Genomic DNA, 71717 nt, shown 5'->3' on the forward strand with positions numbered 1-71717 from the left:
TGGCCACCCCTTGCGGTAATGAGCTTCAGCCAAGGCAATGCTGCCATGTAATGAATTTTGGGAGCTCTCTGCACCCTGGTGACACCCACCCCCAGTCTCCCCCTGCTGTGGGGTGGCACAGCCCCACAGCCCCTCGCCTGCAGCACCCAGCACTGCTGGGCTGTACTCCTGCTCGTGCCCAGGGAACATGTCCCTGAATTAGCAGCGGCCACTCTTTCTTCTCCTTCTTTTCCCTCTCCTTCTTCTTTTCCTTCTCCCTCTCTTTCTTCTCCTTCTTCATTTTCTTCTCCTTCTTCTTTTCCTTCTCCTTCTCTTTCTTCTTTTCCTTCTCCTTCTTTTCCTTTTTCTTCTTTTCTTCTTTTCCTTCTTCTTCTTTTCCTTTTTCTTCTTTTCTTCTTTTCCTTCTTCTTCTTCTTCTCCTCCTCCTTCTCCTTCTTCTTTTCTTCCTCTTCTTTTCTTCCTCCTTCTTCTTCCTCCTCTTTTTCTTCTTTCCCTTCTTCTTTTCTCCTTCTCCTTCAGCTTCTTTTTTTTCAACTACTTTTCTTCTCCTCCTTCTTTTTCTTTTCCTTCTTCCTCTTTTTCTCCTCCTTCTTTTTTCTCTCCTCCTTTTACCTCTCCTCCTTTTCCCTCTCCTTCTCCTTTTCCCTCTCCTTCTCCTTCTTCCTCTCCTTCTCCTTCTTTTTCTTCCCTTTCTTCTCTTCCCCTTCCCCTCCTCCTTCTTCCCCTTCTATCTCTCCCCCCCGCCCCGCCGCCCCTCAGGCCCCCGGCACGGTCGCTGCCTCCGCTCCGCTCGGGAACTCGGCGGGGCGGGAGCGACAAGCGGCGCCCCCGCCCATCTCCCCGCCCCCTCCCCCCCCGCACGGCGCATGGTCGCGGCGGGAGCGCGCGGCGTCCTCCCCTCCGTCCGCCGCGCGCCGTGGTCTCGCCCGCCCCCGCTGCCATGTTGGATCGCGCGGCCGCGGGAGCCGGGCCGGAGTCGGAAGTTTAGCGCCCGTCGTGAGGGGCGGGAGCGGCTCCGGCGCGGCCGCCTCCCTGTTCGCGCCGCCGGCAGCTGCCTCGGGCCTCTCCGCCTCCCTCCGGCCCCGAGCGGCTCCGCGATGCGGCTGCTGTGAGGGGGACGAGGGGGGTCGCGGTCGCCAGCGGTCGCAGGGCGGCGCCGGGCCGGCCCCGGCCATGAGCGGGAACCCGCAGCAGCAGCCCCCGCAGGCGCGGCGGGTCACCAACGTGGGCTCCTTGCTGCTCACCCCGCAGGAGAACGAGAGCCTCTTCGGCTTCCTCGGCAAGAAATGCGTGGTGAGTCCCGGCCGGCGCGGGGAGGGGGCGGCAGCCGCGCCCGGGGGCCCCGAGCCCGTCCCGCCGCGGAACTTCCCGGGTCTGCGGGCCTCGGCCCCCCTCGCCTCGGCCCGGGGCCCCCTCGGTGGCCGCGGCGGGCTCGGCGCCCCGCTGGCCCTCGGCGCCGAGCTCCCGAGGCCGGCGCAGCTCTGGGGGGGCGACGGGCTGAGGGGAAGAAGTTGAGTTGCTCGGCGAGGCTGGGACGAGCCCCGGGTGCACCTGCGGTACAACAAAGCCCAGCAGACTCCTGTCGGCGCTAGGCCCGCCTTGGGTTTAGTCTGCGCTTTTCCTAGCCCAGACAACGGGTTCGTGCGCTCCGATGCGACTCGAGCCTTGCATCTTTGCCTGGTTTTTAGTACGTGTAGAAAAGCCAACGTAACAGTTAAAAGAAAAAGCCTTGTAACAAATCCCTTACCGGGAACATCAGCAAATTCTTCGTTTTCAGAATACCTCCTTGCGTGTTAATATAAAACTGTATTTAAACTGTACTTAGGAGTAAAGAACTACCTGAAGGCTTCCAAAGTTAACATCTTCTTTAGGAAAGAAGCAGCTTTTAGTAAAAATTGTATTTTTGAACTGGTGGAAGAAAATGCCTCTTTGTTTTTAAAAAAAAAAAAAGCGTTTGGAAGACATTGAAGATGTTACCTGACCCTCTTCTGGTGCTTTGTGTCCAGTGCTTACATACTGATGTTAGGTACTGTGCATCTTGCTGCAGTGCTATGAAGAGTATTTAATGAACTTAAAATTGTGATTTGTAGCAGGATATCCATGCAGTCACAATGGTTCCACATAATTCTTTGGACTTTGAAATGGTATTCTTGATCAGACTGTTGCAAGGAAAGCCTAAGATGTGGTAACTGAACAGGAAGTAGGGGATGTTCGCATTGGGGTGGGTTAAATAAGATGCTGTCACAGTAACTTAAGTTAAATAGGTCAGCAGATGTAACCATAGAGCATGTTTTTTGAAAAGGAATAATTTGTAAAAAACACCTTCAGTTAATTGGACTTCTTTCAGGCACACATTTCATATATTTAGCTTCTTTGCAAAGACAATAAATATCAAACTTCTCTACATTTTAGAAACAGTGCATAAATTTGCATGTGTAAGTTTACTTCTAGTTTGTTTTTCTACAGCTTGGATTTTCCTATCAAGTGAGTACGCTTTCTCTATTTGTTACGTTCAGCAGTAACACTCACCTACTCAAGTTCTCAACTTTTCTGCATAAATAGCGTATAGAAAGCAGAATTTGGAGGTAAATGTATTCACAGTATCTGGGTGTCAGGTGATTTCTGACAGGATGATAGCTTCATAGACATGACTTGCTTTGTATTTTTCTTGAAACTACACATTTTTGTCGTTTTCACTGAATCTTAGAGGGCTTTCCAATTAACACTCTTCCAGTTGGCTCTTCTCTGTTTCCTTCAGCCTTGTCTTCTCTCTGGGTTAAGCATAGGCTCGTCTTTGTATAATTAAGGGTCTCTGCTCAATCTTGAGAACTTGCGTGTTGAAGCTTTATTGATATTTAACCAGGATTTTTTAGCTTACTGTGACATGAGTCAAAAATGGTGGCAATTCAGAAAGTAATCCATGAGCAGATTGAAATCTCTGTCCCTTGTAGAGCAACGTCTGTCAGAGCAGTGGAACGGGCACCTGGAGATGGTAGCAGCTTCAGCTGTCTAACTTGAATCCATAGTGTCTTTCTGTTAGAGCCTGACAATACTCTCGACCTTCTAGCCTGACTCAGTGCTGGCATGCTGTGCTGCTATGCTGATAAATGCTTTTTTTTGCTGTAATGTACATGATATTTGATCTCTTAATGTCCATGTTTGAATTATTCATTAGCGAAATGTCAGGCTGTAAATGCTATTTTTTAAGGAAGGAAAATCTTGCGAGCTTTGTAGGATGCTACAAGCTTGCTTTCCCATCTGCTGAATTGTCTGGGCTACCTGGCTGCTACAGATGGTGTGGGACAGTCAGTGGTGCTACAGTCAGTGTGGGACACGGATATGCCACTGGATATAATAATGTGCGTCTGTCATACCAACATAACTTTAGGTTATGTTTAACTTGACTTTGTGTTTAGATCACTAGTGAATTGAGTGCTGGAGGAACAGTTGAGACATTAAACTATAGTAATCTGTGTAGTCATAATTTATACTGTTCTTATGGAGGGCATAGTGTTGGTATCAGTCCTGAAGCGCTTGGTTACGATAGCATGTGATGCTTTGGACCTGATTTATTTCAACAATCTTTCCTTTGCCTCTGTTTTTGACTGATAACAAGGCAGGTACTTTGAAATAAAATTGAGGATTGAACTACTCAATTTTTATTCTATGGAAAAGCAGAGGAATTTGAGTAGATTAAGTTTGATTGAGTACTCACAACCTATGAACACCAATAATGACATAACTTCAAAGGCATCTTAAGTAACAATGACTCGCAAACACAAAATTACCTGGGAGTGGGGGAAGTGGTGAAGAGCCACTGCTGTGTGTTGCTGAGACTGATAACCATTTTCTGGACTACTCCTGATACTTTGGGAATCTCATTGGCTAGTAGGTAAATGTACATACAGAAGGTTACTGATTTTTTTTGGTGGTTTTTTTTTTTTACTCCTCCCCCACCCCCCCCACTTGCTGAGCTGTAAGCACTTATCTGAATCTATAAGCAATTAAAATACCTTTGCCTGTGACAGATCAGGTTTTCAAAACCAAGCCACTGACTAATAGTCAAACCTGCAGCTATAGTCAGTTTGGTTGAAATGTGAATCCAAATGTAGAACTGCTTGCAGTAGGTATCCACCATAAGGGTAGCCTTGTAGGACTCTCAGTGTTGCTTAGGCCTGTAACTAATTTTCATTCAAGTACATGACATTTGTCATATAGGTCAGGTGCAAAATCTACTGTATGTAGAAATTTTTCAGTAACTGTTATATAGACTTACTTCTGCATTACAATAAAAAAACATGTGCTAAGGTGAGCTAGAAAGTTACTGTTGTTGCACGTTAATGAAATATTTCTGTGGTTATGCCAAATTTGGAAGTTCTTGCTTAAGTCTGCTTAGTTATATATTGACCGCTTTAGTTTTGCCTTCAGGAATGAGTTTTTTAGAGAAAAACACTAAGTGTCCCACTAATAATTTTTAACAAAGAAAGTACTTTCACAATTTTCATGATTGGTCAGTGATGTCACTGATGAAAAACTAGTTTATTCTGTAGAAATAATTTTATATGTGTCAGAGGCCTTGGTAGAGAAAACATGAGAAGTGTGTGCTTGATAACATTAGAAGTAGGTAAAGGAGTCTGGATATTTTATACTGCTTAGAAGTTGGACTCAACGCTTGGATAAGATATAGTGAGTAAGGCTCGGAATAGGCTGTCATTTGTAAGATCTTGCCTTGGTTATTGTGGTAAACAGGAACTGGTAAAGAATGCAAAAAGAGAAGTGACACAGCAGTAAGCTGAGAAAACTCTTCTTGCTGCTTTCAAAGTGCATTTGACCAGAATAAGATTGTGTGTCGGAGCCAAATAACAGTCGTAGTTAAGATAAAACAAAATAAAAGCTCCAATGGCACTCATAGATCTTGATTGATAAGAATTAAAGGTTTTAACAGGAAATTACTTATGTATACGAAACTAACATGAACTAAGACCTGAAGGTGGACTGTAGGTCTGAGTAATGGCAACTTCACGTGGCTGACAATTGTTGGGACTTTTCAGTTTGAGTTTATATTACAATCTGTACATCCAAAAAGGGTTCAGATTGCAGCTTGAGAAGGTGTTATCCCTTGAAGAGATAGGAAGAACTGAGTCTTCAATTCAGTGATGGTTATCTCATCTTTGTATGCGTTTTTAAACGAGGCACAGAGCGATAACAGAGTATAAAGGATAGAGTCTTGTGGAATAGAAAAATATTGAGTTTTGAAAAGACATCTGTGTTTCTTTGGAGGTCTGTACTGTTCTATCAAAACACATATATTCAGATGCATTGCTAGTATCCACTGGAGTTGCTTCCTTAACTTGTCAGCAGTAATCTTCCCTTCTAGAGGGAATTGTTTTGGTTTTTGACAGTTCCTCTGAACCACACTTGTGCCTACAAAACTCATTTTCCAGGAATGGATCAGATTAGATTCTTCAGAGCATGTGGCTTAGTCGTTGTCCTCAAAGTGGCTCCTCAAAGTGGGTTACTTATGATAAAGTGTTTGTCATGCTTATTTTCCTCACAGCTTGCTATTAAGCTAAGGTAGTGAACCATACTTATTGTAAACAGATTATTTGCCCATGGATGAGAAATGGTTTGAGGCCGCATGTGAACACTCTACAAGGCATTTTATCTTGTAGCTGTATGTATTTGAGATGAAGCATCAATTCGCAGAGTTTGGAATTCGGTTCAGGAGCAAGAGGTAGAAATTCAAGTGTTAAAATCCCATTGTTGTCAGTACGTATCATTGTTACCTCAATCTCCTGTTCAACTAAACTTTAAGAAAGAAGCAATCATCAGCTGAACTTCTGTTTGCTTCAGTGATTAGTGGTTTTGGCTCTTCTGACCATGCTTGTAGTTCACGTGTTAGACGTAAGTTTACGTCTTGACATGCAAAGTGAATCCTACAACAAATTTCGGTCACTCTATAACTCTGCTATGAAGTTTTGTGTTGCTAAATAGAAGGTAATCTACTAATACAATCCTGGAACAAGTATCTCAGTCCATTAAGGCTTCAGGACTCTGCATTCCCTTCTGAGGTACTTTGTAGAACTTTGCTCTGTTTTGGAGGTACACAAGTGCCAAAAATATCTTAGCATCTCTGTGGTCAGGTATACCACTTATTTTCCTGGTAAGGTGCTCTGGACACCTATTGTGTACGGATGCAGCAGGATGATGAACACAATTTGTAGTCACAAGCTGTTGTATTGTAACTTACCAGCTCTTCACAGCTAAGAATCAGGTGGAGGGATTTAGAAAAGCTTAAAAATTTTAATGTCGGGTTCGGGTAACAGTCGTCTTTTGACAAGATGTCCACCAACGTGTCCACATACTGCTTGCTTAGGCGAACACCTAAGGAAGAGGTCATTTCTTGTTAGAAGATAAAGGCTAAGTTTACTGTTTCATGCAAATATGTAAAATAGAACGACACTACTTTGTTCTTCCTTTAATGAAGAGTTGATGTAATTTCTCTACATTGGCTTACCATAAATATCACTTTGAATTTGTTGTCGCTAGAATGTGTCCTCTGTGAATATTTCTTATTCTTTGTCTTTTCTGTAGATGTTTGTATAGCCCTTACTGTTCTGTTGTTAGTGTCTCTAGTAGTGCCGGAATTAAGAACTTGTGAACTGCTATCATTGGTAAGGGGTGACTGCGGGAGCCAGCAATGGCAGCAGCTGCCACTGGTATCTCCTAGCTCGGTGCTGGAGTGGGTGGAGTAAAGCGTTGAAGTAGTTTGTATATGATGAGTGAGTGTCATATTCTTTGCAGCATTTCATTAACCGATGTGAAAAAAGGCTTGATTCTTTTGTCAGCCCTTTATAGCAGAGCTGTCTGTGGTGGTGATGGGATTTGGTGAGCTTTCAAGTGCTCAGTTCATTGGAGGAAGTTTACTGTTCACTTGAAGCTGTGTGGTAAGATTTATGGTGTCCTCTATTCCAGTGAGTGTTTCATAGGCTCGTCTCTTGAGGAATCTTTGTAGTACAGAAATAAAACTTAGTATAGTACATTGGACATATGGCTTCATGACCTAATACCTAGATTATAAAACACAGAAAATAACAAAAATGTGTCATGGGCACTAGGCAAGAGTTGCTTATTTGTAGGGTAGGGTACGGTTTCCTCAAGAAAGGTTGGCATTATGTGTTACTGGGCGCAGAGGGATTCTTTTTATTGGCCAGTTTGTTTTCCTTGTAGTTGTAAATCATAGAAAGTGGATTTAGTAGAACTAGAATTGTATCTTCATGGGTGGTTTTAAACAGCCCATTCCTCTAGGATGTGGCTCAGATGCTGTACAAGATAGTTTTGTTTCTCAAGGTGTTTGGCTGCGTACGCTGCCACGCTAACTTCTGTGGCTTCCAGATGTGTTGTTTATGCCTGGATAACCAATAAATTTGCCACAGTGGATGTGCAGTTACCTTCAAAGACAGTTGCAGTTAACTTCAAAGATCCTGAAGCATGCCATGATCTTCACATAACAGGAGCAGTGTACTAGAAGGGCCAAATGGAAAAGATGTAATGCTAACAATCATAGGGACGCTGTCTTAGAAAGCTGTTCACTTGCTTAATTCTTCAAATTCAATACTGTGTTGTCAGCTGCCTGTGAGTTAAAGGTAGACAATTTTCCTGATGTCTCCTAATGTTTATGCAGTGAATGACGCTTTAGGCATCTTGAGTTAGAATGCCTGTGTTAAGAATATATGGTTCTGGAAGAACTTCATTAAATGAATGACTCAGTTCCTGTAGACTTAATGTTCTGTGGTGGTGATGATTGCTGGCAAGGAGACTGTTGCTGGAGGACTCCACAACATACTGACAGATTTGCAAATTGCAGCTCACCTTCAGCATTTGTGTTCATACATGCATCCCCACCTTCATGAGACTGTTTTGTACTGTTCATTTGGCTAGCCTTAAAATCCTCATTCTAAGGCAGCTTTTTTTCTTTTAAGTTTTCTGAGAAACAGTGTTAATGCATTTTCCAGTTCTCTTGTGTGTCTAGCTTAAAAGTGAAAGATTGCTTTAAGGTTTGCTAATCGAGGTTGTATTTCCATTTCTGAAAGATGGTTGCACACACCGTTTCCTTCTTCAGAAATTCCCCTGTATTCATCTCATTTCTCTCCAAAGCGAGCATGTTATTTTGTCTTTATCCCCACTTGTTAACTAACTGTGCAGCATCAGAGTGATATAGTTACATGGGAACATTTCTGTGATCACCAAGTATATTTTGTATGAGGGGTTACTGTGCTGGCAATTTGAGAAACGTTGACCTAGTGAAAGAAAATGTAGCTTTCTCATCTTTGAAAAGCTAAGAAAACTGTATTTCATTGTTTGAACTCTTAATTATGGAAAAATACCTCTTGCCTCTAAGATTGCAAACACTTTTGGAAAATGCATTTACTTCAAGTGTTATTGATGATGGTTTTCTCAAAAGTTAGCCAGCTCTTAGTGAGGTTGTTTACAAGGAAGGTTAAGTTAAAAGAAAGAATCCTAACTAACATTCTCTGAGTATTAAGTAACAAGGCCTAGTACTTGTCTTGCTGTCTAGGCTGCAAAACAACAAGAATATTTGAATATGGGAATTTGGCACTAAATTGTAAATGCTTTCTCCCCCTTCAAGGTGCAAGCCAAGAGATTTATTTGTATGTGATATGTGGGTGAGAGGAGAGAATTAATATCTTTCTACATTAGGGATAAAGAAAAGCAAGAGATGTTTTACAACATGCTTAATACATTTTATAACAGAAGCAGTAGTTTATTGACTTAAAAAGAAACTTGGTTTTTATTTAGAAAATAAAGCTTTAGGATTCTTATGCAGCTGATTACTGTCAAGTTGCTAACGGTATTTTTGAAACTAATTTAACCACTACATCCTTTGTAAGCCCCATCCTGCTGACATGCTTTGAAGTCCTGCGCAGTCGAGTCTTTGTGTCTCAGCTTTGTTCGGGGTCTTCTTGCACTCTTTTGTAACACATACTTTTTTTTTTTTAAGCAAGTTCTGTCCTTCTGTCCCAGCAGATGGGTTTCCTCCCGTACTTCCTCTTGTACCTCAAGTACTTCCATGATCTGTCTGTCTTTCTTCCTTCAGTCTCCACATCCATAATCTGCGCAATGATCTCCAGGTAGAAGTGTCTCGCTTCCTCAGCATTCTTCCTCTCTAATCCTCCGTTCCACAAGAATTTTGTTCTTGTTGATGAAGTTCATGTCTCATCAGGCATGTAGTCCTACCCATACCCAGTGCTGAGATAGACATGACATGTATTCTTCTAAATCACCAAAGCATTGCATGAGGAGAGACATGAAGAAAGCAGACGGTCTCTGTGCCAGTCAGCATAGAGTGCACTTCAGCCTGAGATCTGGCCATTATTGATACTGCTGTAAGAAAGACAACTTTTGGTGGATAAGAGAGGAGGAAGCAAAAGCCGGAATATGACATTGCCTGGGTTTTTGCACTACTCCACACTCCACTGCTGCTTCTCCAGGGAGGACCAGACTCTCCAGTTTGTAAGCTGCTATATTAAGGAACTGTGTACTGAAAGATACGGCTGCAGCAACTCTACAGGCTAAGACTGAAACCGCAGAATTGCTTAGTCCTGCTTTGGGTGAACTGTAAGTTATTTCCTGCTTCTCTAACCATGTGACAGCTCTCTGAGCACAGCTAAGATGTGGTCATTCTTTGTAAGCAGACATTTTTTTCCTTTACTCCCCCTCAGTCAGCCAAAGCAAATAGAAACATCACTTGGCTTATGACACTAAATATACACAAAGGCGTCCAAATAGGCTCCTCTGTAAAACTGTGCTTGATTTTTTTTGTGCTTAACTGAAAAGAGGAAGAAAACTATGAGCATCCTGTAGAGGTATGTATTCTGTGCAATACCACAGACAAAAGCTTCCCCGTGCATTTGCAAAGAAGGAAGCAGTAGTTTCTGATAAATAAAATGAAGGGCTGGGTTTTTTTTTCTTTATTTGCCTTTAGTCTGTAGTTAAGAGTATCTTGGGTGTTAAATTAATTTTATAACTGAGCACACAGATTTATTAGTATTTATATTTTTAGCAACCTGGCAGTTAACCATTTCAAACAAATATAAGTTTGGGTCTTAATTTTGTGCAATTTTATATCAACCAGTATTTTGTAACCATAAAATACGAGTTATTGTTTTGACTTTTCCTAAACAGTGTTGGCCTCTAAGTGCTATACTGCACTTATAGCACTGTTCTCAGTTTCTGTAACTGGAACTTTTAAGTTTAAACAAGGTTTTAAAGTGTCATTGCAACAGAAAATACTGGTTGCAGTTGAACTCTAGAACTCAGTAGTGACTAAACAAATCTCTTATTTATTTAAAAAATAATTTATTAGTTTTGTCTGAGAGATTTATCCATATTGCATTCAGGTGCCAGTATTCATATACTTGAAAGACTATTACTACAGCTGTATCTCTGCTTAGAGCATACCCTTCTTTGCCTTAGTTCAAGTGTGTAGAAGATGCAACGTGGGTAGTTGCATTACAGTTTTATTTGATAAGGTGAACAGAGGTGCATTGGTATTAAATGTTTCCCTAGAAGATATAGATTTTAATTATTCTATGTCATGGTTTTCACTTCATCTTTTTGTCATTTGGGAAGTCTGTCTTTCAGTGCTTTAGTTCTTCATTGAGAGTTTTCCTTAACAGTGTATTTGAACATAGAATAGTTAGGGTTGGAAGGGACCTCAAAGATCATCTAGTTCCAACTCTCCTGCCATGGGCAGGGACATCCCACTAGATCAGGTTACCCAAGGCCCCATCCAGCCTGGCCTTAAAAACCTCCAGGGATGGGGCAGCCACAGCTTCCCTGGGCAACCTGTGCCAGTGTCTCACCGCTCTCATGGTGAAGAAATTCTTCCCAATGTCTAGTCTAAATCTGCCCTTCTCCAGTTTTCACCTGTTCCCCCTTGTCCTATCACCACAACACTTTATCAATAGTCCCTATGCACCTTTCTTGTAGGCTCCTTTCAGGTACTGGAAGGTCTCTATAAGATCTCCTTGGAGCCTTCTCTTCTCTAGGCTGAACAACCCCAACTTTCTCAGCCTGTCCTCATAGGGAAGGTGCTCCAGCCCTCTGATCATCTTTGTAGCCCTCCTCTGGACCGTTCCAAAAGCTCCATATCCTTCTTATGTTGAGGGTTCCAGAATGGGACGCAGTACTCCAGATGAGGTCTCACAAGATGGGAATAGAGGGGCAGAATCACTTCCCTTGACCTGCTGGCCACACTTCTTTTGATGCAGCCCAGGATACGGTTGGCCTTCAGAAGGACTGCAAGTGCACACTGCTGGCTCACATCGAGCTTCTATTCAACCAGCACCCCCAAGTCCTCTCTGGTCTTTGTGAGCAATGAATCCCGTGTGTTTTTCTGCCCTCTGTTCACATTCTTTAGATGAGGGTTGCTTGCTGAACAAGAATGCCTGATGTGGTTCTGAGCTTCACACTGTGAAACCAAGGAGTGCATCCCTCACACTGGCCATACCAGTGTGGACTCTACCTTTCAGTCCCCTATAACCAGAACTAGTAGGCTCAAAATGTAAGATACCCACCCAGGGTAGCTCAGTGGCAGAAGGCTGTATCTTGTCTTTTCACCTCTTGTCTGCCTTCTAGTTAGCACAGCAACATATTGATGCTAACAAATTCAAGTCGGACAGTAGCATGAACTCGAGCACTGTCCTGTGGCTGTCGACGTTGTTGAGTTTGTTTCCACACTTCCTGGCACAGGTTTGGGTAGTGCTAGCTAGTAGTCACCCAAATTAATAAGCATAGTTTTGAGAGCAGAATAGTGTAAACACAGTTCTTCATAGATGGTGTGGGTAGGACCATCCTTATCCAATTTGTATTGTGCTGGGAGGAGAGAGATTTCCTCTGTGCAGATGCACGTTCTGCTGCACCCCTTCCCGTTGGATCCAGCAAGTGCCTCATCCAGTTGCTGGTATTCAGGCAACCAGTGAAAGCTAACAGGAGACAAAAGCAGTTGAAGTGCTGGGGATAGGGAGATGGAAGTGATCTGTCTGTTCTAGCATTGTCGGTAGCATGTACATCACAGAATAAAGTTGAGCTCTGCTGCTATCCTTGTAGCTGTCCTCTTTGACATCAATCCAGAACTGAACTTGGGTTTTTTTTTGCCAGCAATAGCGTTCAGTCTTGTGTCTCTGCTCCTAAAAATTGTGTTTGGAAACCTGAAAAAATACAGGTGGCTAGAAGTTTCCAGCAGACCAAAAAGTGTGCCTGTGCATGTAACAGCCCACTGCAACGGACAAATTATCAGGTGCATCTGACATACTGTGAACACATGGTCATAAGATTCCTGATCCTCCTGTCCCGTTTCAGGAGGAAGAAAAAAATAATTTGCCTCCTGGTTGGTAGATCTGGCTGACTGGTATCTATGCTTCTACAGACTGCATTAGGTATAGCAGGAGTGACCTTAAGGCCTGCTGCGTTTCACTTACAGTACTTCTTGATTAAGGAGCACTAGCCCTACCAAGAAAGTTAATTCCTATCTAGAGCTTATTTTTTCTGATGCATGGCTTGCAAGTAATATAAGAAAAGCTCTGCATCTTTAGGGATCTGCTGAGGTCTCTTGGAATCTTCTCTGCAGCTGCGTTTTGGAGCATTTTATTCATTTTCTGTCAGTTCAGATGCAACAATTTGTTACATGCTTGAGCTCAAGAGACAGTTCTAGGGTGTGAAATAGCATAATTAAGGATAGTTTAATCATCACGTATGCTGTCTGTTCTGGTATTGTGCCTTAATCATTGTGCCTTAATCTGTCTGGGATATGAAGGAACCTTTTCAGTTCTATATTCTGTATCTACTAGATCTGTTAGTGTTTAGATGCCTCCATCTATAGTCACTTACCTGAAGTTTTTATTTTATCTTATTTATTTTCCACTTCTAGTGTCCTGTGATCTCCTCTTCCCCCTCAAACCATATTTTTTTTCCCAATGTCTGCTCTTTTAAGTCGGCACTGGCAGGAACTGGATCCCTGGTGATGCTTGGTGCTGTACAAGCAGTTCTCTCACAGCAGGTAGTCTTTGCATGAGAGCAGAAGGGAGAAAACTATTCATCGCAGATTTAGAAACTGAGTGCTTTTAATCTTAATTTCGGGATGATGACTTGCGTGTCAATTCTGACTGTGATAATTGCTTTAGCAATGATATGATGCAGTACTGGTATCCGTATCACTGGTAATAACATCTCCAAGGCCACCACATACAGACAATAATGCTGTGATGCAAGCCAGAATTAGCAGAGGATGTTATGTAGTTAGCTTATTCCAGATAGACTAACCAGCCATTAGTAAGGATGTGTCCCATGCATTGTCAAGGCTGGTTTTCCACTTCACATGTTTTGGGCACTTGGTTGTACTGCCACATGGTGTCCTGGTTTGTCAGAGTAACCTGTTCCTGAAGTGAAGTGACTGACATGCCACTTAGACTTTGGGATTCTTCAGAGGTCTGTGGTATTTGTCACAGAACTGAAACTTTTACATGGAGGTTGGCAGATTAAGAGATCTTACTTCCGTGTTGGCTAACATAGAGCTCACAACTTCTGTGTTGTACTGCACTGCACATTGCATGGTGGATGACACAGGCCTTCTGAAGGATGCACTTTGAACAACAAAGGTTCTGTAAGGCACTTTCATTGGTGAAGCTGGCTAACCTTTCAGTTTATACTGTAAATATGCTTCATCTTCTGTAAATAGCCCACATGCCCATGAGTGGATCTTGGACTACCAAGAAATGAAGACTTTATTTTCCTTTTGTCCCCCAGCTTGCTCAAGGTCTAGCTCTGTTACTGGCATACCCCCGTCACCATCTTCCAGCAGGCAGGTCATCATTGTATCATAGAATGGTTTGGGTTAGAAGGGACCTTTACAGGTCGTCTAGTTCAACCCCCATGCAGAATCAGGGACATCTTTAACTAGATAAGGTTGCTCAGAGGCCTATCCAACCGGACCATGAGTGTTTCCAGTGATAGGGATTCCACTATCTCCCTGGGCAACCTGTTGCAGTGTTTCATGAACCTCGTTGTAAAAAAAATTTCTTCCTCACATCCAGTCTAAATCTGCCCTCCCTTAGTTTAAACCCATTTTTCCTTGTCCTGTCACAGCAAGCCTTGCTGAAGAGTCTGTCTCCATCTTTCCTATAGGCCTCCCCTTAAGTAGTGGAAGGCTGCTAAAAGGTCTTCCCACATGTTTCACTGTGTACGTGTCACAGCGTTGAAGTTTCTGGCAAACAATTTAATTCGTAGATCTTCTGAGGATCCAGTTATACAGACTTTAATCTGATATCCATAAATTTTACCATGCTGAACCTCTAGCAACCTATTAATGCATTTCTTTTATTTAGGTCCCACTCCTGTGATTATTTCTTCCAGGAAACTGAGAGAGAGACCCTATTTCTATACCCGGGTAGAAAGTCTTCTGTGTAGAGTGTAATTTTTCTTGAACTCTGTCTTAATGGGGTAATCAGCTTGTTATCTCTAAACTGTGTACTCCTGGGACTGATATTAACTTTCATATACTCAACATCAAGTGCTTTGTTTCTGTTCTAACAGACTGGTCCTGTTCAGTTGCTCAGAGCAATTGATGTAGTTAGTTGATCACAAAGGAAGGGAATACCTATATAAAAACAGGAAACCAAGTGTCTGCTTTAAGAAGAGATCCTTTCAGTTGCGGGGTTTTAAATTGCATCAGTACTTTTACAGAGGAGTAGCTCATTTCCAAAGGTGTTACACATCTGAAAAAAAATAATATCTCATTAATAACCTTTTTCTTCTGTGTAATAGTTACAACCATTATTAATGAATTTTTTTTCCTGTTAGTATGGTGTAACAATATACCTGCTCTCTTTATACTGTCATAAAAGCACTGTAACTTATCATTGCGTAAGTGGAGGTTTTCAGAAAAGTGACAAACACTTGACCTGAAAGTAAGATTGTTGCCAGTTCTCCCAAGCAGCAAGAACCAGTGACATCGAGCTGTTGGTCTCACTGTCAGCTTCAGAAGAGACTTGGACTTGCAGAAAAGTAGTTCAAAAGCTGAAGCATGTAACACTTTAAATCTGATGCTTGATGAGGGTAATGATACTAGCTTGCCAGTGCAATACAGATGATTGTTTTCAGTATTTCATTTGCACTGGGATCGAAAGCAAAGCTATGTTAAGATCTGTTTAATCAAAACTATTATTTTGGCTCAACTTGCTGTATGTCATTAATTCAGACAATGTTGCCAAAAAGAGTAACTGTCAGCTTCAGAACCAAGGTTTCTTCTAAATGTTCTTTGAAATGAATATTTTCTGTCTCAGAAGTTTTTAAAATATCTTAAACTACCATGTTCGTATTAATATTATATTGGTGTGACTGGATTCTAACCTCTTGTATTAATCTAGCAAGTATCAGTTTTTCTTTATTGTAAGCTTCATTTCTCCCACAAGATGTAGTGCTACTTCACTACTGTTGTAAGTGAAGTGAAATAATTTTTATTATCTGTAAATTCAGGCTGGTATATACTTCTGCTTTTTCATGTAGCGTATTTGGTTTTGCTGCTGAACAACGTTCACAAGTGATGAACAGGAACTCTGCAGTACTGGATAGCTAATTGTCTTAATTTTCTTGTGGGAATGCTTTTGTTCTGACCCATCCAAACATGAATATTTAAGAATGAAAGATAGAGAACAATATTACTGCTTCTTTTCCTTGATTGTGCCTATGATTGCTCATTAAAGCTGCTGTGTGAACTTGTATTACCAGCTCTGCACTGAAGGAAAAGGCAAGTATTGTGTGATGGAAACTGGTGACTGGACATGAAACCGAATTGTTGAGCGCAGAAGAAAAATGCTTCCTGCTGCCCTCTTTCTACAGCATTTTTGTTGTATAAACACTTTATCATTAATTGTAAATTAGTAGATCCTTTACATTTTTGCTGTTCTGGTTGTGCTCAGCCGAGTAGGCAGCCTTATGGTAAGTAACATTCTGGCACCTTATAGAGTTACAGAGGAAGAATTTTGGCTTCAGGGAAGGAGCTTTCCCATGCAGCAGCAGTCTTTACATTTAGTTTCAGATAGCATGTAGTAAGTTCAGAAAGGAAATCATCACCTTCCTTGTTAATATCCAAGTTTCAAAATTGTTCTTCATCTGAAATTCTTTTTTCGAAGTACTACCTTGGCAGAGGTCAGTTGTATCCATTTTTTTTTTTTCACCTTGCGAACTTAATAATTCAGATTTAGCAATCAGCGTTGCTTAGTGTTGCAAACTTAGCAATTCCTTTCCTTAAAGTCTTTTTTCCATCAATAAACTATGCTCAAATGCTACCTTTGTACTATTCATTTAGATACTCTTTAAGAGGATAGTGAGACTCAATTTGTACAGGAGAGCTTTTCTTACTCAGTAGAAATTGAGGGATTTTAATACCTGGCCTGAGAATTTAAGCACAAAACTTGAGCTGCAGAGCCCATGCTACAAGGTGTCACTGAGGGAAGGCTCTTAATGCATTTTCTAAGGGGCGTAGTTAATTTAGTTTGGCTTTCAGTATTACAGGTAGGTGAGAAATTACTTTTGTTTCATGAAACTAATTTTCCTTTTGCCGTTAAGTTTCAAGTCATATACCTTGTGCTCTTCGTTCTTCCGTCTTAAGAATCAAGTGTTAAATATACTAAAAAGTAACTGTGATAATGACTTACAAAATCATTAGTACATTTGTTACAAAGAATTTACAGCCGTGGTTCATCTAAAATGGAAATAGGTGACGTAACTTAGGCCTGAGATTTGCATAGAACTGGCTGCATAAGACCAGCGTTCTATGACTCTGCTTCCAGACTACCGAAGTTTGTTTATGTATGGATAAATTTAAGTGGCTTTTAGCCTCCACAATGCATTGGTAAATGCAATGCCTTGGACCTACAGAGAAGGAGCCTGTACAGGCAGCCTCAGTTATAACTTAGCTGTAATAAATGTTACTACTCAAGAGGCATCCCTCATGGTAATAGAACATTTCCATTTCTTTATCAAAGCCAGTCAGCAGTGACCAGGCTGTTGGATATTAATTAATGTTCATGCATCTGGGAGAAGACTAGCAGTAGTGATGTGGAAATTAAGCTGTCTTAACCTTTGCTGTTAGCACAGAAGGTAATTTAGAGAAGCACATACACCTGTAAGATAATGGATTTCTGTCTGTGGCTGCATGATACTCTTTTGGTTTTTCTTCATCAATAGTTCTTAAGGCACTTTACATATGTAGAGGTACGTGTCTCCAATTTACAAATGAGTAAACAGAGGTGTGGGATAGAAATAAGTGCCAACATCATGCAACAGGCTGTTTCCAGAACTAAATGAAGAATAGCAGTCTCCAAAACATTTAGATGATACTTTTCACTATTAGGTTCTACATCCTCTACTCCAGAAGAGCTTTTAGCGTTCTCTCCCTGGAATGAGCATTGAACATGCCCAGGAACGGTGCAGCTACTACATCTTCCTGCTGGTTTTTTTTTTCCCCATAGTATACTTTTTAAAACTTTTAACTGGGAATAATTTTATTCATAGCAGACTCAGTTGTTGGTGTAAAAATGTACAGTTATGAGTGTCCTTATCTGATTTGAATTATCATACTTGTTCTGTTCAAATACAAACTGCTGAAGTAGGAATTAAAACTTGTTGAGTTGTGGCACAGTGGAAGGGAGGGGTACATCTCTTAAGTACTTTTATGTAAGTGGATTGAGTCTACTTTACAGGACAGCTCACAAGTTGTATACACAATTGCGAGGCCAGTTGCTGGCTACTATTCAAAGCGGTTTTGCTTTTAATAGCCTTTTCTTAAATTTGTTAATATTTTGAAGGGGGTTCTTTGTTTTGTGTTGGCATGAAATTAATGTTTTCTTATAAAAGAGTTTTTTCTTTTAAAACAATTTAAGATGTTTTATTTCAGTGTTCTCTAAGTATCCGAAGTGAAAATTCCATATTGGTTTCTGTCCTCAAGTGTAGAGGTGATAAGGAAATTTCACTTAAACCTCACCTCTGCAAAGCAAATTCAATTTTTATTTTGGTTTTTTAAATCTGGATCTGTGAGTACCAGTAGATGCTAAATAGCGTTATCAGGGGTTCATTAATGAGCATTCCAGAGCTGGGAATTCATGAGGCTTACGCTTCACATACTTTCTTTAATCAATTTAGTTGTTGTTCTGAAGATTTTTACTTTGTGAATGTGATGTTACATATACCAGTAACTGGGTCTACAGTGGGTCTAATTCCTTAAGAAAAATAGGAACAAACCAAAACTGTTTTGGGGTTTTTTGTGGATTCTAAAGTCTGACTTCTAACACATTTTCTCAAAACAGTCTCATATGTTCAAAGTGAGTGTGAGGATCTGCATTAAATGTGGAACCAATAAGTGGCATGGGGAAAAACAGTATTGTGTAGAAAATGGAATGTTTGGAGGAGGCTGCAGGAAGAGGACCTTACAGTGTGAAGGCACCGGGTTTCTGGTAAGGGAAGAGAATAGAAGCCAAAGGAACTGCTTTTTCTTAAGCCTGGATAGGCAGTGGAACAGGACAAAACAGATTTGAGCTCCAATTTTATCCTATGGGTTACATGAAACTCATGATTCTTGCCTTGAATCAGTACAGCTTGAGATACCAGTCTTGAAATGTCTGTGCATGACCATGAAAGACAGTTTTGAGAACCAGTTAATCTACGTATCTGTACGGTATTCTATTTGTATAACGATCGTCCTGGTCTTGGGAGTCTCAGTTAATTTGAAATGGCTCAAAATTGAAAGGTAGACTTCAACATTTAATCTGAAAATTCTGAGCTTTGAAAAGGAGCCAACTTGTATGCCTTGATTCAGAGTGTTTTGAGAGACTGGATGTGGGAGTGAACTGAAAGACAGAATGTCTTTCTTCTTTAGCAAGAGGTTTTGCTCCATGGCAGTGACAGATTTTTGGATGGCCTGTGCACAGCACCGTTTCTGTTGTTCTGAAAGTAACTAAGTGCGTAACTTTAACAATAGAACACAAATAACTGTGTTTTGTTATGTGTCTTCTGCTTTCTGGACAGCTGAGGTTCCAGCAGCATTAGGCAGTGGGATGCAGCCAAGTAAGCTATTAATGATGCTGTGCAGGTAAACAGGAAGTGACAGTGTCCAGCTTGTTCATCAGTGAACAGCCCAGGTTGGGTACATTATCCGGTAAATGATCAGGCACGGGTGGTCGAGGTGCTAAGGGGCATGGTTTAGTGTTTGATAGGAATGGTTGGACTCGATGATCCGGTGGGTCTCTTCCAACCTGGTTATTCTATGATTCTATGATCAGCTGAACTGAGACAGCTTGGAGCGTGCTTGTGGTTAGGGTTTGTGATATCTCTGAAAGGCTGAAGTCTTGCATGTGTTGTCTGAACTGAGGTTCTAGGATTTAAAAATGTCTTTCTTTATTCCATGTCTGATATAAGCATGTCTTTTTTAATAAATTGTGCCATTCTATTTGTTTTTATATACTATGCTGTTTACCTAAATCTTGGTTGTTGGCCTTCTGTGAATCCTCCCTTGAGTAGTGTTTGAAAAGGAGCTGAGCAGCTCTAGCTGAGCTGGGGGTGGCTCTGGCAGGTGCTGGGAATGTAAATGAACTCTTATCTGAAAACGCTCAAGAAAATATGAGCTCTGTGTAGCCATCTGAGCAAGGATTAGGAATCGCTTTGCTAGACAACTGCAGACTTCAGTCTGGACAAGCACTTTTGTAGTTTAGGTTTGTTAAACAGCAGTTTCTTGTTTCATCCCTTTTTATTGTAACGTCACTTGTGGTTGCTGGTACCTTCTTCACAACAGTAAAATATCTTCAGTGAGGATATTGCAGCTGACTTGTGTGCTTATCAGAACAAGCCAGGCAATCTACTCTTGAGTATTAGCATTTTTTTAAAACACTGGTTTGGGCTTGATTCCTTAAATATTTTGGACTATGTGTGGTTGTTTGGAACTGTCTTCTATCTTGGATTAAGGTTGTCATGTTTCAGAAATTATATGAAATACTGAAATGGCTTTTTGCTATTTTAGAAAGACTTCCTCTTTTCAAAAAAAAAAGGCAACATCTCTTATGCAGTAGCTTTATTTCTAACGTAGCCTAATTTCATATATAGATGGAAAAAATATTAGTTTCTCAGAATCTATGCTTAGTGCATTTTTAAATTAGTGGGCATTCATGGGAAACTAAGACGTGAAAAGCAAGCTTTAAGCTTAAAATTGAACAGTGTTGGTGATTGTAGCAAATAATGTCACAAGCAGTAGAACTGGTGAGGCCTTGGTATCCTCAGTTGAGTAATTTTTCGGCTTGTGCTAGATAAAGCTTTTCTCATATGCTTGGGTGTTAAAGAAAGGCTCTTTTTTATTATGTCAGTTTATGTCAGCTTATCTTGCTTTAGTTTTTCTGCATGTGGAGCAATTGGTCTGTCTTCTGAAAATAATGTCCTGTAAATTGCATTAAAATTAGAAGATTGTTTCCAGCTGCTTAACTTGTTGAAATCTGCCAGCAGACTTCTGAAGTTCTATATTTCTTCTTTCTACAGGAAACTAAAATCCTTTCTGTAGCACCTGAAGATAAACTGTATATTGAAAAAAGTTTATTTCAGAGAAAATTATTAACTATTTGTTAAATGTATCTTTAACAGCTGTAATAGCTTTAAAAATTGAAATAATCACAGTTTGCAAATGAGAGTTTCCAAACTCCCAGTGGACAAACACTGTCACATGTTGGAATCATCTGTGCAAATTCTGGAGGTGACCTGGTGTGAAGATGTAAATTATAAGCTAGGACAAAAGTTGCAAAATCTAACTCTCTTAAATCTAATTTCAGCCACAATATTGTGGAGTCCTTGGAAGGTATTTCTATCTACAGAAAAGTTTGTGTGCTACCAAAACAGCACCATCGCACTTTTTTTTTTTTTTTTACAAGATACGGTAACTGTGAATAGCTTGACCCGCAGTTCTTAAGAGGAAAAAGGCTAAAGAGTCAAATGGATCTATTTGCCCTTATTCTTCAGTCATTGTTACTGAGTCTGTAATTCTTGTGGCCCTTCAGATGAAGGGTTCAGCAGGAAGCAAAAGCAGTCTCACTTCAGTGTCTACTTCTGCTGTTTCTTCCTGTCTCCATCCCTCACTGTCTAAAACTGTGAAAATAATTACTGGTTGACACCTGTGAATACACCTACCAAGACCTTTAAAACTTGGTGAAAGCGTTTTTGTGTTAGTCTTTCTTGCTGTTATTCCTGAATTGCACATAAACCATCAAACTAGACACCCACACTTGTGATAGATTGTGATAGATTGCTTACTAACCAGGGCTAATAAATATTGTAGGATTCTGAACCTAGTTAAACTCAAGTTTTCTGAGTTTCTCTGAAAGTGCTAGGAAAAATTTTTGTCTACCCTAGCAAATGCCTCTGCTAGTTATAATGTTGAAATTGTTAGAGAAGCATACTTGCATGTTGTTTATGTGGCCTAATTAGCTAGGGATCATTTGAATAGTGGCAGGCTTATTCAGCTCACTTAAAAGCGCCATTGGAGGAGATTGTAGTGCATGCCTTCTGTAGGATTGCGTGGTGATGAGAACATTCACCCTGGAAGTGGGTTATCAGCCTTTCGGAGCAGGAAGGGAACACGCTGTTCCCACATGGCAGGAGATATCCTCAATGCCAAGAAAATAACTACATTTTCTTTTGAAATGGGACCACTTTGCAGAAGGGAAATTAAATTGCCAGAAAGAGCGGGCAGAGGTTGATTTTGTAGGCCACTGAATGCCTTCCCTTGACAAGGGAGGGAGGTTCCATTGCCTAGTCCCTGCAGAAGGTCTTATTTATATTTCTGTATTAAGACTGATGAGATAAAATGCATAGCGGCATTGAGCATGGCAAAAACATTTCTGGAAGCTTTGTGTATTTGACACTGAAGATAGGGTAATTGCAGAATAACATGAAGGTATTATCACTAACTCAGATTTTGTTTGCTTTGAGAAACATGAATTTATTAATGTATTGCCATTTAAATGGCAGTTGCTTAAACATAAGCTTTTTTGAGGTAATCTAAGATTTCAAGCAATGTTTCTGCTTAATTGTCCAGTGCTACATTTGGAGTGGTTTTTTTTTTCTGCAGAATACTTGTAATCTAGGGAAAGAAATGTCTACCACTTAGTTTTCTCTAATTGCTGAATTTTCTGTAGATTAGTCTGATTTCTTATACTTAGCTGCCCTGCATTCTCACTTCTGCTTATCTTTCTCATTCATATATCTTAATGAGTTTCTGTGTCTTCTTCCATGATTCAGATAATGCCAGGCTGTCAGAGACTGACTCCAAGCTGAAGCCTCTTCTCCTTTTTGTGGTCATTGAAGTTACATCTCACTAAGTATTTTCCACAGTGACGTGATTCTTGACTTTAGCATGTCTGTTCCTGAAACCTGCTGTCTGAGGAAGACTATTACCACTGTTTTAATGTAAATGGATAGCAGCAGTGCTTTATTCTTGAATAGTCAACCTAGAAGCAAACTGTGGGCTGTCTTCCTGATCTTGCATCAAAGGAGAAATGAGTGATGCAAGGAGCACCCAGCATCACCTGGTTATGCTTCAGCATGATGGTTTAGCCATAATAAAGATTTCCACCATTGTAGGATTTAAGAAATGCCTGACACAGGTACCTTCTCACCAACTATAGTATTGATCAGGACAACCTTTCCAGATAGCTATTTTAAGGAAAAGATAATAGAAATATTGATTTCTAGTCTTACAGGGTTTGGATTGCACATAACTATTCGTAGTTTGTTGGGTTTTTTTTCCCACTGAAGTCTTAAAGTAGTTAGTTATGTTCACTGTGACTTTAAGGCTAGAAGTGTTCAGACTGACTTTGTGAAGAAGCTACAGGCATTTGTATCAGCATGCTTTTTTTTTCTGAGAGGTTACTCTGTTTGGAAACAACTGCTATTACTTGTGTTTTTACAAAACAGGGCAGAGTCTTCTCCCCATACCCTAGTTTTATTTGTAAGAAACTTCCAGGGACTGGGAAGGGTAACTAAGAAAAGCAAGCCCATCAAATGTGATTAAACTAGGTATGTATGCAGTGTTTCCACCTTTCTTGGAAAACTCATGATTCTTAAAATTGGAAAAAGATTGCAAATCAATCTTCAGTAGTACTGTCATCGTGTAACATATAACTTTCTGTCTAGAAAACTGCCTGGAGGAGAGGGACCTGGGTGTGTTGGTTGACAACCAACTGAATATGAGCCAGCAGTGTGCCCAGATGGCCAAGAAGGCCAATGGCATCTTGGCTTGTATCAGAAACGGTGTGACCAGCAGGTCCAGGGACGTTATTCTCCCTCTGTACTCGGCACTGGTGAGACCTCTCCTCGAATCCTGTGTTCAGTTCTGGGCCCCTCACCACAAGAAGGATGTTGAGGCTCTGGAGCGAGTCCAGAGAAGAGCAACAAAGCTGGTGAGGGGGCTGGAGAACAGGCCTTATGAGGAGCAGCTAAGAGAGCTGGGGTTGTTTAGTCTGGAGAAGAGGAGGCTGAGGGGTGACCTCATTGCTCTCTACAACTACCTGAAAGGAGGTTGTAGAGAGGAGGGTGCTGGCCTCTTCTTCCAAGTGACAGGGGACAGGACAAGAGGGAATGGCCTCAAGCTCCGCCAGGGGAGGTTTAGGCTAGACGTTAGGAAAAAATTCTTTACAGAAAGGGTCATTGGGCACTGGCAGAGGCTGCCCAGGGAGGTGGTTGAGTCATAGTTTCATTTTTACAAGCACTAAAATGAGAGTAATTAGTCACTGGAACAGGTTCCTCAGAGGTGATTTGCAGCCTTTAAACTAAACTGGACAGGACCTTGAGCAAGTTGAACTTGAAGTTGGCTTTTAATGATCCTTGCTGTGAGCAGGAGGTTGGATTTAGAAGACTTGCTGAGGTCACATCCAACCAAAGTTATGTTATGAGTCTTTGATCTTGGCACCACAAGCAGTTGTCAGCTGTACATAAACACTATACAAACCATCCCGATGTGTTTTGAAATGCTTTCTGTTCTGGTGTATATTGAGGTGGCTGAACATCCTTTTACAGCCTTAATTTTGCTTCTGCTTTTTTGTGACTTTTGGCCCACTGTTTTAATATCGGTAGTTTCTTAGCTTTTCGCAATCTACGTCAACTGTAAGTGATCTAGTGTGATGGCTCTTTCTTGTAATGAGATGTGCCACTGCCTGTTTTTCCCTGCTTTACTGTTTTTGAGAAACAACTTGAGTTACAGCAAGTCATTAACTTGACAGGCTTCTGCAGTGAATGTCCACACTAGAAGATGATCAGTGTACACAGTTATCTGCTGCCCAGTTGGAAACTATCAGTGGCTGCTGTGATCTCATTCTACAAATGTGCAGTGACTAGTTGTGGCTACCTTTTGCAGGCAGAAAGTGTTTTCATGAGCCTTTTGTTGGTACCATGTACCCTGCAGTATCTGTGTCCAAGTATGAAGCCAGCTCTGCCAGCGAGACAGTCAGCATACAGCTGGCAACATCAGATTTATTGCTTCATAGCTCAGCAGTTTGAGGGGTGTGACAAGTCTCTGGAATCAATGGCATGTCCTCCAGCCGGATGTTGACTGTGGAGAAAATAAAGGGAACCCAGGAGGGTTGATTATAATCTCCATGGCCCATCAGTGTTTTGGTGGGCTACCTTTCTTTTCCCTATGCATCTTTTCCAAATATAGAGATATATAGAAAAAGAACAAGGTCCTTGCTAAAACTGTTAAATGAAGGAGTACTGCCAACTTGAGAGTCCTCCTCTTGAAAATACAGTAATAAACTTAGGTATTAAGTAATAAAATAACTTGATTAAATCTCAGAAAAAAGCACTAATTATATTGACTATTTAGTGGTGGTTCTGTCCAATTCTGTCTGTGAAATCAGTGATGTGGCCTCCTGTGAAGACCTATTTACATGTAGTTTTAAAGAACTCGTACTGTTACATGCAACATTCTCTTCAAGAATGCTGTGCGAAACCGAGCTGTATATTAATAGGCTTCAAAATGGTCGAAGTGAATGCTTATTCAGAAAATGCAGAATACTCAATTTATGGTATTTTTGTGAATGTTCTCAGATTCTGCAATTCTGCAAGTAAAGTCCATTAAAAAAATAGCAGTAGATGAAGTCTATGTTCATGTATTTGAGCAAATTTTAAATTTTGCTGATAACTTAATTTCCAAAGACTGTGGATGATTGAATATTTTTGCTGCCTGTTTTCCAGAAGCCAAATGGCACCACTGCCCTGCATGATGAAAATTAACAGTGGCTGAAGTAAAAGGAGGTGGATTTTATTGTCCTTCTCCACCCAAAAATACACTGTGTATTCTTTCCTGTATTGTCCCTTTAATAAAAAAATGATAGTGGTGTAACAGTGCATCTGTAATTAATACGTTTTAACATGTGAAATCCTGGTTGCAGTCTCTTAATAGTAGGAATTTGCACAATGCTAATGAAGAAGTTAAAATGTAATTGAACTCTGAGCTTGGTAGGCCTCAGAATAACACCTACTTTATATTCAATGAAATTATTCTGCAAGTTTTAAATTAAGCTCTACTCATAGACTACCTAAGTGTACATTAAGTGTATGGTGATTATGCAGAATGAAGACACCGTCTTATTGTGTAATATTCTTCTGTCTACTCTTGGGGTAGGTGCTGGTTCAAGGTTTTATGTGCAGTCATCTTTGAGTCATGACAGTTACTGGTTTACCCAGATAATCCAGTTGGTGCTTTTGCTGCAGTGTACAATATGAAGCAACACATAGGGAGCTCTTTCTTGACAAAGGTCACTGTCTTCTGTGCCTTGAATTGAAGTTATGTATTTCCTGCTAACATCCCCATTTCTGTGGGTAGTCCTGCTATGAGGAAGATAGCGAAAATGGACTTCTTTTGGACGATTGAGAAGGCTTCTTGCACAAACAGTGGAATTGTTGCTATGATTGAATGCGATGCCTTCATTGTAGCTGTGGAAAGACGAACCCTCTGCCGTGCTCCTATATCTTGTCTTGTGTTTAAAAGGTTATCAATTTAACAATTAAATGATGTTGATGAAATGAGAGAAAAGGCTGGTAGCAGAATTTTGAATAAAACCTGGCCAGCTGTACCCAGAATTAAGCCTTTGCCTGTCGCAACACAAGGGGAAACCCAGCATTTCTTACACTTACGAATTATGTCAGCTAACTGTTTCATTGTGGTAGTATGGCTAATTCAAGGGTTCCTTTTTACTCATCTGGCAAGTCCAGTTATGCTCAAATGACTCTTATTACTCTGTAGGTTGTATGGAGAGAAGTTTTGCTCTACATTTAGTGGAAGAGCATTTGAGGAGGTAACTGCAAATCTTTCTTTTCATCAGTTAGTCAAGCTTTAACTTTTTCTGTAAGTTACCAGAAAGATTAGTAGTCAGCCTGACATCTTCTGAAGAGGTGTGTGCAAAGAGGAACAGAATTATACCTTGACTTGTGAAAGTTAGATCACAGTTCTTGGGCAAAGGTTATGAAGCTTCCTCCGGGAGTAGCTGTCAGTCTGGCTGTATTACTTTGATTCTGTTTTAACAAAATTGGTTGTGTTTTTTAGGAAAAAGAATCCCATGAAGCTTAGATTATCCTTTTGGTTATTTTAAAGGAGTTGTAAGGTGTGGCATGGGCAATATTGACACTTAGTAGATAATCTTATACTGAAACAAGACTTGCTTGCATTCCTAGTTGTTGGAGTGAACTGTTTTGGCAGTTAGTGTTGATGAAGGCAAAGTAGTGCTTATAGGGTGGATCAGGAAAACATAATATGGAGCCCCTTATGCAAACTTGGTATGATCCCTCCAGAAGGGTCCTCGACCAATAGCAGATCTGTGAAAGCATCAGCTTGATTTTCTGTAGTGAAAAAGGAAATAAACCTATTTCACTTCCAGGGAAAGAAATAGAGAACAAAACAGAAAACAACATTATTGTGACTCTGTGTTCAAAATGCTAAATATGGATTCATACAGCATGAGTCTCCTTCCCTTTCAGAGAACGATATAGCAGGACTAGGAAAGATCCATGTGAGTGATGAGGGTAATTGTAGTGTAGAATGTTATTTTCTTTTTCTTGGTACAAGAATGACTTAAAATAGTATCACTTAATAAACAGTAAAAAAATTACAGGGCCAGGACGCGTGACTATAAATGCATGTGCAGCATAGAGAGGCAACTATCAATCCGTTAACAATGTCTCATAGAGTAAGAACTAGGAGGGACAGTTAACTGAAACTAGCAGGTGGCAAACTTTTATCTAAAAGTGGTGAACTATTCGTACAGTGTGTAAGTGAACTGTGAAATAAAATCCTGCCTAATGTTGTGATGCTCAGGAGTTTACATGGGTCTGAAAAGTGATTAGAAAAACTTAGAAAGGAAAAATCCAATGTGTGCTGGAAAACGTGTGCTGGCTCAGGGGAGCTTTGAGCTCCAATTTACTGGTTGCTCGGGTATACTCCTGTAGTGTCGCAGTTTACTGTTGTGTTTTTGCCTAGGCACCTGGTGCTGCTGCAGACTAGAATCTGGGATAGATAGCCTCTGGTCTGTCTTGTTACAAAGCCTTTAAAAAGCTTTACGTCCTTATGACTTGGCTGGTAAATATTCTTCAAAGGCTCCAATTTTCATTCTCTTGTTGGACTTCTAACACATATACTAGAAAATATGCTGAGGCGTGTTTGCAGACTAAAGCACTCTTGTGTAAAATAATCTTAATTTCTGATTAAAATCTCTCAGTTTGAATACAGGACAATATCATGTTGCCCACTGGGATTGAGCCTAACTCAGATGAATTCTTAAACCGTGCCCAAGAATTTTAGGAGTTTCCTAGTTGGCATAGGCTAAAACCATGCCAGAGACCATTTGAACAGTTAAGCCATATATAGAGTTGTGTTCTAGTACTTGGGAATGTTTCCTGGCACTGTGCGCTTTACTGTTCTAGCCAGAATATTGCATTTCTATTCAATTTGCAGTACTGAACACAAAGAAATTTAGTTGCACAGTAGGGCTTCTCTGTTTGACCATCATAGCTACAGGTCTGCCTCTTGCAGACAGTCTCTTTGCTGATTTTATGAGCAAGAGCGATAAGCAATAAGTTCAGTTGGGTTCTTAAGCTGTCCAGTTCCTGCATAGAAGTGAAAGTCTAAAGTGTAGAAGTTGTTTGGCGTCATTTGAACTTTACTGTGTACCACCTGGGAAATCATCAAAGTTGCTTCCTAGAGCAAGGAACAAAATTAAGATATGAAATGTAGAATTTGTGATTTTTAATAGCTACCTTTTCTTTTCAGACGATGTCTTCAGCAGTTGTTCAAATATATACAGCTGATCGCAATGCCATGTGGTCAAAGAAATGCTGTGGTGTAGCTTGCCTTGTAAAGGACAATCCACAGAGATCATATTTTATCAGAATATTTGACATTAAGGTAAGCATATTTTTATCTTATTCAGACTTTTGAAGCTTGGTTGTATTCATTCTCTATTTTGAATCAAACGAGTATGTGGTGGTGTAGCTACAAGCTCATAGAAATTCTGAACTAAATGCACTTTAAGCGGTGAGATCACAGTGTTACTTAATAAGCAAGTGCGACTTTCTCAGGTATTATTCCATAGATGTCAGCTTTTAGAGATTAAATAAATATCGGATAATTTTCTTGCAGTTCACAGAAGCTGTCCGTTACAGATCTGCTTAGCCTAACTAGTGAAAGTTACTGTGCTGATAAGGATAGATGTCAAAATTCTAGCAGGTGTCACTACTTCGGAAGATATTAACAAAATATATGCTGTCTTCTGTATGATTGGAAACAATCTTTTTGTTTAGTGTGTTGGTGCATGTCAAGACCGAAGTACAAATCAATGTGGTGTTTCCCTCCCTAGTATAAACTGAAAGTCTTTATCCTATACAAATATTTTACTTAAGACAGAGGAAACTATGAGATTAGGTGTCCAAGATGGCGTTTTTGTTACAAATGGATACTGAGAAGCACAAGTCCTACTGTCTTTGCTGAGGTTTTGTAAAGCTTTCCATCCTACAACTAGGAGCAGCTCGTTATCTGTCAGTATTCAGTGCTTGAAGTCTCTCAGATTTGTTCATGATTGCCACTTGGCATTTGACTTTATGGTTTGGTCACTTGAGTATTAAACTTGTTCTTGGGTGCTGAACTATAATGCCGTTTAAGCATATAGAACTTCTTAAAAAGGTGAGATTTTTATTCCCTTGAAGTTAACTGTTCTCAAGTCAAGCCTGAGATGATAACGTACAGCAGAAGACTCCTTTGTTACTGCTGTTCCTGTCACTGGTCAGTGTTATGGCTCCCAGTATCACTGTTGCAGGATTGCAGAACTTGAAGGATAGTTTTTTAAAGCATCCAGGAATTTGAACAGAACACAGTGATCTGATGGAATAGTCTTGGTCTTTCACAAATGTCAGTATATTTTGATTTTGCTTGAGCTCATTTGTTGGGTTAATAGCAAGGTAGATGCTCGACACCATGCAGCTTCCAACTCTTAATAGGTTCTGTTGTCAAAGAAGTTAAGTTCTGCAGTTCTGCAATTCATCCCAGTTTTTCAAAATCTTTTTTTTTTTCTTCTTCTTTTCAGGATGGGAAATTATTATGGGAGCAGGAGCTGTACAATAACTTTGTATATAATAGTCCTAGAGGATATTTTCATACCTTTGCTGGAGATGTGAGTCTCAACGTCTTTAAATACCTATTTCGAAATGCCTTTTTGAACAGTAACTTTTAATATAACTGGGATTTTTTATTTCATCCTGTAAATTATTTATAAAAGTACGATATTATGTGTGTTCCTTGAAGCTTTTAAAGCTTATTTATAAAAGGTTTGTTTCTATAATTCAACTAGAAAACTTAATCCATAAGACAGAAGCATAATGCTGTTCTTAGTTTCATTAAGGAGAGTTTAATGTTTTGCAGATTGTGAAATACTCATATATTCTTAAAGCACAGATTTTCCTCTCACTCCTTTGATTTCAAGCTACAAGATTATGGTCAAGTTTTGTTAGATGTGATCTCTCAAGTGTTGGTTAGAGGACAAATATTCCTAAGGTAGAATGTTTCGCTAAGACTTGTTTCCAAATTTGCAGGGGTGATTTTTTTCTACTTCTGCCTTCAGAAGGTGTAAGAAGACATTTAAGAAAGACTTTGAACATTTTCTTAGTCATGGGTGGGGGAATATTAATGTTTTTCAGACGTGTCAAGTTGGTCTTAATTTTGCAAATGAAGAAGAAGCTAAGCTATTCCGCAAAACAGTAACAGATTTACTTGGACGACGGCAGAGAAAATCTGGTAAATATCCAAATTAATCTTAAATTCAGGCTTTTTTATGTTGTTTTGGGGGGATGCAGGAAGTTAATTCTGTATCTGAAAGCTACTGGAAGCACTACTGTCATATTTATATTTAGAAATAATTGTGTCATTAAAGCCTGCTTCTTTACTGTGCAAAAATAATATTTTTCTGAAATAACTTAACTTTATGCTCCTTATTGTAAGTTTCCTTGTAAGCTGAGACTCCAGGGTTGTGGTGTTCAGAAAATAGATCAGGAGAAAACAAAAATGGTAAGCTGTCAGTGGGAAAACTAGAAATCTTTCTGTAAGCTGTTTTCACGTTTGACTAAAACCTCTTTTAGCTCTGGGCTGTTTATAACTGATTTGTTTAAATTCAGCCCGAGTGGGTTGTGACGAAGCTTTTACCATCTGGTATGTTCAGTAGTTCATGTGAATGAATTTTTGGCATCGATCCAGCATTTAAAGAAGTATCTTTTATTCAAAACTAGTGATCTTGGCGGAGGTCAAGAACAGGAGACGTAATGTGCCTGTCTATACTAGTCTTAGCAGCACAGGACAATCTGACGCAAAGCATCCTTTTTGCCAGTTGCAAGATGCCTTAAGAGCATGGTCAGTGTTTTAAAGGGAGCTCATGCTTCCTACAGATCTTGTCTGGGTCCTTTTCCAGGGAGCCCATAAACAACTTGTCTGTCTGACAGCCATATGTCTGTGAAGAGAAAGGTGATATAAAACATTGGCTGGGAACACAAGATGTGCTGAGGCTTGCTGTAAGCTGTAGCATGGACTTGTGACCACTTGTGTCCAAGCTGCAGGATGCATTTTTGTAATCCGTTTGTGAACTGAATTGCAATGCACTATGTAGGCTATTGTAAAGGGAAGAAGCCTGTATCTTGGAGTGCCATCCTTGTAGATATTCTTCGGAAACCGTGTGGTTCCTGCCACCCATGTGGTGACTCATTTGAAGACCATATAGTCCAGACCCTTAAGTGGCTTTTTTAAGATTCCCTCTGCTTAGAATTAGAAAAGGTTCACAGGGTTTCTGGAGAAGAAATGGAGTCATTAAGAAGTGACGTTACTAATGGTTCTCATACTTACCGCATAAAAGCAATCTTGCATCAGCTTACATAATGTGAACATTGAGAGACATACATTGCAGTTGCACTCAGTGATCTTAAAAGTCTTTCCCAACCTAAATGATTCTATATTTGTCTCCTGTTCCTGAAATTTTACTCTGTGATGTTTCTAAAACACAGTGCTGTGGTGTAGGGACATGACTTGGGGGGAAATACATTTGTATTGTTGGCCATAGCAAACTTTGTTTGGATATAGTGGTTCAATCTAACCTGCTGTTCACAGGGCAGAGGTCACCCCTGTCCTTCAGCATAGAGTTTTTCTTCCCCGAACCACATAAGTCTTTCTTTATTCTTTGAGTTAATGCCTTTGTGTGCTTAATGTCTTTGTCTGCATCTTGTAGAATGAGCTTACTCCATGCATTATCTTTTAACAAATAACCTCCCACCCGAACACTTATTACTTGAAGACAACATCATTTAAAAAAAAAAAAAGAAAATAAAACAAACAAGTAAATTAGAAGTTTGTTTTCTTGTTAAGAATTTTAAGAAAGAATTTAAAACAATAAGGAGGTGCCTTAATCCACCAGGTGGAGTTCTGTATGTCATTGATGCAACTGTATCTAATTGTGCTTCTAAAATAATAGGCTTTGGGCTTGCCCAGGTCAAAGCTGATTTGCTGGTGGTTTTTATACGTTTATTTATATGTAAATCCTTATATAAACCATTAATTTATACCTAGATTTATATAGAATTCAAATTATACATAAAAGTTGTATATTACTTATAGTATATAAATAATATATAAAAATACGTATTATATAAATTTTGTGTGTGTTCTAAAGCATCTTAACTTCTCAGAAACAGAGCTAATAGTCTGATAGTTTTCATGCTTTTCTGGTCTAGTGGTGTTTTTACTGCCTTGCCTTTCAAAATACATTTCATTTCAGACCTGTGCCACCTGACATGCTTTCAGCTGAAATGAGTACTCCACGTCCTCACTTATCATACTGTTATGCCATTCAGCACTTGCTAGATTTTTCAAGGAGTCTTACAGCAACTTTATTTTGTTGGAAGGTAGCAAGAACAGCAGTTTTGGCTCTTGAAAATGTGTCTTGGTGCTGAAACTAGTACACAAAGTATTGTCTGACAGCTGCAAGAAGAGACAACAGCTCTTTGCTGTTCATCGCTCAGCATAAAATACATTTCAGTATGCAGGCATCTCCTGACGAAGTGCATCTGTAGTTCCAGAGAGGTGAAAGTTTGGCCTCCGATAGAGAATGTAGAAAAGCTTGCAAATGCACAAAATATCTAATAGAGAACTGAATGAGGGAGAAAGGCAGAGAAAGAATTATTTATATGTTGTCTTAATCTTTTTAATATAAGGCTAATTTTTATCTAGCTAAATTCTGGTTTGTGGTTGGGGGTGTTTTTGATTTGGTGTTTTTTTTTTTTAATAAGTCATTTTATTTCTTAACCCTTGGTTATGAAGAGACTACTATAATTACTTAATTTCTCTGATGGACTTACTTAAATAATATCTCTGGCTACTTCCTAAACCAATCCCAGATATTTTCCCCAAGAAGCCAGGGTGAGCACACCAGTTCTCTTCTCGGTGCTTGTCAATGTAGTGCATTCTCACTTTGTAGGTACCATTAGTTTTTATTTTTATCACCTTGCCTTGGAATCTTTTAATGTATGTACACACTCAAGCGTTCTCTCCATATGCTGAGCACTCAGCCATAAAAGGACAGCAGAAACTTGTGGAGCAGAGCCTTGTTCTTAACTGTCTTAGTGAAGTAGGAGGCTTCTTGACTTAATTTTTATGGACCATTTTGTAGCTCATGGGTGGAAGCACTGTTAGGCCTCTCTGAAGCTGCCTTTTTCCTCCAGAGCTTTTATCTCCTGATGCCGTTATTTAAGCACTTCCATAAGCTTCTAGTTGGATACTTAATATTGAGAAGTTTTTTTATTTTTTTACCTTTGGTCAAAGTTTTTGGGTTTGCTGCCTGGGAGGTAAGGGCATCTCTGAAGTGCTTAGTTCACATTGGATTCAAGGCTCAGCAGAGATCATTCTTGTCTCCAAGAATATTTACTGAAGGGAGCTGTGTTTCTTGGACGTAGGCAGCTGGTGAAGCTGATCTGGTTTTGGATCATTAGCCATCTTCAAAAAAAGGAGAAATCTGCCACTCTCCAGTAAGGTCATCTGCATTCAGAACAGGAGTTCGTATTGTCTAGTCAACAGTAAGAACCACATAAAAAGCGATCCTAGTGTCTTTGGGCCACAAATTAATCTTTATTGACAGCAAAAATGACAAGAAGTGTTTAAAATGTCTTGCACTGTTTTCCACTATCTTATCTCTTGAACTCTTTCTTCTGATGAAAATTGTAATGGATTCCTGTAATTTTACACGAGGCCACTTAACATTTCCTATGAATACTTCCAGCTTTTGCCAGCTTCCCATCCTGTGCCAAATGACTTGCAATCAGTCCTGTGTTCTCCTTTGCTGTCTCAGAGTCGTTGCATAAAACTCTAATTATGCTCCAAAAGTTGAGTTTGGGTTTTGTTTGCTTTTTTTTTTTTTCTTGGCAGTACAACACAAGTGGTTTCTAAAACTGAATATTCTAGGAAGAGAAAGCACAATATTTGGCCAAAAAAAGCCTTCCCCCCTGCCCAGACCTGCTACCTTCTGCTGAGGCACCCTTGCAGAGGTTTACCACCTCTGTGCCTAAAATTAACCTGCAGTGAGCTAGGAGGCCACTGCCTGTCTTTAGGAGGCTAGCTCAGCAAAAGTCGATTCTCAAGGCATTTTGGACACCTTCCTTTGAAGGTTTGACCTTGACAGGTTCTTTATTCCTACCTGAAGATCAGCTGACTGATAAGAGACTGGCTTGCCTTGCACACTAACAATTGTAGGTTGTGGGTTTTTTTAAAATATTGCTACAAGGTCAGCGTCATCTGTGGAGGCACCTTGTCCCTTCCCTTTATGTTTGTGTCCATAAAAGTAGTGGTTTTGCTGGGATTTGCTGAAAAATGAACTTACAAAGTCTTATTACAAAATTCCTGGGAGTCCTGATCTTAAAGGGGGAGAGGAACAGCCGTTCTTATAGAGCCGTGGTTTTTGGTGTGGTGAGATGACAGACTGCTTGCCCATATGGATACTGCTAAATCCAAAATTAAGTATGTGTACAAACTGTGTTCTGGGGGTTGCAGAGTAGGTAAATGTTATTTGTGGTGGATAGGAATTAAGTAAGTCAGGGAAATCTCCTTTAAAGGAGAACTTACTATTATAGGCTGAGAGTACTGAGGTGTGAAATGTTTACCAACTACATTTTAAATCATCACGCCAAATTCTTCATGATCTGTGAAATAGACTAGTGTTGCGAATAGAATATCGGATTAGTACTAAGGAGGCTCCATTTCTGTTCCATATTTTTCAGTTCCTGTTGGATAACAGAGGTGAAGTGTCTTGCCCCTCTGCTATTTTCTTTGCATAACACCAGCAATAATTATATGGCTTAGGTTTTGTAGGAGAACAGTGCTGTATAAAAGTGCTAATGATGTTTCAAATAAAAATGAAGGAACAGTCTGATTCAGTGGAAATCAGAAAGCATAAGGCTTCCAAAATCTTACTTTGATATAATGTACCAAAACAGCTGCTTTTTAAAATATTTTACCTTACTCTGGAGTCAGAATGTCTGAAACCAACTGAGTAGCTATTTCCTTATGCTCCTACTTGGTTTGCTGAAATCAGTATCAGTGCTTATTGTCTAAGATTGGGGTTTTGTAGTTTTATAATGCTTTCTTTCAACTGTGTAAGAAATAGACTGTAGGGATATTAATAGATTCTTAAGTTTGAGTTAAAAGTCAGTGAAAGCTTCATGAAAAACTAAAATTTAGAATTAATTTTTCCTCTTGATATCTATGAATAAATTTTTTTTTTTTTAACAGAAAAAAGACGAGACCCACCAAATGGTAAGTTTTTTGCATGAATCATTGTATTGTGTTTTTTCCTACTGCTGTCACTTATTGTTTATGAATGGCTTTGGTTTGGACTTGTTCAGGTTAGTCATGTGGTGGCAAAAGCAGTAGACTTTTATTCTGGAGGTTAGTGTATTTGTTTTGTTTCTGGTTTTTGGTATTTGTTTAGTTGTAGCTTGAAAGATTTGTGGCCTAGCTGACATTTGTAAAGAATGTTTTTGGAGGAGTGTGTTTTGTTGCGAATAGGACAGAGGTCTTTCAGCTTAAACTGAGAAGAAGATTTAAAGGAACAACCTGGAAGAACTTTTGTGCTTAAAATACTCTTATAATTCATCCTGCAAGTCCTTGGGCAACAACATTTTTTTGAGAAAAACAGCGCATACTAAACATGCATTCATTGATCCTGTGCCTTTAAGTTGAATAATCTGTGGAATACATGTGTTTATGCCCAGTGTTTCAGGTTTATAATCACTAGTCAAAGCTCTGAGCATCTGTGCTTTTTTTAGTAAACTATTTCACTAGGAGTCCGTGTACTGTTTCACAACCTGTTTTCCTCTTCTGATTGTGTCAAATTCTGTAATGCCTGGCCTCTCTGCTGGCAGAGTGTTTCATGTGCTCTGTAGTCACAGGTGAGACATCGGTTATAGCCTCTGCATTTCAGCATTTGGAATTCAAACTAGAGCAGATAGTTACTATGAACATGTAACGGGGGGCGGGCAGTGGGAACCCGTTTTAATACCAGCTTTCTTTTACTCTCCATATGCAGGGAAATTCTTCTTTGGGGAAAAAAAGAAATACCTGCTTTTTTGCACTGGGTATTACAGAATTACCTTTTAAAATTGAAAACAGCAGTCACTTTTCTGTACTCGTGTGATCCATGCTTGAAATGCCATGGGGCATTTTGTTTTAGTGGGGCTTGTTAGGCTGGGTTTTTTACATATGTTGGAGCTGCATGGAAAAAGCACTCTGCCTTTTCATATGACGTTTTCAATGATACGGATTTGAGATTTTTTTTAATTTTTTTTGTAGAATTGCAGGATTAAAATCAAATTGGCATTAACAGTTATGTAAGATGTATTAGTCTGTAATTTCCTGAGATTTATGTTGTACTCATTTGTAATAGCTAGGTCTCTTAATGCAAATAAAGAGGAGTTATTGTGGTTGAACTGACCTCTTAGCGAAGTTCTGGATGAAAAAAGGATTTGTCAGAGAATTAAGTTTTGAGGGAGTCTTTAAGAGCCATGTGGCAGAATTTTGTTTCAGCTATTAACTAGCATAGTTTGCATTTGTTGTAGGGTTGTCTGTAGTCTGGGACAGATGTCTAGAGAAGTTCTAAATAAAATACAGAGCATTTCGTAGAATTGGCATTTTGACATGTTCTGTACTACATTTTCTGGGGCTTCTTCTGAAGATGTCACAGATATTGATAATAGTGGATGCTTAGGGCCACTGTACTGCCAGGTACTTCCTAACGATGAGCTGTACATGCCCCTCTCATCGTCATTTATTCAGCTGTCAACACCTGATGGGGAAAATGCATGTCTTATGATGGGAAAAATTTTACTGGATATAAATATGGCAGTTCTAGAAGAGTACAATTCTTTCCAAGGTTCTTTTATTCCTCGTGGATATCTGAGATCTAACCCTGACGGTAAGAATAATTTTAATCTTTGACAGTTTGCTGTCATGTTTTGAATGAATATTTGAAATATCAAGAAATCAGGCTATCGGTTCTTAATTTGACCTCAGCTGAATAAAACTTCATTTTGCAAATGGCTGCAGTTTTACATGTTTAAAACCATTTATAGTTTAGGAGTTTACATGCACAAATGTACATTTTCAAAAAGTATTAAGAGATTATGAGAAGGATATCACAAATTTTCTAGCATTGCAAAGGTACATGTTTCTTTTTGAATGTCAGTGTGGCTGTTGAAACTACAAATAGTGTAATAGATGAAAAAGGAGAGAATGTAATGGAGAAAATATAGTGAGTGATTAAAGTGCAAATGAACTGTGATTTTGATTCTCTAGCTAATGAAATTAAGACTAATTTTTGGTTGATTCTAAGGATTTTACTTCACTTGCTTAGTTTTGGGTTGATATATTTGATTAGTGAATATAAAGCTAACTTTTAAGTAGAACTTTTAACAATTCAAATTATTTCATATAGTTCTATGTGGTCAGTTTGTGCTTTGGCGTCTTCAAAGGGCAGTTGTATAGATCATAGCGTTTCTAGATCAAAGCCTGTCTGCTTAGATGAAAACACTTTAGGAGTTATTCTTCCTGCAGTTTCACTCCAGTTTTAAATCTTATCGTTTAAGACTCCTACAGTAACATAGGAGTTATATTTTCAGATGAATTTTGTCTAGTCCAATGTTGTTTCTGTTCATGTATCTTGTTCTGGCCAGTACCAGGTGCTTCCCACTGAAGTGTTAAACTACGGATGTCAGCTGTGTTGTCTATTGTATTGTCTCCTTCCCCTTTCTATTTTAGACTTTGGACTATAAAACCGAAGGCTTGTTGGTCCTTTCAGAACACTTAGGAGAACAAAATGCAGTTATGAAAAAATAGTGTCAAAATATGATTCAGATTAATAAGTCTAATTAGACATTTTTATCATCTACCCAGGAAGACTGGATGCTTGAGTCTTATTTTAATTGAATTGCTAACCGTTTGATAGTAACTGGCAGGGACGTACAGGATGCTTTTCAAACTATTTCTAACCAAACCTGTCTTAAATTGACTGCTTAACCCCATTCTTCCTGAACCTGAAAATACTTATCCTTTCTGCAAATTTCTTTTAAACCACACGTGTGTATATATATACACACACACACATATATATATGAAAAGTACGTAAATTGCCACTTGGTATTTAAATACTACTATCACTTGCTGCTGTCAAGTGATCGTTTGAGTGTCAGTTCATCATTTGAGTGTTTAATTTGTATTTCTGGTGATTTTTTTACTGTCACTGCTCTTCAAGCTTTGTTTTTTATCTGGGACTTTAAATTACTTTGCAAATCTGTCATATAATAAGACATGAGAATACTCAACAGTTACATAGTTGATGTGTATTATGTGTATTATTACACATTATAAGGTGTAATTCCTGTATTTGAAGACAGTATTGTGTCCTGAATGGCCTTCTTTCTGAGGTTCTTGAGATGTTCAGGTTCTGTGTGCAGTGGCAGAAAGCATTCCAACTTTGGGTTTGTCAAGTGCAGGTTCCCTCTCCTTTAAGATCAGTTTACTGTGTGCACAGTTAGTGGCACTGGGTGTTGCTGTTTATGGCACTTGCTGCTTTGATTTTGTCTGGGATTACAGCTGTGCTCTGTCTTAACATGTCTCACTCCATGTGTTCTGTGCAAATTAAAACTCTTTAGTTTAAAGTTACTTCCTTTGTCGAACTTGCAAAACCCAAATTCTACTTTAGAAGACTTCTCTGCCATTGCTCTGCTCTAGCAACATTTTTTTTTTTTCTTCAGCAAATAACTTTGTGCATCTGACATCCAGAGCCCAGCTGGACGCACATGGCATGTAGAGCTGTGGCTGTAGTACAAGTACTTTGTCACTCGATGCAAAAAAAAACCCAAACAAGCAAACCACGTTTGTAGGTTAAATATGACTGGTTTAAAACAGGTTAGTAAAAATCCTCTACTTTTCCCTTAAAGGTCCGAATCTACCAATGGCAACTGTTGACATCAAAAACCCAGAAATTACAACTAACAGGTTTTATGCTCCACAAGTCAACAATATTTCTTATACCAAAGAAAAGAAGAAAGGAAAAACTAAAAAGAGAAGATTGACAAAGGCAGATATTGGAACACCATCTAATTTCCAGTAAGGAATGTTTTTGAGTTTGGGTTTGGGATTTTTTTTGGGTGGTGGGTTTTGGCTCAAATGCATGAGCTCAAGACTTAAATGTGTGACTACTGTGTGTAACTTGAACTACGGTGAGTGCTAGCTGGAATGCTGTGGAGTTTAAAAGCATCGTAGCTTATACACAAGTGAGGAGTTTACTGCAGCTGTAAACAAACAATGACTTGCTATTTTAAAATAGCTTAGAAAACAATTTAGCCAGATAAAGATGCCTTCCTGAAGTAGTCAGTTCAGTGCAGCTCATGTTCAGCATTAATGGTCAGCTTTTTAACACTGTTATGCTCACAGCTGTGCCTGTTTAGCTGTGCTTTGTCATGCAGAATTGACATGTGGGTCCTGACTGGTCATAACAGTGGAAATGACATAGCTATATTTTTATCTCTGGCTCTTGCTTACTAACTTATTTATTCTGATACATGGGCTAGTACCCATATCTTGTGATGAAAGTGCTGTGTGCATATATACATCTCTTGGTAATTATTTTATATATATTATATATATATATAAAATATTATATTATTATATATAATTATTATATATCTTCAGTCTTTTAGAATAGTTATGTATCATTTTAAGCTTCACTTTCCTGGCATTTGAGTTTGGTCACTTTCCTGAATTAACTCTGGTTTTTTTCCTGAACTATTATTCAGTTTTTTAATGTTCTGCCTTTCAAAATAAGTGTGCTTTGTTTGCTAAAGCAACAGGAACTTAAAAAGCTTGAGTCAGTTCCAGGAGCAATCGCTTTCTGTGAAGTATTTGAAAACCAAAATGAGGTTTACATGCCAAGTGATATCTTGTTCTTTTGAGCCATTATTTTGCATCACTTCCACTGATATGGAATAAATTCCATAAAAGTAGTTCTGGTATTGCCAGTTACAGTGATGTTACTGCACAGTGTTTTGAGAGAGTGCTCGGTAGAACAGGATAGTGGACAGCAAGTAAGAGAGATGGGCTAAAATGCTTCCCTAACCACGATGTGCTTAGACAATTAAGACATCAATCATGTCCTTTCTGATCTGAGGATCAGTAAAGTGCTGCAACACTTAAGGGTCAGTTAAACTGAAAAAAATCAGAAAGGAAGATTGAAACAAAGAAAATAGAATAGTGATTGGTAGCTGGTTACTGTTGTAATCTACTGACACAGACTAAACATCCTTGGACAAAATTGAAAATTATGATTTGCAGTAATGTGTCTTATGTTTGATCAGAATTTGTGGAAGGGTTTGTGCAGCACAGCCAGTATAAAATGGATTAGATGCTTTGATAATAATGTCTGTCAGGTTCGGACCTAGAAAAGTTAAGAATATGATTATAAAACATTTAATGAAGTTCAAACAAAAAGATACGTTCTAGCATCATTAAAAGTGACATTAAACTATAAATACTTAACCTTTGCAAAAGAAGATTGAAAGTCCGTTTGGTTTAAAGTCTAGTTAAGTTTCCTGTAGAATGTAGCTATGTGTCTTGTTGTAACACAGCTGTTCTCTCCTGTGGGCAGCAGCAGTTGCATGAAGTAGCTTGGAGATACACAAACTCTTCTGCCTTTTTAGCTGGTTATAGCATCACATAAAATAATGCTTCAGTAGCCATGTAGAAATGGCTACTAGAAGCCTAGGAAGATGGCAACGGAAAACAGGCCTGACTTTTTCTTTAGAAGAAGGAAGTGAATGGGAGAAGGGTGATGAGAGAACAAACAGTGATTGTAGGGAGGAAGAGGAGGTTTCCAGCTACACGACACTGAAGAGCTTGGCAGTAGCTTGAAATCCAATTATAGTATAATGGCCAACTCCTTTGATCTCTGTGCAGTCCTTCCATCACTGTCCGTATGTAGATGGCATGGAGCCTTTACGTTTTGCCACAGGCCATAACCTAAGGGGGAAAATTACTTCTCCACTAGGCCTTTATGACACAAGACAAAAGTGAGAGTAAAGGAAGCTTCACTATTCCATTCTCAAGTGTGGCACCGAGGAGTAAGAAGTACTTAGTGTCTCAAGGCTAGAAGTAGAAGCTAGTAATAAGTGTATCTGCGTCCTGTAATTTTAGTTAACGAGGGTGTTTTTATTGTGATTAAATGGACTTTTCTGCTTTTTTAGACACATTGGACATGTTGGTTGGGATCCCAACACAGGTTTTGATGTAAGTAATTTAATCAGTTATTAAAGACCATGAATCACGATTAAAAGCTTTAGAGGCTTTTTAATGCAAGTTGTGAAGATTAGCATTAAATAAAAAGTTAGCTGTACATCAAAATAGTTAAAAATTGTGATTTTATAATATGATGCAAATGTACAGAGATGTTGGAGTAGGTGGGAATAGGAGGGATCCAGGATTGAGGGGAGAAGATGCAAACTTTAAGTTTTTGTGCAAGGTACTTGCATCTCTTAAAATAGTCCTTTCTGACTGAAAAGTCAACCCAGAGACATTTATTTGGCTTTGCTGTTCCTTTTAATTGCATGGTTTGTGGGTTTTTTTCCAATACAAATGATCTTTTAATAAATCTTTTATTTCAGGCTACTTAAAACTAACATATCTGACTTGCAGGTAAACAACTTGGACCCAGAACTGAAAAACCTGTTTGATCTGTGTGGAATTTCAGAGGCTCAGCTGAAAGACAAAGAAACTTCAAAGGTCATATATGACTTCATTGAAAAAACTGGAGGTGTGGAAGCTGTTAAAAATGAACTGCGCAGACAAGGTGGGATTCCTTTTATTTCCACATAAAAGTTAGCAGGGCATTTTTTGCCTTAAGGATTAGCTGTTGATGAGCAGTTTTTCATTCTCTTCTCTGGACTCCGTGTTGCCACAGTTCCATTGGATTTCATGTTTCTGTATGTCATACAATGTGTAAAAATGTTCATGTATGATCTGTGATGGTACTTGTTCCCTAAAGAATAAGGGTTTTATCTATGCCAGTTAAGTAATTTCCAGTAATGCTTTGCCCCACTGCAAAGCTATGCAGTAAATTTCATATTGATTTCTCAGACTATGGGATTATAAAATAAATATGCAATGTTTTAAATTAAAATCTTATAACAATATCGCTTATAGTAGCAGTACATATTTGACAGGTGCATGTATGGTGCTCATTTACACAGGCTGCACTGCGTAATAATGAACATTGGAACAGCTAGAGGCTTGCAAATTTTATACAGATATTAAAAGAAAAAAAGCTTGTTTCTAATTTAAAGTAAAAACTAGCTGTAAGCAGGCTTCTGCTGCAAGAAACGTCTTAAATAAGCCATTTCCTGCCTGACCTTTAAATGTGGTCTCTGCTGATGCATTATCTACTGGAACATGGCAACAAGTCAGAGTGAAAATTACACCAATGTCATACTTTGAACAATTTGCCTAGAACACTTCTGAAGAGAAATAATATGTAAATGGCATTGCAATTATAACACTTTGAAACCAGTGAATAAATTGTTTCAGTGACTTAAGAGGTTTAGGTTACAATGTCTCGTTACATTTATTCCTTAGGTCCCCCTCGATGGAATGGTATGTATTTGAGCTGGTGTATAAGCATATGCTTCAAAGTATTCATGCTCCTGTGTGATTTCTTTCCTATATGAGAAACCTTCGTCCAAATCGGTTTGACTGCAATGCTAGAAATAACCAGTCAAACTTTTTATGATGTTTTTTTTCTCAGTAAGAAATCTGTCAGTTTCTTAACTCTGTTTAAGTGTTTACAGAGTTGTTGATCCTAGACTGCTGACCGTAAAACTGGATTGAGAAGACTTACCTTGGCTATGACTAGCTTAAAATACTTCAAAAATGCCTATTTTTCTATTGTGTATGTGTTAACTTCAAGTTGTGGCCACTTGCATGTATGCAATTGAAAGAAACGCTGCCTCATCTTTAACATGCATGATAATAATCTACCTCTGTGCTTTTTGATAGAGGTAGATACAATATTCCGGTATTTCAGTGGGTTTATCCGCAATTATGCTATTTGATGTTTAGGCTTGACTGCTGTTTGAAGTGTTCTTTGAACTGAAACACATTTTTCCATGTTTTATTGCAAGAATTTCTGTGCTCACTTATTTCCCCTTCTAGGATGCTGACTAGAGAGTTGCAGACATGTTGATCTGCTCAGATAGAAGTTACTTTCCTGTTTTTCCTGCCTTTTCCCTTTTTTTGAAACTGTTGGTAGGGGTTTTCTAGTGACAGCACCATCAGTATAAGATTTTACAAACTTTTTTTGTTAATAGGAATTCTCAGATTAATGTGCATTTATAAAAAACTAATTTATTTTTTTCCTTTGCTTGTACCATCTGTGTGGGGAGGAAGGGAGAGAGGATGAGGTAATAGCACTCCCTCCTTGTTCCTCCTCCCTTATTTCCCTTCATTTGAGTGCAAATGAGCCTTATTACAACCTAAACTCTGTTTCTACGGATTGGATGTGGCATATCTCTTTAGATATGATGCAAATAGGTCCCTTCCCCACAGGAAGACTTAAATCTTGTGTTCAAAACCTACAGATGCTACAGACTCTGGAGCATAACCATATTATATCTTTTCCATATTATAGAAAAAGTGTCTGTAGTGCTTGTTAAGTAAGTTGTATATGAAAATACTGGCCAAAGAGGAAACCAAAGTCATGTCAGCCAAAAAGTTACAGGATTTTTTAAAATCAAGGAAGTTGGCAGTATGTCTCTTGTAAAATGTATGAAGTTTGAGAGGAGATTCTCCCCATGTTCTTTTGAAGGAATGGAAAAACCCAAGCAGTTTGTGGAGCTTATGAATTTCACGTAATTTTAAGTGTTGCGCAGGGAAGGAGGCACTGAGGCAGTAGTGTCCCCTGCTTCCTCAAAATCCCATTTTTAGGGATGTTCTCTCTGTATTCTAGTGCAGACACCCTGCTTGCTCAGCATGTAACAGTAAGGAGATAATAGAGGAGGTAAAGAAGTATCTTCTGAGTGTAATGCCCTTTTCATTATCAAAGCATATGAAATCAAATGTGAATTTTCTTAGTTGCATGACAGCACCTGGTTCGTTAGGTAGTTACGTGCAACACCGCAACACCTAAAGTACCATAAGCCATTAGATGCTTAATGGAAGAGGAAATGAAACAGTGCTATTTAAAGTGCCATTAGCAGAGCAAGTATATTTCAAGGCCACTTCATATAGAAACAATTCTGTGTATTGAGGTAGCCTTGAAGTTGTTCACTTCCTATAGTCCCTGCGATAAAGATACTGTTGGAACTAATTTTCAGTAAAAGGGACTAAAAATCACTCCGTGCTAAATTGTAATGCATTAGTAGGTTTTATTTGTCACTAGGTGATGATAAAATAGGCTATTAAAATAATGGCTAGATTACAAAGTAGAAATTCTGTATTTCACTGTAAGTATATTTTCTAAGACCTCTTTCTATAGCCTTCTGTCCTAGCTCGACAAAATTTTAAAAGATTCTTTCAAAATTTTTTCTGCATTTTTTCTCCTGAGAAATTGGAGCACAAACTTAAGATGCACTTGGTTTATGAAGAAATTTACAACTGTAGGACCAAACGAAAATTAGTGACCGAGCTTGTTTTGTGACTTAAATTAGCTTTTTTATGTATTGCACTTGCTTCCTGCTGTATTGATTCTTTTACAAAATACCCAGTAGGCATAGGGTCTATTTTCAGCTTGGTTTGCATTCATATAAGCTTATATTCAGCTGTATTCAATTTAATCCAGAGTTGGCAAAACATGCGTGGGCACAGAGATCCTTGCAAAAGGCAAGGCAAAGCCTTTTTTTCTTTTTCTGCTGGCTTCTGAAAGACTTATGGGTATTGAGTAGCATGTAATTGTAAATGGTTTTGTTTTATTTCAGCTCCACCCCCTCCACCACCGTGCAGAGGAGGACCCCCTCCACCTCCACCACCACCTCCCCATAGCTTGGGCCCCCCTCCTCCCCCTGCTAGGGGCCGAGGGGCACCACCTCCACCTCCTTCGAGAGCTCCCACGGCAGCACCTCCACCCCCACCTCCATCTAGACCTGGTGCAGCAGTGCCCCCACCTCCTCCAAACAGGATGTATCCTCCTCCACCACCAGTGCATTCATCATCTGCACCGTCTGGGCCTCCTCCACCACCACCACCACCCGCAAGTGGATCATCTGTTCCTCCACCACCTCCACCTCCTCCACCCCCTCCTGGTCCTCCTCCACCACCAGGCCTTCCTTCAGAGGTTGATCACCAGCTTCCAGTTCCTGCTGGAAACAAAGCGGCACTCTTGGATCAAATCAGAGAAGGAGCTCAGTTAAAGAAAGTAGAACAGAACAGTCGACCAGTGTCCTGCTCAGGAAGAGATGCACTGTTAGACCAGATACGACAGGGTATACAGCTGAAATCTGTGAGTAAAAGCTGTTTCTCATCTGTGTCCTTGAGACTCGAAAATGGCTGCAGTGTGGCAGGGTGAACAGTAACTTGTGGCACTGTTTTAGGGTGGATCATAACTTTTAAAGTTTTTGAAGTGATGCTTTAAACAGCAGCACTGAGAAAATGCTTAGAACACATATTTGCTGTAGATGAGTATTGGTGCATGAAATTATCCTTTTTTCAAACTGATTTCTCACTTTTACTGAAAAGCTTCAAGCATAAATCCTACTGTGATGATACCACAATATTATGGCTGTAAATATCTTTGTAAGAACTATGAAAGATTGCTGGTTACCTGAATACTTCAGTGAAATCATCTAAACAACTGCAGGGGATGAGTTCAGCAGTAATGGTAGTGGAAAGCAAATACTAGAATTTTTTTTTAAAATTCCCCTCTTTAAATCAACCTGTGCTCTGCAAATGTTCAGGCTTCTAAGAAGTTGGTTGCCTGTGTCTTGGAAAAATGATGCCCATGAGGAATGCCTCTGTTGTTCCTGCTGCAGCTCAGGCTGTTACTATCACTATTTCTTCTTGATATCACTGAGTATCTTAAAAATATTTTGGCTGTAGGCACAAGAGAGCTGTTAAGGTGATTCCACTTTCTAGGTTGCATAAAATGTATTTGTAGCTGTAAGTGAGCCTAAGAGCCTGATAGCTGACATCTAGATGATTTCAGACCCAGAAGGTGATTCGTTCCTGAACCAGCTTTGTCTCCCTCTAGCTGTTACCTCTCACCATTCTTCCTTGTATTCTTTACACATTTGGTTTAGATTGTGTATTGTCACAGCTTTCATCTAACCTTCAGCTATTTTTCTCAACTTCATTTTTACTGTTACAAACCCTGATGTAGTCTCACTTCTGCTTTTTTTATTTTGCCACTCTTCTGCATGTGAGGCTTCTGATTTAAAAAGCATGAGGGTATGCTAACATTTATTTGCCATTGCAGGTATGCAGTATCAAAGTCTATTACTTCTAGAAGGGGTTATCAACCCAGAGCAGACCTGGTTAATGAACCCAGACAAGAAAAATATTTTGTGATATATACCAGTGATAAAATAATAGCTATGCAGTCACACAATCCATGTGTATCCAACCATATTAAGAAGCTTTCTTTTAGCTGAGCACTCACTTCATGATAGACAAAGCTGAAATATTTAATCTTCAGTATGAACTAACTACGATTATGTTGTATGGCAAGAAATTTTGACTTTTTTTATAAATAAAAACTTGGTTTGAGTTTGAGCTAAAGAAATAAACTCTATTTTCAGTCAGAAGGAAGAGTAAAGCTTATCTCTTATACTTCTTTATAATATTAATATATGGGTTCTGTTTTGCTAATTAAATCTTCCTAATGTATCCTTTTTTCCAAGGTATCTGATGGCCAGGAAAGTGCACCACCTACACCTGCACCCACCTCAGGAATTGTGGGTGCATTAATGGAAGTTATGCAGAAAAGGAGCAAAGCCATTCATTCTTCAGGTGAGTCAGATGGAATTTTTCTGACCTCACGGTGTCATGTTTTCAAGCATTAACCCATCGATTCAATGTAAAATATTGTTGGAAAAAAGCATAGATTTCAGTGTATAGTCCAAACATAATACTTCAGGCAGCCGCCTGGTGGTGGGGCAAATGGCTACTTTGTGTTACTTCAAATTACTGGTGGCTAGTAGCTTGCAGTAATACTGAATTCAAAGTTACTAATCGAGGTTACTACCCTTATAAACATTTTCTTTTATTGTGCTTTTTTGTTATTGTTTTAGCACTGATTTATTTTTATTCACTAGATGTCCGATGAAGTAAGTCATCAAAATATTTTGGAAGAAAGGTTTCTAATGCTTGCTTTTTCTAGAAGCCAAAGCTCCTGCAAAGATTCATGCTCTCAAAACTGGCTTCAGTGTGGTTTGGATGCCACCTACTGGATAATAATCAGATGACTGGTGTTACTTGACGAGTCGCATACTAGTATTGAATCAACTTTTCACACTTTAGTGCTTGTAAGAAATAAGGCGGCAAGAGGATTTTCGTGTCTTAAATATCAGCGTGTAATAAACGCAGTGCATTAGCTGTTTGGTTACATCTTGGGGCACAACAACCCTGTGCAGAGCTACAGACTAGGAGAAGTCTGGCTAGAAAGCTGCCTGGAGGAGAAGGACCTGGGGGTGTTGGCTGACAGCGACTGAACATGAGCCAGCAGTGTGCCCAGGTGGCCAAGAAGGCCAATGGCATCTTGGCTTGTATCAGAAACGGCATGACCAGCAGGTCCAGAGAGGTTATTCTCCCCCTGTACTCGGCACTGGTGAGACCGCTCCTCGAATACTGTGTTCAGTTCTGGGCCCCTCACCACAAGAAGGACATTGAGGCTCTGGAGTGAGTCCAGAGAAGAGCGACGAAGCTGATGAAGGGGCTGGAGAACAGACCTTACAAAGAGCGGCTGAGAGAGCTGGGGTTGTTCAGCCTTGAGAAGAGGAGACTGAGGGGAGACCTAATTGCTCTTCTTGCAAGTGACAGGGGACAGGACAAGAGGGAATGGCCTCAAGCTCTGCCAGGGGAGGTTCAGGCTTGACATCAGGAAAAAATTTTTCACAGACAGGGTCATTGGGCACTGGAAGAGGCTGCCCAGGGGGGTGGTTGAGTCACCTTCCCTGGAGGTGTTTAAAAGATGGGTGGATGAGGTTCTGAGGGACATGATTTAGTGAATGATGGGAATGGTTGGACTCGATGACCCAGTGGGTCCTTTCCAACCTAGTGATTCTATGGTTCTATGATCTTCTCTGTTCAGGCTTTGATATGTTTTTCTCCCAGAGAAAATACCAAAACTGCACTTGCAGTCTGTGGACCATTTGATTAAGTGCAATATACTTTGTTATATTGCTGTACTATGTGATAATCTCCAAGTTTGGAACATAAATCAAATACCACAAGGGTCTAAATACAGCATTTTCCTAGGAAGGAAAACACTCTTGCCTAACCAATAAGTAGTTTAATTTTAACGGGCTACAGTTTTTAATTTATAATGCACATAAATACAGTAGAAGGCTGAATAAAGTTAACAACGAACATTAATATTGAAGTTCATGTGCATTACATAGCTTAGAATAAGCCAGTGACCACAAGGGACCTTAGTTCACAAAAATTTTATCCGCTTGTACAGAAAACAGAAACCCCATTATGTAGTAAACCTGGGGAAGCACTTATGTTTCAGAAATTAATCTGTCCCTGGAGTTCTAAGTCCGTTCTGGAACATGCTGGCCACTCTTGCAATGTCTAAGAAAAAGCAATAAGTAGGAAGTGTTAAATAAGAAATTTTGATTCTTTTTCTCATAGCAGAAAAATCTCTTTTTCTTCCTGGACAAAGGAATGAGAAAGGAAACAGATTTAACTTTGAAGTGGTATCTATCTAAGCTGAACATGATGTCTAGCAATCTTAAAATAGACTATTGCTGTGACCTGTTTGAACTGATTGTTGTTTTCAGAAAGCTGTGGGAGAAATCAGTAACAGTTCATCGTACTAATTCGGTGCACTCAAGTGACTTGTTTTTTTTGTCTTACAGATGAAGATGAGGATGAAGATGAAGAAGAAGACTTTGAGGATGATGATGAATGGGATGATTGATCATATATTATTATATATATATATTTTTTAAGGTGAATGATATACTAAACACTGCTTTCTGTCTATGGATTCTGTAAAATTATCATGTAAATGTTCTACCAATTTGCTGTATATTTTTGTTGCCTTTTGCTTTTTTATTAATCTGTGCAATACCTCATTTAATCTGTAAAGGTTTGTCATAATCCTCTACAAAGCTACTCCCTGTTAATGTGTGCAAGTTTACACCTGGATGATCATGTACATGTGAATACTTTCCATTCCATCAATAAGGGAGTTTAAATGTAATATGTGAGACTGACAAAAACCTTAATGTAATTTAGTTATAATGCAAGAAGGAGAACACTATTTTCATACCCTACTTTTTCTGTATCTAAATTTTCTTATTAAAACCTAGTATAGCACTATGTTCTTTAAGCAATGCAGCTCTTAGTTTATTTAGCCCCTTTGTTTTAAATGCAATGCTACATGAATGTTGAGGCTGGTTTATACTATTGCATGGTTTCAAATACATCACAACATTACAGTTCAAATCTTAGCAGTATGCTTTATGTGAAACAAAATCACCACTGAAATGCACAGCTAGTTGTGAAGATTACCTTGCCCGAACTGTAACAATACTGACTGCTCTTGAGCGGCAGTAGTAATTAAATCCTTCAATTAGGAAACTCTGTGTCTGAAGTTGAACAGGGTGGATTTACCTTGTAATAGTGGTAATGGTATCATTGGTGCAGACAAGTTTGGGTTTTGGTTTTTTTCCCTTCCTAGATGTTATTTTCAGAATGAAGAAGTCTAAATTACCAGGGCCTGTACTGGAGGCTGGCAATTGCTACAGTTTGATTTATTTATAAAATCAATTTTATGTGGTTTTCAGGTGCAAGGGCTGCGTTGAATGCTTGCTTCAATAATGTTTAATTACTTTTAAAATTTGTAGGATATTGGTGTACTAATAAAGTGAACATAAGTGATATTACTTTGCAGTCTTTGCGTTATGGTACACAGCAATGCTGAAGACACCAATCCTACATTCATAAAGTTGGAAAGCCATTAACTCAGAATGTACACTTTGAATAAGTACTGAACTTTATGGCAATATTTTGTCTTCATATATTGGCTTTAAGACCAAGGGTTGTGATGAAGGTCAAGAACCCAATTTAAAGAAACAGTATTTGAATAAGTGAATGGAAAATGTGATTCTCATTTCACAGCTTGCACATTTATATAAGTCATACTTTGTAGTGCAGTAAATATTGGCATATTTGCCTATTAAAAATGGTAACCTATGCTATATGGGTATTTAATATCTGCAACATTGATTACTGTACTTGCTGTAATTTTCAGGTAGGAAGTCTGTTTTTTAAAACCACATTATGTGACACAGAATGTTAAGTCAGTCAGACTGGAAGATAGTTAATGCATAGCGTCCTGGGTTTTTGACTGTTGTCAAGCTATCAAACTAAATTTAAGTTATCAAATTGTATTGACTGAAACCCAACGTTGACCTGATCTTGACAGGCTGGACCTGCATGATACAGCTTGGATTTCTAACCCAGTTATAATCTAGTCTTTACCTAATTAATTTAGTCAATGAGAAGAAAAAAGTTGCTGAAAAGTAGTGGGAGAGTTAAGGTTGTAGTTAAATTATTCAGAGGATGCTGACTTCCTTCCAAGAGTAATTTAAGCACATAACTTGAGGAAAAAAAAATTTCCAAGTGGTCTCACTTCCTTGTGGTAACTTTCACATTGCCCTCTGCTGCTATAAACACTTCCTACTAGCTTTGCTGCTGTAATGGCTTGAGCGTTTTATCAAGTGTAAGTGCAGCTTGAGGTAGCTAATGGCAGTTGAGTTAAGAACCCGTGTACAAGGAAAATATTTGTATGGCTTTCATATAACTTCTGGCACTGCTCCCTTATTTTTATGGCATATAGGGCGTTATAAAATTAATCAGATGAGGCCTAGAGGTTTTCCTAACATGCTACTTACTAGATATGTTTAGGTCTTCTGTTCCCAGAATTTGAATTTCTGTAATATTTCATAATTGAGCATCACAGTTCATTAATTAAAATTGTATTCCAGATTTTGGGAGCTCTGATGTTACTGTATTGAATAAAACTTTGATTTGTAGATACTAGCCAAAGAAAGCTTTTGTTTTTCTGTTTCTTTTTCTAAATGCATAAAGTACATTCACATTCTGTGGTGTCCAGGTTAATATTTACTTTAACTAGTGTTTGTACGTGATAAATTTCAGGCATAAAGACTGCAATAGCAGTTAAGTTAGTCATAACTGCATGCTTCAGCACTCAGCCACTTGCACTATGAGCAGAAGATAGCATTTCATGATACTGGTGCATTGTTGCTAAACATTGTAATGAAGGCCTCTCTTGCATATTCTGGTTAAATGACTGTCCAAATAGCCTTAGCAATTAACAAACTAGCATGAGGCTTTGGTATCTCAACACTCTGTGCATAGACAATATCAGCTAGCCACTTGTACGTATGAAATCCGTAAGAACTTCTCAATCATTCAGTTTTTCATTTATCAAGCTGAAATTTTTAGTATGTGAATTTTTGAAATGTACAGTGAATAGGATGTTGCACTGGTGGCAATTCATCATGGAGCATAATAAAATTAATTTGACCCAACTAGCGTAAAACTGTGTGGTTTTTAAGTGCCAATTGTGGCACAGCTTTTAAAATAGATATGCATATTGATTACACGCTTTAAAAGTAACTTTGGTTGTCTAGCCAAGTCCACAAAGCAGTAAATAGCTGCTGTCAAATCGCAGTAGTTTTCATGTCTCTGGAAAGTTGGATTGTGCTAGTGAATAAACACAATGACTAAGAATGTGACACCCTGTCCTCCTGGCAGATCTCGCAGCAACTGCTGCTGGCAAGTGCAGTGATCCAGCAGCAGTTCAAGGTCAAGCAAACATGAGTTCATTAATAAACACTTTAGAAGGAGGACTGAATAGTTAACTCTTGTCAATGAATGCTCTGGCTCCAGAGGTTTTTACAGATGTAAATCTTTCTCTTGTGTATTGTCAGGCTTGAGCTCAGGGCAATGAAGCCTGCTTTCCCCTATGAAGCAACTGAAGAGTTGCTTTTCAAAGTTTAATCCTGTGTACGCCTTCTTTTGAAGTTTAGTACTACTGTGATGTTTAGGCCTGAAGTGCCAGGCAAAGCTGGGATTGTTAGAGTGTCCTGCGCTGTACAATTATTTCCTCTCCATGTAGTGAACAGAAACCTAAAACACGCTTTTGAAAGGAGGCTCTCCTTTCAATTTTTTTTATTTGACAATGCTTAGTTTCCCAAGTAAGATGGATGTAAAGAGGGAAAAGAACAAAACCTTTTGGGTTTTTTTAAGACTGTTGCCAATCCATTGCAACAGCCTTTATCTAATCATTAGAGGAATTCCTGGTCTAATTAAAGTTCCTGAAGCTTAAGTACAGTGATAAGCAGCTTTATTTATAGCAAAGTGAAAATGGTTTAGGGAAGCTTAGAAGATACTAAACCTCTCTTTCTCTGTAACCATGTTACCTTTTAACACTGCAATAAGGCTTCTTTGTTGCTTTGTATTTGTTTACTGTTCAGTTTTCTTGTGAGGAAGAAGCAGGAAAGGGTAGGATCGTATGAACTAGAACATGAGCTGTGGAGTTTTAATGTCCGTGTTTAAACTTGCTTGTCAGTGCCACTGGCATGACACTTCTCTCCAAGGTATGCTTTGAATGCTTGAGGATGTTTGTGCAGTTGTGGAGGAGACATTTTTTTTTAATCACTAGACTGCCATGGCACGTCTGCTCCTTTGTGCTTGAAAATATAAACCTCAGTTGTTTGAAATGACAGATTTTGAATAAATCCGATACATGTTGAGAAGTAGAATCATTGCATCAGTATCAAAATATAAATAATGAGTTGTTATCTGGTATTTTATTTCATACTGAATTTTAGAGCATTTGCAGAATAACCTAAAATGAGCTAGAATAGTAATTTATCAGGTATTCAAATTTTTCTCTAGCAAAGTTTAAAGTACTACCTGCAAGACTTGCCCATCTATAAGCAGCTTAATACGCTCCTGAAAGTGTGAAGCTTGATATTTTACATTGCGGTTTTTATTTATTAGTACTCACAAACATAGTTAAAGGCTTTTTTTGCTGGTGCTCTAAAGAGTTTTGTGAGTCTTTGGAGTGAAATTTTTGAGCCATTACTGTTTTTTCCCCTCCCTGAAGCTTAATCATCTTTTCGGACTTCTGTTACTCAAGCAGTATGAAATTTAAATGTGTTACTTGAGGATTAGATGAGGGGGTGTAAGTTTTTCTGAGGAAAAAATCTTCTAAGAAGTTTTAAAAAAAAAACCAAACAAAAAATAAAACAGAAGACATTTGGAAATGGCCAGCATTATATTTTTGTACATGCCAGCTGGAGGAAATAAAATGATCTGGAGTTTAAAGCTTAAGAAATATGATAATGTTTATAGCATATATCAGACACAAAGCGTTTGCTTAAGTGACATCAGCAGGCATGCAAAATCGGGAATCGACTCTTCTGGATGTTGGAGCCATAACTGAGCCACAGCCAGAGCAGTTGGGCTGTATTTGGAGCCTGTTGTTGGTAGATGGGGGTTTCCCAGATGCTTGTGATACAGGGTGCACAGAATGACAGACTTAAGAAATATGCATCCTTTTTTCCCTTTTGTTTTGTTTGTATTAGATGTTACTATAGGATTTTTCTGGTTAGAATAGTCATTTGGACCAAAAAAGAGCTTATTTCATCATCAAGGGAAGAAATTATCCTTGGCACATAGTCCTTTGTCAGGGTTATGCCTGCTCAACTGTCAGCAAATAATCTGCCTTTTTGTAAAATTCAAAATCAAATGGAAAAAGCAGTCTAGACCCAGTTAACTTAAAACACATTTTCTGTGGCTGGCCTCCTGAGGGTAATGTGTGTCAGCATGAAAGGCAAGTGGCTGAAGCAGAAATCTGCTAGGTAGTATTCTTTTTCAGGGACATACATAAAGAATTAAGTTTTCATCCGTCGTAGCTTTAAGACGCTAATCCTTAGCAAATATGTTACTGAAACTTATTGCTGTGTCCCAAACAGGTAAGAAAAATGTGAGTTCTGGAGAGCAAGCAAGCCCCTCTGCTGTTACTGTTGTGTTAAACAATGCTCAGGCCTGCATTTGATATTTTTGACCATTTTAATACTGGATTATCTTGTACAAAAATGCAAATAGCAAGCTCTTTGTATCAAAGTTGGTGCCAAGAGCACCATGCAGACTCTGTGTTCTTAGAAAAGTATTTGAATATTGCGCATTATACTGCTGATCTGCTCCTCAGCCAGGCAACCCATCACATGTGAGTTACTTCCTATGGAGAAAATAGTTCTTAAAAACCTGCCATCTATTCCTTATGAAATACCTTAATTCTAATGCAAGGTATTAAATAAGGCAGAATTCTTATCACACTAAGAAAAAAAAGGAAAGCTACCAACAAAATTTAAGACCTTAGCCAGGAAGATATCTGGGAAGAAAGCACAGTCCAACTAGGATTTTTTAGTGGCCAAAATGGAGAAAAATATATACGAAGTACTCGGAGACCTTAAAAAAGGATTTAAATAAATCTGATTACAAATCTGCAGAAGGACCAATAGAGTCCAGGAGAGCAAGATGAAGAAAACAAAAACTGTATGATAATTTGTAATGTTTAAAGGATCCCTTTTGAGCTATAACATCCTCCATGCTGGCCTTCCAAGAGCTGGGATACTCTTCTGGCTCCTGCTAAGCTAATGTTCTACTCAGCTAACAGAAGTGTTTCTTTCTCCTATGTACATTTTCAGATCTCAGCCCTTACAGCTTGCAGCTGCTCTGGTGTTCACTACCAATATCTTATTCCCGGACAGCTCTCCAAACATCATCTCAGAAATACAGTTAGCACAACTGCCTAACAAATACCTTTGGCAGCACACACCACACCATGCGGCTGCTTTGCAGCACGAGCCATTCAAAGTGAACAGAAGTTGTCCTGACGTGGATTCTCCTTTGAGGGAAAAATGCAGATTATCTCTTGGTGCTCTTCTATAGGTGACTCCAAGGAGTGGTGGCCGTCAGGGAGGACTGCATGGGGTAGCTCAGCAGTACATATAGAAACCCATAATGAATATAATCGGGGTTGTGGCCCCATGGCTCAGTGTTCAAGAGATTTAGTTGTATTCTTTCTCAGAAATGGATGATGTTTTACTGAGAAATTAGAGGGGTTGCATTCCAAAGTGGGCTCCTACATTTGTCCAGTTCAGTCACCCTTCAGACTGTTAATCTCCACTGGGTGTAATGAGAGTGTAGACAGCTGCTGAGCAGGTAGGCATCCCTACTTCAGACGCTTAGATGCAGGTGTCTTGTCTGAAACCAGATCTCACCCCAGCTTGCCCTGTGCCTCAGTTGCCCACCTGTGTACTAGTGGTAACAGCGTATCAGAAGTGGTGCCGTATAAATACATACAGACCATGGTACTACAGCCCAGTCATGTGACACTTAAAATAATTTTAAATGCCATTTTACCTGTTAAAATTTAGTTAGCTCAGTTCTCAGAACTAAGACATTAGATGGGACTTGCTTATTTCTACTAGGCCTGGTTTTCAGATTCAGCAACCATTTTTCAGCTGTCAAAAAAGAAAACTCTGCCTGAATTCTGTCTGTAAACCAGTTAATCAGAGCAGTTTGATTATCTACGTGTGCAAATATTGAATCATACTCTATAGTGTTATCTAAAATTGTCCTTTTGAATTCAATATCTCCTGTGTGATCAGAACACTGGAAATTCAGCCACAACATGCAGTTTCCCATTATTTTAGTTTAACAAATTAAAAACATTTAATAAACTTTGTGAAAGGCGTGAGTTTGGGACTTAAATTTATAGAACAGTTGCTAATCCCCTGGTTTGTAAGGCAGGTTTGCAGCACACCCCCTCACAGCAGCTCCGATCAGGAGCTCATCACTGTGAGTGACAGTGTCAGAAGCTTAACTGATCCTGAACAGGGAGTCCTCGCCAGGGCGAGCCACCCAAGCCCGAGTGCGTGATTATTGCAGGCAGCGTTTGTACAAGCGGCAGCTGCTACGTGTGGTCCTATGGTATGGCCGCCGAGCTCTGCCTATTTAATGTATCAGACTTCCTTGCTGATTGGCCACAGCCAGTCATGCATTTCTCCCTAAAGATGTAAAAAACATTTAGTTCCATGGGTGCAAGTCAGTATAAAATCATGGGAATTGGTGCGTCTTCTGAATCCCAGCAGGCCTGCCAGACCAAAAGGTGCAGCGCTGTTGTTGCCGCACTTTCAGAAAGCTTAGGGGCCTCAGAAGATTTTAAGTACGGGAAGCATTCTGTTTATGGCTTGGATTTACTGCAGCTCTGTGTGTGCTGGCTCCTGCTGGTTTCGTCTTACTGCCTCATCTGTCTCTATCATCTCAGTTTGATAGGGGCCATGCTGTTTCCATCAGGGTGCATGTTAGAGCTCTGAATTTATTTGAGGAAAGGCAGCCAATAGCTTTGAAGTGTGTGATAATATTTCTGCTGCAGGATGACAATCTCGCTCTATATCCCCCAGCCTCTTGACTCATCATGCGACATCCAGAGAAACTGATTGGACATGGCTGAAATCACATTGATTTCTTTTCCTCTATTAAATTTCATTTTTACTATTTGCACTCAATAAATACTACAGCCACAGGGTAAAAATGTGCCCACTGTTTCAACTGAATGATGCGGTGCATGCTCGCTTAAAACTGTTGATCTTGTCATATATTTTAAAACCCCAAGTAAGATTTTTTTATTTTTCTTCGTAATTTTCAGTGAACAGCTGCAGTGTCGGCTTAGAGACAGAGAGGGCTTCCAAAAAAAACCAGGGCAAATGTAGCTCTTTAAAACTTACCTCCTGTTTTCTTACTATGAAGATGGTTGGGTCCTACTTTAGCAGTATTTATTCTCTAGCATTAAAGAAGAAAAAAATAAACAAAAGCTTTGTCTATCCTGTTGCTAATTTGACTGAAATCGGCCGAATGTTTCTGCCCAAGGCAACTTCTGAAGATCTTCCTGAATGGAAGCTCATAGACATACTAAACCCAAAGTTTTTCATTCAATTTAAAAATTAGTTGTTCTCTTCATGTCTGTGCCAGCGTGTTGTTCAGGACCTCTAAGCATTTTCCTTAGACTAACCAGATTAGACTGCAAGAGGCTCTGTAAAGGTTTCAGGCAATGAAACGTTACCGCTCAGGTTGCAAATGGGGGAGGCTCATTTCACCAAGGCTTTTGCACAAGTTTGTGATGAAGGTACATTCTCTACTAATTGCTCCTTATTTCCGGCAGCATTACGTTTTATCCAGTCATTAAAACTTTCCACCAAGCTGTCTTTAGAACTACATCACCAGAGTGAAGTCATGCGAGAGACTCAAATCAGTTAAATTGTTGGGATGTTCTGGAAATAGATGGGATGGGAGCTCTGCATCTGCAAACAGTGGCAGGGCAGTACTTAACTAGTCAGACCTCTCTGTCTAAGCTGACAGTGCAGCTGTTCACTGAGAAAAGGAGGCTTAAGGGTGTCCTTATCGCTCTCTACAACTTACCTGAAAGAAGGTTGTATTGAGTACAGTGTTGGTCTCTTCTCCCGCGTAACAAGTGACAAGAAGGAACAGCCTCAAATTGCACCGGGGAGGCTTAAACTGGATATTAGGAAAAAATTCTCCATCAAAAGGGTTGTCAAGCACTGGAAAAGGCTGCCCAGGGAAGCAATTAAGTCACCATCGCTGGGGATATTTAAAAGACATGTAGATGTGGTGCTCAGGGACACAGTTTAGAGGTAGACTTGACAGTGTTAGCTCTATGGTTGGACTTGATGATCTTAAAGGTCTTTTCCAACTTAAACACTTCTGTGATTTTGTGATTTGATGGAAGCACCTGAAGCAACCTGCCAGTATGTATGATCAAAGCCCCCAGATATCTCTCTGGGACACATTGGGGTTTGGCAGAACTTAGAGAGCAGAAACAAAGACTGGAATTACAGGTCTGAGAAGGGATTTGTAAGGCTCTCTGAGGCAGTGATCCATTCCACAGAAAGATATCAGCCTGTACAAGAATGTAACAAGAGATCCACAAGTTCATGTTACAGTTTTGGCAATTCTTTCAAGATGCAAAACATTTGGCCTTTGTAACAGGGGGGATTGACTATCTGAAGGCTGGAGCTGCACAAAGAATATAGGCTTCTGTACTGGAGAAAATGTTTAAAATAAAAATAGGGCTGATTTTGCATACTGCATTATATCAAATTCTTCCGATAGAAAGATTTAAATAACAGAATAAACTTATTTTCTCTTCTGAGTTGTAATTACACATTTTATATATGGTGTAGGTTATTATGTATCTACTTTTCAACAGAATCTGTAGAAGATATTTTTAGAATACAGAAAATTAGAAAAATCTACATTAAGAATGCTTTGTGGATTTTATTTTTCTTTAGAAAAATTAATGCTGAACAACATTTATTCAGATTCACAGTGGAAGATTCAGTTTTATCCTTCTTTATCCAATAGAAAAACCTCTCATTTCTGTTGATCAGACTTCTAACCACCAGAACTGGACATACAGCAATTTAAACTCCTGTGTGATGTCTACTGGGAGATATTTTCCTCATTGTAACGAAACATAAGAAAAGCTGTACCATCCTTTATTCTGGTTCAAAGCTAGTGAGAAGAAAAAAGGAGTTTGATGGAGTTTTGATTCAGACAATCTTCATGATTTAGGCTTGGCTTTTCCTTAACTCATGTACTTACATCTTCCATGACCCAAGCAATGCCATATGAGGATTACAGAGGAAATAAAAGGTTGCAGGGTGTCTTTTGACATGACAGTGTGAAGCCCAGCACAGAGATGCGTAAGGAAAGAATTGACAGTGATGAGAGCACCCTCTGCCCAAGATGATAACACTCAGATCATGCTGAGTATGTCTCTGATATTAGACAGACAAATGGCCCAAAGCAAACATGGAAAAAAGCAAGCAAATTCATTACTTGCTTTTAAATATCAGTAATCCTGGAGACCTCCCACAATCTCAGGGCAGCAGGCGGCAGGCAGCATCTCTTGCAGACAGACTGAAGCGAGATGAACACATTTGAATATTCTTTCTCCTTTGCACAGATATCACTGCAGCTCTCCCAGCCCCAGCAAAAGTACTGAATGGTCCTGTGGAGGTTTTGCATCCCATGGCTTGTTGAAGAACTGAATGGTTTCACCATTTGCTCCAAAAGAAAATTAACCCCCTAGACTTCATGACAAGTGAGAGGCAACCTGCATCAGCGCAGGAAATGCATTAACTTTGAATGATAAATAAGGAAATATCCTATAAACAAAGCTAAGGTCAAATTGAAATTCTCTTGGGGCCACTGCTTCACTTGGAAAGGGGGGTAAATATTTATCAGCTCAGAAAGAGACTGATTTGTAAATGAGATGTTTAAACATTCAATGAAATATAACAAAATGAAGTTCATAGCTTAGTTTTGCATGGTCTCTGGCATGTGGATTTTGTGAGTCCCACCACAGCAACAGCACCCGGGACACAGAGAGCCAGGCTGGTTCTCTCACTCTGCCCTGGAAGTGATGAATCAGTCCTTTCCTGATGAAAGAGCCACCTCTGCACCTATGGCTCCATTGCCACTTTACCCCAGGTGGCACTATGACTTTCAGTGCAATTGACCAGTGCTGTTCAATATCTTCATCAATTATATAGACAGCGAGATTGAGAGCACCCGTAGCAGGTTCGCAGATGACACCAAACTGAGTTGTGCAGTTGCCACACCGGAAGGATGGGATGTCACACAAAGGGACCTGGACAAGCTGGAGAAGTGGGACTGTGTGAACCTCATGGGGTTCGACAAGGCCAAGTGCAAGGTCCTGCACCTGGGTTGGGGCAATTTGCGGCTTCAACATAGGATGGAGGATGATGCAATTGAGAGCAGCCCTGAGGAGAAGGACTTGGGGTGCTGACTGATGAGGAGCTCAACATCAGCCAGCAGTGCACCTTTGCAACCCAGAAGGCCAACTGTGTCCTGGGCTGCATCAAAAGAAGTGTGTCCAGCAGGTCAAGGGGAGTGATTCTGCCCCTCTACTCCACTCTTGTGCAGCCACACATCTCCTGGGACAGTGTTGGTGCCTGTCTCACCTGCTCGCAATAAGGGCAGAGGTTGCCTGTACCTGCCCACCCCCCACGTTTGAGACCAACCTGACACAATCAGTGGCAGGGTTGGTGAAGAGGAAAATGAAGAGCTGGAGCCTGGCGGAAGTGTTCAAGAGCACATGAAACATGAGCACTGTTGCCTTCCAACTTGTTTGCGAAACACAGCAACACGGGCAATGTATCGCTGTTTTAAAGAGCAGTAAGCTGAGACCGAGTGAAAGGAGTGACCCTGCTCTGTGTATACATAAACACTTCCTCCAGGTGCCTGTGAAATTCACTGCTTTAACCATAGCTCATTGACAGCCCTCAAGAACACTCATGAGCATGTTAATAAAAAAATAAAGCTATGGCTTCAAATGTGTGTCAGAAAAAGCCCTGGAAGGAAAAGCCCAGGAAATATTTGGCCCTTTATGGTGAACTGACCTAATGCTTTCAGCAGACAGGCAGAAAGGGTGCAGAAGGGACAAGATCCTTAGCACATTTTAGTCTGTGTGTGTGTAGCCTTGCAGTATTGTGAGACAGATCAGCATTGATATCTCCAAGGCAAAGCAGAGGCACAGGAAATGAAGCTGTTTACCCAAGAGTACACAAACAGCAGAAGTACAGCCCAAGAAATATCTCCATGTCCTGACCCTGAGATGCGTGTTCTGGCTTTTACCAGAAACTCACAGTGAATTTTTTACTGTGACAATTTTTTTTAAAGAGAGCCCCTTTTCTTTGTGTTACAGTTCTGTAGATAAAGCATTCATCCTTGCCATTAAAAAAGCTTCAGAAAATTTGTATCCATGTGAAACTGAAGGAAGTCTAACATTACAGAGAGAAGTAAATATACCTGGCAGGCAGATTGTTGCTTTGCTTTTGACATGGACAGATTTTTTCCGTATTTTGGATTGATCTGTCCTTTTCACAGAACAGTTACACCTGGGTCTGATAAGGCACCAGTGACACCACAGCCAGCTGGTGACAGCTGCCCTGTCTTATCACAACTTCATGAGAAGAAAATTTTCATGGAAAGGGTCATTGGGCACTGGAAGAGGCTGCCCAGGGAGGTGGTTGAGTCACCTTCCCTGGAGGTGTTTAAGGCACGGGTGGACGAGGTGCTAAGGGGCATGATTTAGTGTTTGATAGGAATGGTTGGACTCGATGATCCGGTGGGTCTCTTCCAACCTGGCTATTCTATGATTCTATGATTCTATGATTCTATGATTCTATGATTCTATGATTCTATGATTCTATGATAAAATAAGCCCCTCAACTGCTGCGTGCAAGCTGCATTTGGCTCTTTCAACTCCTGATTTCAGAGCAAGGCTGCATCCACCCTGCAGACCAAAACCCGCAACTGACCTGCAGCCCACACTCCCCTTGTAGGACTGACCTGGTGAGCTGGGATGCAGCATGGATTGTGGTTGAAAGGTTGGTCCATGTTAGGAGCTGCCCCACCACAGCTAACCCTTATCTAGTCCACTTACATGATACAGGTCCATACCTTCACTTTGCCCATGCAAGCTGTGATGGGATCCCTTGCTTGCAGTGCAGACAGACCATAGTCCTCCTCCTTCATGGCTCTAGGTCTTGGTAGCTCGGAATGAGGCTGAGGACTGGGAAACCCAAGTCCTAGCTGAGAGGTAGGATGTTGAGATGTCTCCCTTTGGATGGTGAAGTTCTTTTCTGAGTAGCAGCTCTTAAACACGTGTCCCCTGTACTTCCAAGAACAAGAGAACTGTCAGATAACATAAAATTACTAGAATACTGCAAAAAATCACATTTGGGTTCAGCAACTTCATTTCAAAGTGCCTACTTGGAAACATAGTCAGTGAGCTGATATTTTGCATGTCTGAAAAGAAAAGTATCCCACGCTACTTGTATAAAAGCGGCCACTCCAAATCACCAGGTGCTTCTGAAGAATATCTCAGCAACACAGGCACACAATTTAATTTCTGAGCAAGGCTTTATCTCTTGGTGTAGATTTTCTCCTTGCGTGTAACGTACAATTCTCATTATCCCATTCAAAAACTTAAAATTCAAAATGAAGTCATTGAACTGGCAGGTCAAAGTAAACTTTAGTTATAACTTTTGAGGAATGAATCTAAAAATTCATACTGTCTTTAGTGCAGGGTTCTAAGCCAGCATGTAGCAGAAGACTTACGCTTCCATGTGATCGTCTTTTTCTGAAGTTATATCTGACTTGCATGGATTTGAAAAGAAAGCATATTATTACAATTTGTACGAGATTTTTTTACAGCTTTCAATACTATTCCAGATAGCAGATCCTATGGAGTTATCACATCTAAGAGCATTAATATAACAGTAGCAGGAGGTTCTGTGTTACCAGTTTGAGGCTTCTGCTGCTGAAAGCACCACACCTTACTATCCTATTCATAAGCTTCTTGCACTCTTTTAACAGTAAGTTGGTGAATTTGCCCATTCCTTTTTAGTGGGAACGCTGTTCCAAGAACCTGCTTGTTCTAGAAGTTAGGAAATTTCTTCTAATTTCTGATCCAAACACAGTCATGCACAGTTCCTGTCCTTTCTCTTCCTACTGATAACAGTGTCCTGTAGCTGAATATCTCTTTCTACTTTGCAGTATTTATAGACATGAGTTGAAATCCTTTTGAGCCTTTGTTTGGCTAGACTGATCCCACCACCTGTTCTCATATCTCCCACAGGAGAGCCTCTCCAGTTCCCCAGTTATGCTCGCCATTTTCTGTGCCTCTCTGATTCAAAACAATTTTTCCTTACTGTTAGTTCCTGGAATTGCATAAGCTTTTCCAGATGCTCTATCACTTGGGCTTGCACCTGGGAATAGTTCCTGGAGCTATGTCTCCCCTTACATCCAGGCATGGCATGTACCCCTTTCATAGCTACCTCATGGTACTGACGTGTCTCTCTCTAAACAACCTACAGACAACTCCTCTCTATTTTGGCTATGCAGCCCCTCTGCCTTAGTCATTACTCTCATATGATGAACTTAAAATAATAGAATCACAGAATCACTAGGTTGGAAGAGACCCACTGGATCATTGAGTCCAACCATTCCTGTCAAACACTAAACCATGCCCCTCAGCACCTCATCCACCTGTCCCTTAAACACCTCCAGGGAAGGTGACTCAACCACCTCCCTGGGCAGCCTGTTCCAGTGCCTAATGACCCTTTCCGTGAAATTTTTTTCCTAATGTTCAGCCTAAACCTCCCCTGGCAGAGCTTGAGGCCATTCCCTCTTGTCCTGTCCCCTGCCACTTGGGAGAAGAGGCCAGCACCCTCCTCTCTACAACCTCCTTTCAGGTAGTTGTAGACAGTGATAAGGTCTCCTCTCAGCCTCCTCTTCTCCAGGCTGAACAACCCCAGATCTCTCAGCCGCTCCTCATAAGGTCTGTTCTCCAGCCCCTTCACCAGCTTTGTTGCTCTTCTCTGGACTTGCTCCAGAGCCTCCACATTCTTCTTGTGGTGAGGGGCCCAGAACTGAACACAGGATTCAAGGTGCGACCTCACCAGTGCCGAGTACAGGGGGAGAATAACCTCCCTGGACCTGCTGGTCACTCCGTTTCTGATACAAGCCAAGATGCCATTGCTGCACCAGCTCCTCTGGCTTCCTGGCTATATGCAGCACAGACTTGGCCTCCAGAAATGGAGTTGGCTTTGCCTGGAAGGAGCCTCATTGGTTACCGCTCTTGTTTGGCAGGAAGGAAGCAACTCTACAGAGCTGGGGGAGATGGACAGAGCAGGCTGTTGAACCAGCACCTCTACCCCAAAAACAAGTTCCCCAGTTGTAGAGCAACATGGGTCACCATCCAGAACTACCAACAGGGGCCTGGGCAGGAGACAAGAAACTTTCAGAAGACATGGAAACAGTATCTCCTGGCACAGCCTCTGACTGCTGTGCAAGGCTGCAGCCCTTGCAGGGTGCAGCTGGGTGGCAGATCAGGACTGCAGCAGGACACAGGAGGACCCCGTGTCCGCAGTGCGATGCTTGTGTGTCTGTGTAGGACCCAGCCCTCCCCACCCACCTCCTGGCCCGAATTTGGGGGAACGCTCATGGGAGAGTACTGGCTCAGTGTGAGAAAGGAGGCACGTTCTGCTTTTTTGTTTCCTTAGGAAGCCACAGTATTTCTGCTTTTCAACCAGCTGCTCATTTTTTGCAACTTCAAGGAGATAAATAATGTTCTAAGGTTGCTCCTAAAGACTTTATCACCCATTCACCACACCTGTCCTTTTACCTCTGTGTAGCGACAGCAAGCACTTGGTTATCCTTTGCAGCTCTTTTTTTGCTGAACAATTCATTTTGACAGATTTTGGTGTGTTTTTTCCTTTGACTGGTCTTTGACAGAAAGTGGATGACCACCTACTGCAGGGACACCTGTGAGTTCAAATGGGGAGCACACCTGCATCCCAGGGCTCCCTTGGCCAGACCCGCATCCCCCACTGACAGGGGCATAGCACAGGGTGTGCAGAAGCTGACTCAGGGGGATATTTCCTTACAGGTTAAAAAAGAGGCAGTCAGACCACCAAAGGAGATGCTTTGCCTCCCTGTGATTCAAGGAATGGTATGGAAAGTGAACTGAGCTTATAGACAGGATCTTACAGGGAAATGCCCAGTTGTGAGGGTGTTTTTTTCCCAGGACAGCTTGAACCTAGCAAGAACACAGCCTAGAACTTCTTGGCTCCTGCTAAACCATCTTCCAGTCTAGGAAGGCATAAGAGTACCTCCCAGAATGGCTTCATAGGCTTGTCATACAGTTCTCCCTTGTCTTTTGTCAAGGAAATTAGATTGCTCCTTGGAAGCGCCCTGGAGGGAGCTTGGCTTAGCAGTAGGGCTATAGGGCTGATACCCACCCGAGGAGGGAAGAGGGCTGCCTTTCCCTTCAACAGGGCATCAACATTGTAACAAGGTGTTTTCAGGGGCTCTGCCTTGTGACTGCAGATGGGAGACAGGCTTTGAACTGTCTCCACATGAAACCACGGCAAAATTTTTGTAGGCAGAAGGTAATTACCCAGACCAGAGTTTGGTGAAAGCAAAGAACTGATGTTTCATAAGGGAATGTCCCACAGGATCTTAAACAATCACACACAGCTGCCACTTCCGTGACTTTACATTTTAGCTGGAATACTGATCTCCATTATCAGAGAACTGATGATGAACTGCAGTCAGCAACTCCAGCCAAGCCTTCTCAAGGACTGTGCCCATTGCCCTTCTGTTCTGCAAAAGAGTAACCCCAATGGCTCTTACTGCCCTAAAAGATTAATCTTACTTTCCTTCTTTTCTTTCTCTAGGTTTTATTCTACTTCTGCATTTTTGTCTTCTCTCATCTGTCACTTCTCAGTATTCATTTTCTTCTATATCATCTTCTTTCTCTGTATCAGTTTTCACCTCCCGTATAAATAGTTTCCTCACTCCTCACTTTCCTCTTTTCCTTAAGGGCTTAGGCTGGGTTTTTAAAACAACTTCTTGTCTTCCTCCAAATCCTGTCCACTGTGCTTCCCCTGAGTTTCCTCCCTGTCTTCCCCTTTGAAACTGCTTAGCTGCTTCTGGCACTCGATTAAACATTTTGCTCTTTCTCATATTCCTCAAAGCTGCTGAGGACAAGGCCTGGGGTTGCAGGTCTCCTGACTGTGGTCTGCATTCCAGCATCGCTTCCATCCTCAGAGGAGCCTAAGCTGCAGCTTCTGTTTGGTGACGGGAGACTGACTACAGGTTGATTTTTATATCATGGGAGCCTATGCAATTATGAAGGCAGTTAGAGACTAGTTGTATGTACCATATTTCCTGTGATACTGTGTCTAGAAATACTCATGAGTTGTTGAGATCCTGAGGCAAGAGGAAGAACGTTGGAAAGTGTTTCAGTTTGTTATAAATTCCTTTTTGTAGGCTCTAGTCTAAAAATACAAAAGCAAAAAGGTCTTCACCATTTTCTTGCCTTAACATTCCTGACAATTCACTAATGGATCCCCTCTCTGTTAGACTTCATTTCTCTCCAGTAATTTGTTCCCTTTTCTGGGGAAAACTGTCTCATTAATATTTTTAGATACAAGCTTACCCGTATTTTTCCAGTACTATTGCAATGTTGGGTGACCTGAAGTAATTACTTCTCTCTAGTGCGGTTTTGCATAAAAGAAATATTAATTCTGTAATTTATTTTTGAAATGAGCAAACTAATTACTAGCTACTAGTGCTTAAACATGTATCTCCCTTGCCTTTCAACTTGTTGGCCACTGTTCAGTTTTTATGTTCTCACTACCTTCACACTAGCTGAAGCACCCAGAATCTTAACTGATCTGAGAGAGGGACATGTCTAGCACTTACATGAAGAAGAGCTATTCATGCCATTGCCTGTGATGCGATACCTCCAGCTGCACATCTCCAAATGATATTGGCTCTGCTTCTACCGTATCATATTGACAGTTCACGCCCTGCTTGTTGTTCACTGATATCATGTGATGAATGCTAGACTGCTTTTCCAGTTTTTCTGACTGAATGGCTGCACTGGGGTTAGTTGTGCCGAGATACAGCTGTGTGCACTTGCACTGAATGGATCTCAATTGAATAATTCTGCTGCATCCTTAAAAAACCCACATTAATTTTTAAACTTTAAGTCAACCTGAACTGCAGCTCTATTCATCAAGCACTTCCCCTTCTGTTAGATCATGATTCAGGATCTGCTATGAAACACCAGGGACATGACACAGCCCAGAGCCTGAATTTAGTTGTATACAGCCTTATGAACCATTTTCTTCCCATGTCAATATGAAATTGCACTAGTATATGGGCTCAGGTATTACCCTCCAAGCAGGCTTGATCGCTGCAGCGGAGAAATACCTCAGATCCTTTCCCAGGAGACTTCCCTAATGCTCATGATCTTAGCACAAACATCTGGTAGGTTTTCATTCACAGAAACCAGGACTACGTTTCTGCTTGGAAGCTTCAAACCACATTTATTGTAAATTCATGGAAAAAAAAAAAAGAAGAAAAGAAAAAGAAACCACAGGCTGGTAAACTATTACATCTCAGAGTGAAGAACTTGTCCAGTGATGTGCAATCAGATATTAAAAAGAATATCTAAATAAGCAGCAATTTCTCAATAGAAATCTCATAAATAAAAAAGAAAATTATTTCCATATTTACAGATTACAAGAGAAATGTATCTTTAAAGCATTGTTTCGTATTTAGTGGGTTTATTTCTTCGAAATAAAAGAGAAACGGTTTGAATCTAAGAGTGTACTTTGGAAGCAGCTTGCTACACAGTCTATTTTACCACCAGTGAATGGACGCGGTGCCTCCCATTGGCCACTGCAGTGCTCTGTTTCTTCTGTCATCCAGGCTTTCACCGCAGGGCTTCTGGTACCTCCACCTACAAAAGGGGGGTGGGGTGGGGAGGGTGTTCATCACATTTGCTGTACAGTCTAGATGGCAAAATTCCTACCAGAGCTGCAGACACTCCCAAGAGCCCTGTGCTGTGCAGCATCTTCCATAATTCTGGAAGGTGCTGGAGCACCTGTAATACAGGGACAGGCTGAGAGAGCTGGGTTTGTTTAGCCTAGAGAGGAGATGGCTCTGGGGAGACCTTATAGCAGCCTTCCAGTACTGAAAGGGGGCCTACAGGAAAGCTGGAGAGAGGCTCTTTATTTGGGAATGCAGTAACAGGAGGAGGAGTAATGGTTTTAAGCTGAAAGAAGGGAGACTTAGATTAGATATTAGGAAGAAATTTTTTCTGTGAGAGTGGTGAGCCATAGGAGTAGGTTGCCCAGGGAAGCAGTGGGTGCCCCATCCCTGGATGTGTTCAAGACAAGGTTGGATGAGGATTTGAGCAACCTGATCTAGTGGAAGGTGTCCCTGCACATGCCAGAGGGATTGGAACTGGATGATCTTTAAGGTCCCTTCCAACCCAAACCATTCTATGACTCTATGATAACAAGCCTGAACTCGGGAACGTATCCCACTTTCTATCAAGAACACAGTTGAATAGAAATCAGTGTGCTAAGGGAAGCACAGACAGATAAATGCTTGTCTTCTTATGCTCACATTTCTATGAATGTTTTTCTTTATTAAATATATACATACTAAAATCAGTTGAGCCTGTGCTGTATCTGAGCCACAATCAGTACTGAAACAGAATCTCTTACTTACCCGCCTTAATTGTTTTATGCTGCTTGCCCGAATTGCTTCCATAAGGTTGTCATGGAGAGACCTTTGTGGGGTAGAGGGACGGGTGGAGGGTCGTGAACCTTCCTCTGATTTTCTGTCTGAGACTGATTTTAGAGAATCTTTAATTTCTTTTAATATGCTGTTCTCATGGTTTTTGCTTTTTTTCCCTTTTTTCTTTTTCTGTCCATTCTGTAAAGCTTTTTTTGACCTTTCTTGCTCTTTGATGACTTCAGCTATATTCCTGGTTGGTACCTTCTTCTCTGGAATAACTGGGGGAGGAGGAGGAGGTGGAGGTGGAGGTGGGGGTGGTGGAGGAGGTGGGGGTGCAGGAGCTGGAGGCTGACTTTTCACTGGTGGCGCTTTTTTAGGAAGCTTTGGAGAGGACCAAGGTGAGCTCTTAGGTGATGCATAGGGGGAGGACCATGGTGTCCCTTTCTGCAAGACTCTGGTCTTTGCATTGATGGCTCCATCACAACCAGACTCTTGTTGACGCTGCTCCTGCATACGCTTTTGCCTTTGTTTATCCATATTTCTTGTTAGGATACTTGTCATGCTCATTCTTGGGCCAGGAAGGTCAAAGTGGTATCCAAGCTTGACCAGAGTGGTGTTCTCTTTCAACAGTTTAACTATGTCCATTTCTACCTGGCTGCCCATGATGTGCCTTTGATTGTGGAACCGCAGTTCTGTTAGAACCTTGTTATTCTGCAAAGCTCTCATGATAGCCAGCACTCCCTTGCCTGTGATAAAATTTGACTCAATATTCAGACTAGTTATGTGCTGATTTACCTTTAACATACCAGCAATAGCTATTGCAACGTTGTCATCAGCATGTGTGTTAGCCAAGCTGAATGACTTAACTACTGTGTTGTCCCTCAAGGCTTGAGAAAATTGTATAAGCATCTGTGAAGTGATGTTTTCAATGTTGTTTAGATTGACCTCTGTGGTGTCAGGGTCATTGCTCCTAACTTTTTCCAAAGCATCCTCAATAACTGTTGGATTTCCACAAGGGTGGATGGCACTGCTTTTTGAGCTCAGATTATCGATGTCTTTTCCATCATGGCCATTGAGTAAGTTTTCACTATCCTTTGTGCCATTACATTTTTTATGTCTAATGTGGTCAGAACTTCTGCCGTCCTCAGGGCTTTCACCAGCAGCAGCATTTTGCTTTTCCTCTTCCTCATCATCACTGTCATCTTCATCTTCCTCATTATCTTCTTCTTCTTCATCATCATCCTCTTCGGTATATGCTTCCTCAGACACTTCACTATTGCTTTCTGTGAAACATTCTTCTTGAATGTCTTCTGAATTGCCATCTTCTTGCTCTGAATCCTGAAGAGGAAAGTAGATGTGTGTGTTAAACATTACTGCAGCAATGTAGCTACTGCTTTTTTGTGCAAAGCCAATTATCTGGCAACTATATAAGTTAATAGTGAAAACTAAAAATAGATCCCCAGAAAGAATTAGAATATAAAATGTTTCAGCACCTAACACCTTAGTATTATTTTTTTCATATTCCTTAGAAAACAAATGCTTAGCATAAGTTGGAACAGTCTTACTGATGCCAATGATTTCTGCCAAGAGAAAATTTGATACAAGATATTGCAACATGGGCATACTTCATGTTTTCTATGTGTTGGCATGTCCACAAAGTGATATTATTTGAATCCTTGTCAGCAGAAACACAAGATGGCAATTTCAGAACAGGTATGACCTATGAGCAACCAATTTCTTTATTTCATGAGGATTAGACATCTCGGTCAATGCTCAGACTCCCTTGCATATGCTGGTACGTCTAAAAAGCCTAAAGACTGCCATGATTTAGAATGCAAATGGTGTACACACATGTAAACATGCATACTGACATGCACAATAATACAGAATCACAGTCATGCCAAACAGGTTTTTGGTGCGCTATACACACTTAGAAGATATAGATTCATTCCTATAGGTAACAAGTAATCACATGTCAGTGTTGTATAGGCCATAGCTGAACCCACACACCATGACAAACCTTATACCTCTTGCCCAAAAATATCTCCTGTGGCATGTTTTGTCTCCTGTAAAAGCCATAGCATATGCCATTTTATTTACATTTGTAAATGTTTATAAAATATTGAATGAAATAGAATTGTTCTGTATACAGTACTTTAGCAACATGCATAGTAACAGGCTTTGTGAAATCATAGAGGGTATTTTATAAAGAGTACACTCTGTGGGGATGCAGCAATACTGTTTTGTGCTTCTGGAAAATAGAAGTGTTACCAACATGACAGCCTATTTTTAGAAAACCTGTGCAGTTTCAGGTTTGCTTAATTATCAGACCCTAAAAATGCAGGGAATGGTTAGCATAATAGTAATGACAGATTGCATCGTACTGTTTCACAATCTTAAGGAGATTTCTGTGATGGCACAGACAGAAAATAGGTGGTAATTGTAATGTCCACAGAACCATGACTCCAACAAAATAGGACATTGCTCTGTTCCAGCCTGTTCCTGAGCATTCAGTGCCTGGAGGTCTTGCAGGGTCTGGCTCCATTACCTTTCATATGGAGAACTTGCAGGATCCAGCCCTGCTGCTTCTCTTGCTGATGATGTGTGGGAAGGCCCTTACGCTGAGAGACACTGTGCTGCTACATGTAGAAACAGGGCTGTGTTTATGCCAGGTTTTTTATGTCACTATGATTTATATCTGTACCTTCTATACATATATGCAGACTTCTAAAAGCTGAACATGCCAGGTATCCAGGAACCACCTTCATGGTTATGCTTTTATCTATCCAGAAACATACAAAAACCTTCAACACAGCTGCAGATGAGCAGAAGGTAGTGCCTCTAAATGGGCTGCTAATAAGCTTGATGACATGAGATTAATGAAAAAAAAACCAAACACCTGATTTTTTTACGTGGCATTTCTGAATTCAAAGGGGAAATTTAGTTTCCTGTTATGTACATCATTTGGTGTCATAAAAATCTGCATGATAATTTTGAAATCAAGTCCTCTTCTCTTTGCAGATCCATAGAGGCATGCTGTGATTGTGGCAACATTTCAGTACAGGACTGCTGCATACAGCCT

The 71717-nt window shown here is 40.0% G+C and overlaps 2 protein-coding genes across 3 annotated transcripts in view; one reads left to right on the forward strand and one right to left on the reverse strand.

Annotated features, from left to right (window-relative positions):
* The first annotated feature begins 933 nt into the window (after nucleotides 1-933).
* On the forward strand, nucleotides 934-51437 carry WASL (WASP like actin nucleation promoting factor). Of its 2 annotated transcripts, XM_069850800.1 has the most exons (11): nucleotides 934-1293; nucleotides 28376-28510; nucleotides 29685-29771; nucleotides 30295-30391; nucleotides 35414-35437; nucleotides 39118-39286; nucleotides 41419-41461; nucleotides 41867-42020; nucleotides 45139-45659; nucleotides 47056-47164; nucleotides 49237-51437. In XM_069850800.1, exons 1-11 carry the CDS (start codon nucleotides 1174-1176, stop codon nucleotides 49296-49298), a joined length of 1521 nt encoding a protein of 506 aa, XP_069706901.1. In that variant the 5' UTR covers nucleotides 934-1173; the 3' UTR covers nucleotides 49299-51437. The 2 variants fall into 2 exon arrangements, with proteins under 2 accessions (XP_069706901.1, XP_069706911.1); XM_069850810.1 differs by lacking the exons at nucleotides 934-1293; nucleotides 28376-28510; nucleotides 29685-29771; nucleotides 30295-30391; nucleotides 35414-35437 and adding an exon at nucleotides 36589-37094.
* Nucleotides 51438-67407: 15970 nt separating this feature from the next.
* Nucleotides 67408-71717, reverse strand: part of LMOD2 (leiomodin 2) — a 6630-nt gene continuing 2320 nt past the window's right edge. The window contains exons 2-3 of the mRNA XM_069850476.1: nucleotides 68627-69973; nucleotides 67408-67850 (exon numbers count right to left, since the gene is read on the reverse strand). Of these exons, the coding sequence (XP_069706577.1) occupies nucleotides 67824-67850; nucleotides 68627-69973 (1374 nt within the window). The 3' untranslated portion in view covers nucleotides 67408-67823. The remainder of the gene's footprint in view (nucleotides 67851-68626; nucleotides 69974-71717) is intronic.

This window comes from Phaenicophaeus curvirostris, chromosome 1 (genome assembly GCF_032191515.1).
Source record: "Phaenicophaeus curvirostris isolate KB17595 chromosome 1, BPBGC_Pcur_1.0, whole genome shotgun sequence".
In the NCBI taxonomy this organism is placed as follows: domain Eukaryota; kingdom Metazoa; phylum Chordata; class Aves; order Cuculiformes; family Cuculidae; genus Phaenicophaeus; species Phaenicophaeus curvirostris.

Bases quoted from the DNA above. Each gene is read 5' to 3' on its own strand.
- WASL (XM_069850800.1), top strand. From the start codon at position 1,174: ATGAGCGGGAACCCGCAGCAGCAGCCCCCGCAGGCGCGGCGGGTCACC. The intron at 30,392-35,413 runs GTAAATATCCAA...TTTTTTTAACAG, and splicing joins ACGACGGCAGAGAAAATCTG to AAAAAAGACGAGACCCACCA. The intron at 45,660-47,055 runs GTGAGTAAAAGC...CTTTTTTCCAAG, and splicing joins AGGGTATACAGCTGAAATCT to GTATCTGATGGCCAGGAAAG.